We start from the raw sequence: 72,089 nt of genomic DNA, 5'->3' as shown, positions 1-72,089 counted from the left end.
TTTGTACAGCACCATGTAAAATTCCTCACTAAAGCCGATTTAGAGAAAGTCTACAGGCCCTTTAACATCCAATGTCTAGGCTCCACAGTCCAAGAATTTTATTAACTGTGTCAGCTACAATCTCACTGTGAATATTTATTGCCTTGGAGTCAGTGTCCTGCTTGCTTTCCAAGTATTTCAGAATTATTCCTTTAGCAACATCTCCAAGATTTTCCTTACTACTGACATCTAAACTGAAAGGACACTAGGCTAATGATAAAGACATATTTCATATATTTCCTGTATGTTAGCATAGCAACTGCACTATAAATCTATTTCTCTCTCTCTTTATATAGATATATATATATATATATATATATATATATATATATATATATATATATATATATATTAAGCTACAGCATCAAACCTGAACAGGGAGTTAATAAACCAAGGACAGGAGAAAATTATATGTTAAATGATATGTTGTAACTTGTGAGTACATAAAAAGCATAAAGTGTTTGCAGTTAAGGGGCTCTGTTCAGCTGATTAAACTCATGCTACACCAGTGTTTTGAGTATGAAGGAAGATGAAACGATAGACCTTAACTGTTATGTACAAAGTGCTGATATATATAACAAGCCTTTTCATGTTATTAAAACTATTCTCTAGATAGTTTGCATAAAGAAAAGGATCAAGTAGCCTGCATGAGTTCCATTTATATCTTTGTTGACTGCTATTTTCTTATGAATACAGACTATGCATCAAACACTCCGCTTGTTTTATGTCTCTTTTACCACTGTGCTGGTTGTATTTTCATGTTTTTCTGACAGAGCAAACCAAACATAGCCAAATCTAGACAGAATAATTAACATAGGAAACTGATCAGGACAAATTCATAGGAATGCAATAAAAGTGACATTGCATTATGTCACCAGTATCCTAGTCTGTATGCTCAAGTCCTTAAAGTTTGCCCTGAAATGAGTCATTCATGAGCACAAGTTTTAGCTCAGTATAATAACTTAACATAGGGGTTAATGTTATATGTAAACCCAGGAACCATATAAACATAAAATACTACCCACAAATATTAATACAGACAGTATGGTGTTTTGCAAGAAGATAGCATATATATATATATATATATATATATATATATATATATATATATATATATAAAATGTAAAACCAGACATTATGAGTGTAAGCTATGCTGCTACATGACCAGATAGTATAAAACTATAAAGAAAAATATAAAACAATTAAGTACTGCATTGTACCTTTGCATTGCCATAAGTGTGTGGATTGAGTCTACGCTGAAGTGACACTCTCCAATAAAAATAGGCAGCAAATTAAAAAGAAATAAAACAAAACTCATAAATCAGGAAAAGTAAGAGTGAAGCAAAGAGATCTGAGTCATTGATGAGTGTCAGATCAGATACACTGCAATGGAAAAACATGAGTATAAAACTAAAAATGTCCAAGCACACCACCGCACATAAAATCTAAAGCTTCTGATAAGAGGCATATGTAGCAGCATCCAGAGATACTACCCTTGCCTATACACCAGCTGACCAAGTGAGCCACAGATTCTCCAGATATTGTCACATGATGTTACAGTCTTCAGTAATGCTGCTAGATTTTGAGAGAAAGGGGACTAAGACAGCTAAAATATAATTACAGTCATCTCACACACAGAATCATAAGTTCCGTAAAATGAATATCATTGGCAAAGGACTACTACCATAAAGAGAAAAAAATAATATTATTAATATGCCAACTGTGCTTTATATAAAGGGCCTTAAACAAATGTGTCAGTTACCTTAGTGTAGTGCTTCATCTGAATGAACAGTATTATGCTTATACACTAACAAAGTTATAATCTGAATATTGTGATAATGCCTATCAGTAACAACAGAATAGTACCATGGGCACACTGATTTAATATTAACAGTATATAAAATCCATCTCAAATTAATATTCCTTAATAATATGTGGCTATGCCCCATATATCCAAGATTATAGTTACACTGCAACATCTTACTTCCTTATTACACATTGTCAGAGACAAAACAACACAGGCTGCATCCATGTTATGCATCTGCACTGCATAACATTATAGCAACAATAAAGTGAATAACCACAACAAATTACTATTATTAAAAATATTCCCTGTGCATATCACCACAGCACACTATAAGTGTAACTATACAATTTTAACATGTACCATGAAGATTTATCAAAATAAATACAGGATATGACAGTGTAAAGGAATGCCACAATGATGATAAGTTGAGCACATGCAATGTGCTTTGTGCGCTTGTCAGTGGATATCACAACAACATGCATGGGATGTTTTGTACTAGATGAATCTCAGCACATGAAAAAGGTAGACTTTATATGCATTTGCAAGACAACAGTAGTGTGCAGATTGCAGCCAGTGAAGGACATATATAACTACACTTGGAAATGGTATTTCTGCTACCTCTGCCTGATTGATTGATATGCATTTTGTGCCACTTGAGTATCTTTTATATCTACCTAGGAAATGAAAGGTGCCAACAAGCATTGTTTATTACCAGCTAGCATCATTGTGCCCATTGTCAGTTAAGCAAACATAATCCAGTCGCATTGATCACCTGACATGTTATTTTTATATAAATAAATACTACCTTTACTGGGGTCTCACTCATTGTTTAAATACAAATGCATCAAACCAATTAAATTCCCTAATTATCTGAATCTCCTTGCACAAGTAAAATTGAGTTGGCATAATGATTAAGGTGTTAACCTCATATACAAGGTAAAGGTTTTGATTCTCACCTTTGGTCACTGATTGGTAATTGGCAACACCTCAGATGGATGATCACAGATATATGTCTCTCCATGTTAATACTGTAATCATGGCTTCCCATATGTGTTAATAGTAGCTCTAGTGACAACATGCATGCCATATAGCAAAATTCACATGTCACAGGGTGAATTAGCAGCTAAGAAAACTGCAATGTATTTACCATCTGTGGACAGAAGACCATGGGTTTAGAACAGGTATGTGGAACAAATATGCCCATTTGACTCTGTGATTTGAAGAAAAATATCCTAAACACTACACTGTATGATCAGCTGCATCTATGCATGGCTCTGCACAACAGGTGTTGCATATGAGACCAACATAACACATGCGGTGCACACATGTATGCTTTTGTGCCTATAGTGCCATTCCTACATTTCCTGATTCATGCCTATAGGGTAAGTGCTATAATAACGGTATCCTTATCATGCCTACTACCTGTATGAGTGCTGCCTAAGAAAAAAAACATAACTATTTGCCTAATATGATCAGTTTAAGGTTCACAATTATGATAGCTAAGCTGTATGAATGTGCATGTTTAACTGTATCTAAAAAGATACAGGTTACCATTAAAAAAGAGAGAATAAAAAGGTCTGTTACCTTTTGAATAATATGTGGATGATCCTTCAGCACTGGATAAAGCATGTCATGTACAGCATCATATATGGGAAGGAACTCCATTGTGTTTGCTGTTGTCTGAAGATGAAAACATTTGAAAAAGAATTCCTTTCTTTTCCTTAGAAGTTTACACCTGACTCCTACCTGGTGCTCATACTCAGTGTGGTGTAGTGTGCTCCTTTGATTCAATATGGAGCTGCATAGGTGTCTGATGTCACAGAAAGACTGAAAAATCTGATAGCAATGCACCTGTGTAGCTAAATAGAACTGGATTGAACTGCTCACCTATCTTCAGTTCCAGTTCCTGCTCTGAATAAAAGGCGTTACTGTTTGCTAGCATTATATCCTTTTAATTTATTTTTTGTTTATTAAAATGTTGTATTTTTCATTGTGTGTGTGTGTGTGTGTGTGTGTGTGTGTGTGTGTGTGTGTGTGTGTGTGTGTGTGTGTGTGCATTAATAGTTATTTTATAACTTACACCTGGAGGAGTTTATATGGGACATATTGATATCAAATGGAAGCATACATAATGCTCACAACGGGTCAATGACAGCTGGAATTTAAGTATCACTATTTTCCAGATATGTATACTTTTCAATAAAACACAGATAATTATTATACGTATATCAGTATTTTATGCAATGCCCACTTGGAAGCATTGTAGAACAACATTTCATAGGTCCAGTCAGACAAATGGTAATCTTGGCTCATGGCCTAATTTGGGCACTTAATAAACACTATGCAGGGGTTCATTTTTATTCAAGAATATGATTACAGATCATATTAACATGTCTATTGATAAACTGAACCAGCAGGAGTCTATTTACAACTTCAAATTAAAGGGTACATAATGCTGGAAAACTCTGCACTAATAACTGGTGTCTAACTATTACTACTTTGAAAATACTTCTGTTTTGTTTATCAACATAATATGTATAAATACAATAGGTTTACATCTTAGATAGTCTATGCTTGAAAACATTGTAGAAAAGCACTTCATAGGCCTAGTCAGCACAAAAGCGGAATGCCTATGACAAAAATTGGATTGTCAGTAAATGTGATAGTCATAATTTTGAATGAAAAGATATTATACTACGTGCAAATGTAATATTTACTTTAGTAATTGACCTATATGGTTTATGTGGTACTTTATATATATATATATATATATATATATATATATGTAAATAAAATCACTACGGAATACCGAACAGTGCGGAATGGGAACTTTGCCGTTCACTCCACTGTAGTGCAATCTCGGAGTTGGTTTATTTAAGTTGCAGTGGGGTGGGGGGGTGCAGGGGGGCTTGCCCCCCTGCATACACATTAGAATAGTTTGTTGTATGTTTTACTTTTTTTTTTAAGTTTCGAGATTCTGGTTCTCAGGATTCAGAGTCTCAGGACTGTGGAATTTTGGTATTCCATAGTGATTCTATATATATATATATATATATATATATATATATATATATATATAAACACGGTATGCATATGGGTCTATGTAGTAGCATTGTGGAACAGCATTTAACTGGTTAAGTTGCCCCATGGGTCAGGAATGTCTGCTGACCTACATGAGGTGGTTAGTAATTGAAAAAGTGTTTTTTTTTACCAATTATGAATATGTGCTACATTAATATTTATATTAATCACTTGACTCTAAAAGGAGCTTATGGGTACTTCATGATATCAAATGAAAGATTTCATAATGCTGGGAAACATCTTACTGCTACATGCTGCCTAAGTACCACTGCTGTGCAGATATTTATACTTGTTTTGCAATGGCCTATGATTTTTATGTCTTTTTGCATAGTTTTACAATATCTTAGGCAATGTTTACAAGGTGGCATTGTGGAGCAACATCTAATACCATAACTCAGCATACAAGTAGGGACCTCTTATTGATCCAAACAGGATAATCTGTAATTCAGAAAGTGTGTTTTTTCCATTATGAATATATGTGCTATGTTAGTATTTATGTTAAATTCACTCAGAAGAGGTTTATGAGGTACTTCATGATATTAAATTAAAGCTTGCATGATGCTGGAAAAGCTTTATTATCTGGTATCAATCTACCACCATTACTCAAACAGTCATGCTTCTTTAGCAATAAAATATCTATACATACATACATATCATATTTCTGTAAATATCTGTGGAAGTGGTTATTGGAAGCACTGTGAAACAACATTTCACATGCCCAGCCAACATACAGGTCAGTAATAGATCCTGACCCAAATGCAGTGCTCAGTACTTAAGAAAATGTGAGTTATTTTCCTGAAATATTATAAATATATACCATGAGTTAATGATATTAATATGAAATGCAGGCGTGGTGGCACAGTATGCGTAGAGCGTATCAATCAACAGCAGTCTGTATAACACACAAATACACTAATACGCTAGCTGCGTACAGATAGAGTTACCAGTTAGTCAATATCACCGTAAAAAGCAAAAGTATACCAAGTACTGTATCAGGCTTCCGTGGAACAATGGCTTGAAAACTCTTCAGCACCTCAAGCGTTCAACAGGACATATCCAAAGTCGTATAACAAAGAAAGCAAATAAATGCAATGCAGGCTTGTTATTCAACTCCAGTATGCAAGTCAGTGCCTTGGATATACTCTGTTGAACGCTTGGTTTGTCATTGAAGGTTTCCAAGCTATTGTTCCTCTGAAGTTTTGCTCTTGAATCAGGTACTTTATTTGAATTAACTGTTGATTCCATCTACAAGCAGATAGCTTATTTTTGTATGCACTGACTTGCATACTGGCGTTGAATAACAAGCCTGCATTGCATTTATTTGCTTTCTTTGTTATACGACTTTGGATATGTCCTGTTGAACGCTTGAGGTGCTGAAGAGTTTTCAAGCCATTGTTCCACGGAAGCCTGATACAGTACTTGGTATACTTTTGCTTTTTACGGTGATATTGACTAACTGGTAACTCTATCTGTACGCAGCTAGCGTATTAGTGTATTTGTGTGTTATACAGACTGCTGTTGATTGATACGCTCTACGCATACTGTGCCACCACGCCTGCATTTCATATTTTTTCTTTAACTATTTGGAAGCACAGGAGTGTTGGTGAGTGTAACCTTGCAGTTTTCCTTAATGATATTAATAATTTGAATCCAAAGTTGTTTATGTGGTACTCCATGGTATCAAATGAAAGCAATCACACCTATGGAAAAACATTGCACTAATAGATGGCATCTAACTGGCAATTCTTTACAGATATTTACATTTATTGGTCCATAAATGCACATACAAATCAAAACTGTGTAAATAACTCAAAATTGGAGTGATTCCTAAAAAATGTTTTGTAGCAACCTGAAGACCTCATCTCCATGAACAGTCACAACAGTTGAGGTCTATCCATTATGGTTAGAGAGATAGTAACCATTATCTAATTATTTGTTCAATATAAAATCACCATTATGTCTGGCTGATATATTGATATCACCATTGAAAAGAGGAGTATGTACTGAACAACTTTCATATGTTAACTTTCTTTTTAACATTTCCATTCTCAAGAAATATACATTTGTTTACAAGCAGGTTAAGAAACTCTCACAGGGAGTCAGAAATTCTGTGTCTATAATTACAATGCCTAGCAATGAGCCCTAAGCCTCATTAATGATGCATGCAGCCAGGCCAGTGTGTATGATGACCAATGTTTCATCATGGCTGCAGCTAGGACCTGTGAGAAGATTTGTTATACCAAACTGTGGACAAAATAAAATATGAGCAGTTGTTATAAAGATTGACTGTACATGACCATCTAGGTTAATTGTCATGAAACTACATGCAAAGATGGTAATGGTAAGGTGTTGATCTATTGTTGTAACTCAAAACAGATATGCAGATAAATGTGTTATGGAAGAAAGTACGTCTAGGATGACTAAGAATGGAATATAGAGGTGGTAGTAAGGCAACATAAATAACAGAAACTAATGAAAGACAAGAAAGGGAGCTACTGATGAAAGTAGGGATGCAGAACACAATGGAGAAGAGGGTATGATACATACACATATCAATCTGAAATACTTGAAATTAGAAAATGTAAAACTCAGAGAGGATAGGTGAGATACAGTAAAGTAACACAAGGTTGATGCCATCAGTTTTCTCAGTGTGCTTGTACCATAACGTAAATGTCATGAAAAAAATATTTAACCCCTAAAGGGATTTGAACTTCTTACTCTATTCAGTGATATTCTACCAAGTAGTTCATTAACACATTGAGCCGTAGTAGGAGTCAAACTGAATGTGTCAAGGATATACATATCTGGGAAATGTTACACATTTGTAGACTGGAAGCAGAAAAGTAAGGCATCAGGGGATTTGAATACATGACCCTTGTCACTGACTTGTTATCAAGCACTGCATTAACAAGTAGTGCCATATATAGAACAGAAGCAGAAAATTCAAAAAACATTCAATTCATTGGGATATTGAACCATCAACTCCCTTTATTTGAAGTACTTCATTAACAAATTGAGCCACAGACGCATTCAAGCAAAAGTTGTCAGGAAAGCACATATCAGGCATGTTTATATATTTACAGAATGGAAACAGAAAATGAAAAATGATAATGATAATGATGATAGTAACAATAACAGAACCCTGAGAGGGACTGAACACTCCACACTGTAAACAAACACTCTACAAATCACACAGGTAAGGTTGTTGGTTAATATGATGAAGAGTCGATGTCCAAGGACACAACCATGAGGAACTATTACAGAGATAGGCAGGAGGGGGAGAGATTATTGCCCCATTAGGTGGATTGCTGTCTATTGGTAAGATAGCTGCATAACCAGGATAAGAAAGATCAACTAAGGTTGCATGTTGCTAGTTTATTGAGAAGTGTTTGGTGGGAACCCATGTCAAAGGCTTTGACATATCAAGGAAAATAGAGGAAATGAGTAAGCTTTGGTTTTTGAGGAGGTTAACAGTGCTGGTGAAACTTACCTAGCAGTATTTATACTGTACATGTAAAATAGTTCCTCTGCTTAATATTTTATAGTTGCTGAAGGATATGTATTTACTGTTGGAGTACATTCTTTACATCTGAAACATACATTATGTAAGAATTTAATGTCTACACACACACACACACACACACACACACACACACACACACACACATGCACACATATGCATGCACACGCACGCACGCACACGCACACACACACACACACACACACACACACACACACACACACACACACACACACACACACACACACACATACACACACACACACACACACACGCACACATATGCACGCACGCGCACACATACACGCACACACACACGCACACATATACACACACACACACACACACACACACACACACACACACACACACACTCACTTCCTTCCTTGTAATGCAGTTAATTGTATTACTTTTGTTTTATTTATTTTTCCCAAGTTTGCACAACATGTTTTTTAAGCACTCTGGATAGCGAAATGAAATGAAAAGTGGAAGCTCCTTGTAACTGTTTATTGTAGTTACTTTTTCTTTTTCTTTTTTTTTTTTGTTTTTCTTTTAGTTTTATTTATTTTTAAGTGTTGCTTACTAAACAGTTCTGTCTATTGCCAAACATTTGGATTCAGTCTAAACTTCACTTGTGGCATAATGTACTGCTTTAGACTTTACACAGAACTCTTTATGTACATTAATTAATACCCTATTGCGGCTTACCCATTAGATTGAGTATTAATGTCCTAAAATTGTTCTTAGACTATCAGCCATTCCAAGCTTGAATTGGTTCTTCACTATTAAAATCAACCCTGCTTCTCAAGCCTTACACAAAGCTCAGACCTCACCTCTATTTTTTTTGTCTCTGTTCATTACTCCCATCCTTAACCCCCCCAAAAAATTATGGGGTCTATATTATAACATCAAAGTTCTCTAACATTGAATGTTATAATATCGAACCCGTAATGTCAAACGCTGAAAACAGTGAAGGTGCAGGACATCTAATTCTTTCCCAGGGAAAGAAATTGGTTGGCCATTGCTTCGCTGTTTTCAGTGTTCGATATGTTGGAGCATTACAGGTCGGGTTCAGGTAAGTGTGCGATTGTGTGTAGGTTAGGGTTAGGGGGCGGGTTAGGTGAGTTAGAGTTAGGGAGCAGGTCAGGTAAGTGTGCAGTTGTGTGGAATTTAGTGTTAGGACGCGGGTTCAGGTAAGTGTACGATTGTGTGTAGGTTAGGGGGCGGGTTAGGTGAGTTAGGGTTAGGGCGTGGGTGAGGTGAGTGAGCTATAGTGACGGACCTTAGGATTAGGGTTGGGTTAAGGTAAGTGGATAGCTAGTACTGTATGTAAAGTTTAGTTTAGGTGTAGGATTTTAAGTGTATATGTGGATGGCTGTTTTTTGTGTGTGTTTGTACTGTGTGTATGTTTCTCGGAATAGCAATTTTTTTCCCTGGGAAAAAATTCGCTCTTCTGACTGTTCAATGTTTTCACACTTCTGTGTTTAGGGTTCGATATAATAACATTTGATGTTAGAGAACTTCGATGTTATGATATAGACCTAAAATTATGTTTCTCTATACTAACAACATAGTCATCTACAGATTATAATTGTATGAGATTACCATTAGATAACTTCTAGAAGACTTGCATAGTTTAACAAAGTATTTTACCAAAAGTTACCAATTACTTAATCCTAGCAATACAATGTCTATGATCTTTTTGCCACAACTTTAAAAGGTACTTATACATTTAGTTTAGTCCATGGACCCTAAAGCATCCTAATGAAACCACTCCCAGTTTTATATATGTCAGACTATGACTAGACCAGTGTCTGACCTTCAACAATTCTATGAAAGCAGTAAGATCAGAGATTAATTCACTCCCTTTAGGTTCTTGGAAATCTTCTGCTTCATCTCCTCTTAAGGCAGAGCAACTGTAGGTAAAGACATACTGTTAATTAGCTAAAACATGGACTGTGAATAACTGCATATGCCTCCCAATGAAACTTTCATCTTTACAAAATATTATTGATAAAATTTGCAGATTTATTACATTGGCTTTTTGCTGTGAAAACCATTGTGCGGTATTGTTAAAAAACAAACAGGCTGCCCATTAAAGAGAATTCATACACACGTCTCTGTTCCTTCTTAGTTAAATTGCTAAAACTAAAAGTCTTCCCTTACCTCAGTAAGAAAGCATAATCCACACTATAACCTATGTTCACCCTTTAATGATGCTCTACTCTTGACTTGTCAAAATAACAACTGAACTGCAGAAATCGCTCTCTTGAATTTCTAGGCCCAAAAACTTTATTGCATCCTACCTCCTATTCTTCAAATCCTCAGACTAAAGTCAGTTCACAGTGCAGTTTATAAATGTCCTTAAACGGCTCAGATGCCTATATTTCACAAGCTCAGACACAGCCTAATCAGGCCACCTCTTTAGCCAAATCCATTTCCTACCTCTCCCCCCCCCCGCCCCATAAACGTTACTGTCTGCAGTCCAGGTAAAATAGCTTGTATGAATATAACTTGGATCATGTAAACACAATACATATAGCTTTTGTCTTTATTTTTGTGGAAACAGTACTGGATGCCATCCAGTAAAATTGTGAAGTCTTCTGACTCTTTGAACAGTAGAACTTATTATTTTTTTAATGCATGGAACATTAAAGCACTGCTATGCTTCATTCAAGGCAGAAAGCAAGTAGGAAACAGATTATAGATGATTTTGCATAATCACTAGGATCTAAACCAAGGCAGGATGAGAAGACCACACAAATCCTATACCAAGCCCTAAACTCTGAGGAGTACTTTTCTGCCCTTTAAGGATTAGTCTGGTTTGTCTTTCAAACATGGGTTTTTTCTAAAGGAATGGTTATAAGTAATGATTCCTGGGTAACATTCCATTTTGGTTACTTGGACTGAGTTAGCCCACTTTAATGGGGAATCAATGACTAATCATATGCCAGCATGCCAAGACATTCATTCCACCCACGTTCTGACTTTCTACCTCTTAGAGCAGGAAATGTATGATCTCACACTATTTCTCCTGCCCAACCTCTCTACCTTCTGAGAAACATGCTCAGATTCTACTTGCCATTACTATATGACAAGACGTTTTACTACTGTACTCTCTAGCAGATAAGTGAGCTTCTAAAATGTGGCTGGCACTATTAACAGTTCAGGCTGTCCACCAAGAACAGGTAGCCACAGCTAAAGATGGGTAACCAGTCTGTAACAGGGGGCTAGCCTTTGTTAAGCATTCTACAAGCTTTAAAGCTGACAATTTAGGGAGAGTAGACAGCATAAGTAAAATTAGTTGGACTATGATGTTACTCAAAGGCTGAATAGGTGCATACTTTTTTTTCTATTTGTTAATCAGGTAAGCCTATTGGAAAAAGTGTCCCTTTTTAGGAGCAACCTGGGAGCATTGTCTAATTAAGTGATTTGAACAGAGTCACACAGCAGGAAAATGGAGATAGAAAGAATCGAACCATATAACCTTCACTATAGGAAGCATGTTGTTAATAGCTCAGAGTCTTAATCCTCTGCTAACTGCCAGACTGCCATATCATTGAGATTTATAGCATTATTTATTTATTTAATTTATTTATTTTACGCTTGTTGACCAGGGAACTCAGGCTGGGCACAAATGTCCCTTTTCAGCAGAGACCTGTGGAGAAAAGCTCCAGTCCATGAAGTACAATCAAAATTGTTTTAAGTTTTACAAGTTTATCTTTAGAGCACTGCAACAACTAAGTAAAATAGAATAAAAATGACTCATACTTCATTTCTATACTGTTTTGCTAATGCAAAGGTAGCACATTTGTATTCGTAATAAAAGATAACTTATGTAGTAATCAGATATTACTAATTCATGAGGAATACAAAAGTATAGTTACCAACTGCATTATAATGTGACTTCTGTGTATATCACATTTGTGTTTTGTCTTAATACAAATGCAGTTAACTGCTATTAACTTTCAAAGCTTTTTGCTGTCCCCTTGTATAATGGTGCCCACCCACTAGGGTGTTTGATTGAGTGCGCAGTCCTGATTATGCAGTTCAGTATTTCAGTATGTTAAATCCCAGATGTGAAATTGGACCATACCAGGATTCAGCTACATATAAAAATACTACAAGTAAATTATGTTAGACTAAATACATGAATTACAGTTAAAGCAAAGAATTAAAACTTACGTCATTCAGATCATAGCAAGTAAGAGACTAATACCTACATTATGAAAAATATCCTTCACAGTTTTCTGCAGCACACCCTGGACACCAGAAGTTACCAGAACTTGATATGACAAAATGTATACTGATAAGATTTGGCAGCTGGCGTCAGGTGCAGTTCTTACACTGGATTAAGGATAAAGTTCAACCTTACATGACACCCAGTGTGAGACTAGCTGCTGTATATTTAGAGTTGCAAGCTGAGATGAATTTTCAGAAAATAATATGGTCAACATATGTGACAAGTACAGTAATCCAGTCAGATTAATACATAATACTACCAATGTTCTTGAATAGTTTTCTGGAAACTGTGACTCTTCTAGACAATTTTGCCTACAAAAGATGAATTGGTATGCTCATGTCATATGTGAAAAGCATGGAAGAAACCATTTTCAACACAGAATAAAATGATTCATAGCAAACTAGTAAGTGTTTTACACATTTTTTACTCTTTTCTGTAGCTTGTTATTTATGATTTACCCTATCACTTTTCATGGCCTTTCTCTATTAGCAGCTATGGTAACATAATATATAAGTACTATACTATATTGGCTGAATAAATTCTGTTTTATTTAAATTGTTTTACTGTCCCAGCATGAAAAGCAACTTTTAAAGTTACATATATAATATACCATGCTTTGTGTCTCCAGTGGCATACCAGTGTGAAATGCATCCCATTTGTTATGGTTTGTCATGCTACCCACAATGTTTCGTCTTTGCATCACCCAATGCTATATTTCACAACTTAAATTTTCATGTGGTACATCAAGTATTCACTTAGTGACTTAGTTGTGACTTCTTTCATTGTGGTTCTACATTCGTGGACTAGTAGTCCTCATTTTCTAAGGTCATAAATTTAAACATCATTGTGCTATTAAATATCTGGATTCTAGCATCTCTCTTACAGCCTGAAGTATTCCACTTGCTACTTTAAAGTTTATGCCTTCCGGGGTTAGTCCATCAAATCTGTTTCAGCCTTTTCTTTATTGATTTTCCAAGGAACGCATTCTGTATAATGGGGGGGGGGGTAGTTGTTAAACATTCTTTCTGATTCATTGATACCTTCTCATGTAGCATATAATTCCTTCTGACTACCTCAAGATAGGTACTGCATATCAATGAAGCCACCATTACATGTTCAGTTACCTATAGAAGTGACTGTAAATGAATGTGCATGTTTACATTTATAAAGCACAAAAACGAATGTCAGGAACCAACTCCACTCTGCAGTTAGTTGAGACAATAAATTTTAATATGGAGAAATTGCACTTTCCTCGTGCAGCAAACAATACAAAGTTACAAGCAGTAAAATTAAGCGCTTTTTGTCTGGATATTATCCGGACTTCTTCAGATACCATCTCTAATTTAAAAATCTGTTTAAAAAGCCCTCGTCAAATGACAAAATCATGTGGGTGTTAATAAATTCATTTGCATTCTTTTAAAAAGATATATACATTATTTCAAACTCATAATCTTTCTTTTTCCATACATAAAAATATATACATTATTTCAAACTCATAATATTTCTATTCCTACCTATAAGTAAATAAATAAGAAAACAGCAAAACGCAAATCTGCAGGTCGACTCTAGTGGTTCATATAACTCATGTTACACATATTTCTACATTACTAACCGCATTAATATCATAAACTCAATTATATTATCCAATATGTTAAACTCATATATTACCTCAGACTATGGCATCACAATAGATAATAAACATTGCAGTATGCATATACCTACTTTTACAACCTCATAAATATCAAAAATACATTCATATAAATGAATGAGTGTGTTAAGCCTGTATGTTCCTACCACCAGTAACATTAGAGAAAATGATAAGGCTAACAAAGATCCCATATATGCCCATGCCAACTAATTGTTTACATAAACAATACATATGTCAAACAAAACAAAAAGAACCTAAAATATATGAGTAATAATCCTTTAAAAACATAAATTAAATTCATACATCAATACTCAGTTGATTTATGGACCTTAGTCAAAAATAATTGATGATACATACATTATGTTCACCTATTTAATTATTTAGTTTATAGTTTTAATCAAATAACCCAAAAAGGGCTAGATAGCTCTTGATTACCTCTGTCTCTCTGCACCTACCTAAATTAATAGTTAAATATGTGTTTAGTTACAGAGACAGAGCTAAGGGTATTATGCTTCCTAATTTACCTTAATAAATGTTTAGTTTCAGTAAACATGCTATTAAGTTTCATTTAGACCTGGGTAGCTACAAGCGTCAAGTCTAAGCTGCCAGCTCAACTCACTTTTTTCAAGCAGTAACTTGACCACATTTTCTTCAGATAACCTTGTAATATCCTGTGATACTATTTGGGTTACAACTTTAAATCTAAAATAATGATCCTGGTTTGTTTCACAATGTCTAGCTAAAGCATTATCCATTTTATGCTTCTGGATAGCGTAAGTATGTTCATATATCCTTTTGCGTAATCTACAATCGGTTTTACTGACGTAGAAAGCTGGACACTCTTGGCACTCTGCCAAGTAGACTACTGGTTTAGTATTGCAGTTAAACTTATCTTTAACATAATAAGTGTTGTTCCTAATCCAGAATCTATTACCCACATCAATATATCTACAGTAGCGACATGCATCACATCTATCCATGCCTGCATTCGTCTTTATTGGTTTTGATGGTAATTCCAATGAGCTTTTCAAATTCAGACCCCTCCTATAGGTAATATTAGGATAATCACCTATTTTGTTGTAAATTTCCTTATCCATAGACATTAGGGGCCAGAATTTCCTAATTATTTTTTGAATTTCTTCCGCTACTTGACTAAATGTTATTATCAATGTAAGAGAGTAGGTGTTCATAGAACTGCTCACTACATCAACATCACTTGATTCAATGACTTCTTGTTGTTGTATAGTTGTTTCTTCCATTGTTGGTTCCCTTAGGAAATGTTTACTTAAAATAGGTTTATAAGTTTCCCTACTTCTTTTTAATTGGACTTCATTAATAACCCTGGACAAAAGGCTATTAGGGTAATCTCTGTGCAAAAACATATCTCTTAACTTCTCGCAGTCTTCCCTGAAGTCGTCTTCAAGGGTAATCATCCTTGCAGCTCGTACTAGCTGTCCCTTCACCACTGATGTTTTCTGGTTAAGGGGGTGGGAGCTAGTGTAGTGCAAAAATGAGTTTGAATAGGTGGTTTCCTATAAATCCTAGCTATATATCTTCAACATCTAAATAGTGGATTTTTTGTTCCTGAAATTCCATAGTGAATTTCAAAAAAGTAACTGTACTATTAAAAAAATCCACTATGATTTTAACTATATAAATGTCACCATCCACTATTAAAAAGATGTCATCCAAAAATCTTGTGTAGAAAACTATTCTTTCCATCCACATACTGTTAAAAACAAAATTGTTTTCCCAGTATGCCATCACCAAGTTAGAGAAACTAGCTCCACAGGGGGAACCCACAGCGACTCCCATTTTTTGGAGATAGAACTTATTATCAAAGGTAATAAAGTTGTTTTTTAGGATAATACCCAAAAGTTCCTCCACTAGTCTTAAGTCATTTTCAGTCGCACCTTTTGATCTAATAAAATCCAGGACCCATTCAATACCCATATCTTGTGGAATGGATGAATAAAGGTCGCAAACATCCACTGTAAGGAAGTTCAGCTCTTCCTTGAACTCTAAGGTGTCAATTCTTTCAAGGAAGGACCACGATTCCTTACAAATTTGTTTTTCTTTATTCACAAATTTTTTAAGTATATAGTCTATGACCTTTGCACAAGGGTATGTAATGGATTGCCTTGCATCCACCAATGCTCTCATTGGTGGATCTTGGGTCCCCTTATGGATTTTAGGTGTTCCAAATACACGGGGCAATCTAGGTGATAGAATTGTAAGGTAGTGACTAAGATTGACATCAATTATCCCATCAATAAACAAATCGTTAATGCACATTCTTATTCTATTATAAGCAATGTTACGTTCATTCAAACTTACTACCTCATATGTTTCTTTTTCTAAAAGTTCCATCATTTTCTTTACATAGTGTTCACAATTCATCACTACTAGGCCATCCACTTTGTCTGGTTTCATAATAACAAAAACCTTTCCTCAACAGACATATTTTGTTCATTGGAATTTCTTTTTTTGTTGTTATTTAACAAGAGTTCCCTAAATTCATGTTCGCATAAAAATTCAAACATGCTAATCAGGGTATTTACTGGTGGGTTGAAGGTACTTGTAACCCTAAGTTCACTGTTACTATATGTAGAGTTACCCAATAAAACAACTAAATTTAACTTCCGTATAAATAACTTAAAGTCAATTAACAAATCAGCTAGGGCATACTTATTTGTCGGCACAAATGTCAAACCCTTAGAAAATAACTCAACAAGGTCACTGTCAATGTTATACTCGGTGTAGTTGTAAATTTTAAAGTCACTTTCTTTATTAACTACAAGTCTACAACGATATAACTCTTCTGGTCCAGTCAATAAGTTGTCATCTGTATTTAGTTCTTCTTGTTGCTGCGAGTGTTGTAAGTCCTTTTGGGGTAATATGTATTTGAGGACCATTTGTTCCCCCTCCCCCCTCTGTAGTTTTGTTGTTGTTGTTGGGGGTGGGGTTGTTGTTGTGGATAGCCATCCCTTTCATTAGAGTTAGTCTGGAAGTTATCCAAGTCCACACTTGCATTAATATAATTTCCACTATCATTTCCTTTTTGACCTGGGTTCAAGTTAGACCTCGATGTTGATGGTACTTCTTGATCATAAGGTGCTCTTGGGCTAGAAGATGCTAATTGGTTAGATCTCCCCTGAGGGTGCACTGGTCCTTGCGAAGTTGGTGGTTTTGGGTAAGCAGTACCCTCTCCGTACGCCTTCAAATCCCTCTGTAGTTTCTTTATTTTTGTTGCTTTAAGCTTTTCAAGCTGTTGTGCTATACTAGTAAAAACATGATTATAGTCGCACTGGTCATGACTAAATGCAATGTCAGCCTTAATAGCAACTTCCAACAATAAAATATCATTAGCCAAGCTGTTAATCAATTTTTGGTAATGTTTTGACATGCATTTAAGTAGTTCCAACCCTTGGTTGTTAAATAGTACCACAAGTTCTTTATGAAATTCAGACCACGGTTCTAACCCTGTTGGATATTGCCAGTACCTCAAACCCTTAGGTACTATTTATTTATTTATTTTATTTTACATTTGTTGACCGTGATAGTCCGACTGGATGCATGTCCATTTTCAGTGGAGGCCTGGGGAGAAAAGCTTCAAGGGTAAGCAGATACAGCATTATATAATACCAGCATTACATATTACAAACAGACTATTTACAGTGATTACATACATAAGCAAGTTAAACAAGTTCCACAGGTTAGAGTTAATCCCGAGCGTAAGTCAGGATTAAATTAAATTACACAGTAAACTGGTTAACAGATTTTTACACATTCTAGAGAGATTTAGCCAGGCTTGATACATTGACATAGCCAGTTAAGTGCCAAATGTTGTTTGAGTCTAGTTTTAAATTGACCTAAGGTAGAAAGTAAGGTAATATCATCTGGAAGAAAGTTCCAGGGTCTGCTTACAGAGTTTGCAAAGAGAGAGTCACTGGCTGTGTTATTAATTTTGCTAGTCTGAATTAGTAGTTTGTTAGAGGATCGAAGCGGTCTAGGATTGTTATAGGGGGTGATAATATTTTTAAGTGCAGGAGTATTGTCGGATTATAGAGGATTTTATAGGCCATAATCAGTTGGTTATACTGGATTAGGCTGGGTAGTTCAAACCACCCAAGCTGATTTAAATTGATGCAATGATGTGTCCTAAAAGGCAGCCCAGTGGCAAACCTGGCAATGTGGTTGTAGCAAATTGAGAGTTTGTTAAGGACAGTCTTGTTTAAATTCGAGAGTAGAGGGGATGCATACAGAAGGGTTGAAAGAAGGTGAGGACGAGCTATGGCAATTTTAGCTGGAGGGGTTAGGAAGGCTTTTATTCTATAAAGTGACCCTAGTTTTTTATTGATGGTTTTGATAGTTTGGTTAACATGTAGGTCGAAGTTTAGATTATTATCTATGATGACACCTAATAGTTTTGTAGAGGGGTCAGGGGAGATTATTGTGCCATCAATTGAATTTATGGTAAAGGTGAAAGCGGTAGACCTACGTGTTGGTGAAAATAACAGCATTTTAGTTTTTTTGGGATTTAAGATCAGTTGACGTTCAGAAAGCCAGTTTTCTATTGTATTAAAGGTGGTCTGGGTAGCTGACCATAACTCTACTGGAGATGTGGCCAACAAATCAGAGTAGAATCATCAGCATATTGGGCACAGCTGACTTTTGGGATGACAGTATAAAGGTCATTAATGAAGATGGAAAACACCAAGGGCCCTAGTATAGAGCCTTGTGGTACTCCAAGGGTGTTAAGTAGAAGATTAGAGAGTTTGTTCTGCCAGTGGACAGCCTGCTGTCGACCATTCAGGTAGGAATGAAACCAATGAAGGGATCTAGTATCTAGACAGAATGTTTGCAGGGTGTGGATTAAAAGTTGGTGATCAACCATATCGAATGCCTTTGAAAGATCCAAGAAGAGGTCTGAGGATATATAATTATTGTTGCGATTATGGTTTATGGTGTTGGTAAAGGCTAGGAGGGCTGAAGTAGTGCTGTGATGAGGACGGAAGCCATGCTGAGTGTCTGCCATAAGGTGATTCTGGATTAGGAGGTGCATGAGTTGTCTATGAATACATTTTTCCATAATCTTTGCAAGTGGAGAGAGTATAGCTATTGGCCTATAATTGGAGAATTCAGTAGAGCTGCCTCCTCTGTTAAGTGGGATTACATAGGATATTTTCCAGATGGTGGGAATTTTAGCTTCTACTATGGTTCAATTGATTAGTATTGAGACGGGGTAAGCTCTAGCTTTATTTGTATGCTGCTTGTTTGTTTGCTTGTTATTTCCCTGAAACGCTAATTCCACCTAAAACGTGGCTTTTCAGTGCTTCTGTGGATCCCTAGTGATATCTGCATTGCTTACTTTACTTGTTTCCTTGTTTCTCTTGAAAGAAAGTTACTGTTTGTCATTTTTGCATTTACGTTACCTGAAACACATTGCATTTAAGTTACATGGCACTTGCTCACTAAAGCAATTATATAAGTCAGCACTAAAATATTAAAAGCACTACACCCTCACAAACTCCCCTTGAGTACCTCGTTCCCCTTTGGCCCTTTTTTTTTCAATTATAAAAGAATTCCCAATACTATTCTAGCATGTCCAAAGGTCAGTTGTCAATCTCCTCTCTGGTCCAGCTGGTGAATCTCAGAATCTTAAGGCAATGTTACAACTGCCTCATGTACACAGACAACCCTCTCCTCCTCCCAACAAATTCCAACACATGTGAGAGATGCAACCATATAGCCATACTGGAGGCTAAGCTCTCTCAACTCAGTACTGGTGAAACCAGTCAGGAGGAGAAGGAAACCACACTCACTACAATTCCAATCTCACATAGACCTACCACGACAGCATACCAAGCACATAAACACACAAAAACATACTCGGAGGCTCCAAATAAAAACGTGCCTAAGCAGCAGAGACCTCCAAAGCAGATATCCAAGCAACCGCTACCCCAAAACAAAACTCGTGCAACACATAGCTCACAAAGCCAGTGTGCCGAACCTTCGCTAGGGACGGCTTGCACCTGTCACCCCTGGGCTTTCGGATATTGGCAAAGGCTCTTGCTACCCCCATAGTGCCTTTTTTAGGCAAGGCTCAAAAGACAAAATCACCTCCATAGGTATCACAAGGGATAAGAAACTAAGAGTAATGCTACTCAATGCCAGAAGTCTAAACCTCAAGATGCATGCACTCAAAACTCTCCTTAGCATGGAGAACATCGATATCTGTGCAGTAACAGAAACCTGGTTCAAGGCTCCCGAGAGGACCCCAGCACTACCAGGTTATACCTCATACCATGCTTTTCGGCCCCAAAACTTGGACCATACTACAAAAGCAGGGGGAGTATCAATATTCGTCAAAGATACCCACACCTCCAGGTTGGTGGCACAGCACGAAGCATCAGAGACTATCCATGTGCAACTAACAGTGGGTAAAACTGCCTTCCAGTTTATAGCCTGCTACAGACCACCCTCCCAAACCCAGGAACCCCACTCGGCCTTCCTGAGAACACTAGAAAATATGAAGGTCTCTCCAAACACCATTATATTGGGCGACTTCAACTACCCAAACATAGACTGGGAGCATTACTCTAGCTCCAACACCCTAGCCCAAAGGTTCCTAGAATTTATAAACTCAAATGCTATGGAACAACTTGTTACCACTCCCACAAGAGGGGAAAACATACTGGACATGATCATCACCAACATGGGGACTCTATGCTCCAGACCAGAAGTGTATCCCTCACTGGTAAGATCAGACCATAAACTAATCTCACTGGATATTCACATCCCGACTCCACCCCCTGCCCTGAAAACCACAGTGAAAAGCTTCTCTAAAGCAAATTTCACACTCCTTAAAACTGAGGTGGAATCCTTCAAAGCCCCCGGGCCTGTGAAAAATATGGCCCAGACCGCAGAATCCTTTATAAATGCATTCTATGAACACCTTCAGGAATGCATGGATCATGCAATCCCAAATAAAACCAAGACCCAATCCTCCAAAGGCAGACGTCCTGTCTGGTGGACCCTAGCCATAAACAAACTATACAATAGAAGGAGAAAGCTACTACATGATAGAGCAAAATCCCAAAAAGGGAAGGCATCTCTGATCAGTATTAGCAAAAAACTATGGGCACTCATAAAATTGTCTAAGACCAGCTTCAAGAGAAAAATTGCACAGGACACTAAGGATAATCACAAGGCTTTCTTTAGTTATGTTAGGAACCTGGGTGGGAATTCCCAGATATGCTCAGAATTAGCCCAAAATGAGAAAAAATACACCGAACCCACAGACATTGCCAACATCCTAGCTGACAGGCTCAGCGCAAACTCCCCCCCCCCTCCCCACCAAAAGGGCAAATATTTATCCCAGATGCTCAGGTAAGAGCTGCCCTCTCCAAAGCAAAAAACACAGCATCAATGGGACCAGACAGTGTCCCAGGCTGCGTCCTACATGAACTCCAAGAAGATCTAAACCCAAACATAAATATACTGTTCAATCTTAGCCTTACTACAGGATATGTACCCAAAGAGTGGCATACAGCAATAGTGGTCCCTCTCCACAAAGGTGGTGCCTCAACGGATCCTGGAAACTATCACCCCATAAGCCTGACTAGCTTGGTCTGCAAAGCTATGGAAAGGATCATCATGGACCTCATAAATAAAAATATTGGGGACCTACAGACACTGGATCCTACCCAGTTCAGCTTTGTTAAGGGCAGATCCTGCCTCTTAAATCTGGTTGATTTCTTTGAAACAGTCATCAAGGCCATTGACGAGGGGAAGGTGGTCCACACAGCCTACCTGGACCTCGCAAAAGCCTTCGATACAATACCCCACTCGGGCATTATAGATAAGCTCACCAGCTTAAACATAAACCCCTATGTCACTAGATGGGTTGCAAACTGGCTCAAGGACAGAACCCACATGGTTAGAATTGCTGGAGCCATGTCAGACTCCAAACCAGTTACAAGTGGCGTCCCCCAAGTCTCAGTCCTGGGACCTCTCTTGCTCAGTATATATTTCTCGGAGGGACAGGCCAACATGGAAGGACTGTGGCTGACTAAGTTCACAGATGACTGCAAACTGGGCACCATAATCGACTCTCCAGCAGACACAAGCATCCTCCAAAATTTCCTCATAGAAACAGACAACTGGTGCCAGAGCCATGGCCTCAAGCTAAATGCCAAAAAGTGTATAGTCATCCCCTTTGGCAAAAACAAAGTGCCCACAAATTACCACATAGGTGGCAATCCATTAAGTACAGAAAAAGTAATTAGGGACCTGGGGACCCAAGTTGATAGCAATCTCTCATTTGACAACCACGTGGCCAAAGTGGATAGAAAAACATTTTATGTAGCCCACCTAATCATGAAGAGATTCACATCTAGATCAGGGGAGGTCATCGTGCCTCTTTACTCATCCCTCGTCAGGCCCATAATTGAGTACAATGCCCCTTTTCAGATGTACCTTACCAGACACCTGCAGCAACTGGAAAGACCCCCAAAAGTACCTCACCAAGAGGATCATAGGGCTCAAACAGATGCCATATGCTTCCCGTTAAAATAAACTCCAGCTCTACTCAGTGGCATACCGCCTGCTCAGAGGCGATCTGTGCCTGACGTATAAAGCCATGTCCAACCCGGAATTAATGGACATGCTGCACCTCAGAAAATCCAAATCCCATCGAGCTACGCGCTCGAGAGACTTGAACCTCAGCACTGAAATAAATAGGACATGCTGGAGGGACAGATTCATAACCCAGAGGCTCCCTTCACTCTGGAATAAAATCCTAGTCCAGGTTAGGCAGAGTTCCTCATTGACTCTCTTCAAGAGGAATCTTGATGAGTTGATGGGAGATCATAGGTTTACCCCTGGTATCACTTCTGTGTCACTGTTAGACAGCGGCACAGTATACTAACCTTGAAAAAGGGCATAGCAAAATTAATTTAAAATGGGTGGCGAAAGCCAAACACACTCTGGCTAGGCTTATAAATGCCCTAGGGCAGATAGCCTAGTATGAACCTATGAACCTATGAACCTAAGCAATAGCATCAGCTGATTTTGTAGGTACTCGGCAGGGAGTTGAGCAGCAGAAAGTGTAATGGGTTTTAATTTTTTGATCAAGGTACGGATAAGTGAAATGGCATCTGGTTGGAAGCTGAATGCGAGTAGGTTTCTAGGGGTGGTACTTTCAGGACCAGGGGAGCTAGGAGGTAGTTGGCTAGCTAGGGTTTGAATTGTCTCAGTAAAGAATCGGTTAAAACTGTCAGAAACATCTTCAGGGGTTTTATCAATAGTAGCAGCAGGGATTGAGGTTGAAGTTTGTCCAGGATGTAGTAGATTATTTAAACCTGCCCAAAACTTCTGAGGGTTATTTTGATTTACTGTCTGTAAATTACAGTTGTATTGTTTTTTGTCTTGTAAAATGGATTTTTTTAGTTTCGTTCCTGGATTGCCTGCATTTAATGTGATCTTGGGGGTCTTTAGAAGAATGCCATACAGCCCATGCTTTGTTTCTAAGGGTAATTTTGAGTTTAGACTCTTTAGAAAACCATGGTGCAGTTCTTGCCTTTGTTCTGTTTGAACGAACAGGTGCATGCATATCAAGGATCTCAAGGAATTTGATGTTAAAGTTTGCTACTGCCTCCTCTAAGGGGAGGTGTTTTAGAATAGACCAATTACATGAGTTTTTATTGTTTCTAACCTTTCTGAGTAAGGGTTGTTAGGAATTAATGGCTTTGTGCTTAATTACATATGTGAGAAGGTGATCGCTTAGGCCATCAGGGAGGGTACCAGAGGTGTATAGTTGGGGCTGACTATTTATGATTACCCAGTCAAGTATGCTTTCTTTTTGGTTGGGTTTACCTATCCTGGTAGGGGAAGATATGATTTGTGTAAATGCATGCAGGTTAATATGGGTGGTTGGGGATTGTGAGGAACAGGTGCCCCAGTCTATGTTAAAGTCTCCAAGTAGTAGGGTTTCTTGGGAGTAGTGACATGATAGCCAGTGCAGGATATCTTCAAGTGTAGATATATTGTTACCTGGGGGAATGTACATACAGATGATATTAATGCATTCATTTTTATTAAGTTGCAATTTGGTGGCAAGAATCTCTGAGTTATTAATCTGAGGTGGTTGTATTACATCTATAGTGACATTCAACTCAGATTTATAGAGTACCGCTACCCCACCCCCCTTCCTGGAAGCACGATCCAGCCTGAGTATGTTGTACCCAGGTGGTAACACTTCATTGTCTGTAGTGTTAGGTTTTAACCAGGTTTCAGATAAACAGAGAATCTCAGGGGAGTGGACATCCAGAAGTGCATGCAATTCATGTACCTTGTTATTAATGCTTCTAATATTGAGATGACAGGCTAGGAGAGAGTTAGTTGGCCTATTAATTGTAGGTTTGTAGCTTAGATTGCAAGTAGAGGGGGCATGTGTATCTGAAGTGGGTGGGCCAGGGTTGGGGTGAATATCACCACCAAGTATTAGGTTAAGTCTATACTTGGTGATGAACTTCAGGAATTTGTTTATTAGTTTGTGGTAGTGTTTGGATCTAGAGCTAATGTGCCTGGGGTTGAGATGTTGATTGACTTAACAAGATGTTGGATAGGACCTGTTACTGTAAGTATGGTTGATGGTGGGAGGATTTACAGCTGGGGTGATAGTATGGTCTTTTGGGACCTGAAATCCTGTGAGAAACTGGTTTTCATACAAGGTAAGGAGGTATGGTGTGAACAAGAGGGGTAGTAAAGAGGAGTATATCATTACTTGTGATTCAGCTAGTGAGTTAAGGAATTATTTTATCTGGTGATGCAACACCAGAAGATAGAGTGGTGAGGTAAAGGTACTGGAAGGGGGATGGGAGAATGCCAGATGAAAGCTAATAGGTGCTATTAAAATGTAGATAGAAGAATGGGGTTGGGAGGAATTATCCCAGATGAAAGCAGATAGAATCTAGAAAGTGGTGGAGTGGCTATAGTACTTTAAATTTAAAGGTACTGGAGGTGGGAGGTAATTGGGGGCAGGGAGGGGAGCGAAGAGAGCCCAAGCGTGGCGAGGGCAAATGTAGCAGGGCTATTGCAGTTTACAAGGTTTCCTAAGGTGTCCTAAAGCTATAAGGTAAGTATTATAGCTCTTAATGTAAGAGTCAATTTATTTAAGTTAGAGGGGAAGGAGGCAAACACTCAAATAGAAAAAAGAGCCCTATGGCTGACCAAAATGGTGACCTGCTTAATTACACAGCACTAAGTGAAAGCTTAATAAATGCTTTTTGTGTGCAACCTACTCTGCTTAAATGTTGAGAGAAACTGATTTTGTTATGGTGACCAGTTGCAGTACTGTAAACTCCGTTTTGTAGGGAACTGTAGAGTTCAACTAGGAAAAGAGAAAAGCAGAGATTCTAGGGTAAGCATGAAGGCAACAACAGGCAGTTATTTTATAATAATACATTCAGAAAGATTTGAGGGTGGGGGGGGTAAAGTAGCACACTTCAGAATGAACTAAGATTTATAGCTAAGAAACCTAAGCAAGAGAGCAATGCAGTAAATAAACACTTGCCAGATTTTAAAGATGCACTAAAAAAACTAAATCAATTGTTCACAATTGTACAACTGGAAAATTGCCAGTAAAAGCACTTCAGGTATTGCTAGCCCAAGTTACTCAGGTCATAAAAGCACTTCTTCAATGTGTGTGTGCAATTTAAACATTGAAACACATGCAGCAAGTAGGAGCTCTGATTATACACTTTCTCTAGGTACAGGTTCAGTTTAAACACAAATATTACCACAGAAATTCAGTAAAGTCACTAGCTACTTATAGAGCCTCTGCAAAAACAAAGCAATGGGGCTATTGCAGTTTACAAGGTTTCCTAAGGTGTCCTAAAGCTATAAGGTAAGTGTTATAGCTCTTAATGTAAGAGTCAGTTTACTTACGTTACAGGGGAAGGAGGCAAACACTCAAGTAGAAAAAAGAGCCCTATGGCTGACCAAAATGGTGACCTGCTTAACTATACAGCACTAAGTGAAAGCTTACAAATGCTTTTTGTGTGCAACCTACTCTGCTTAAATGCTGAGAGAAACTGATTTTGTTATGGTGACCAACTGCAGTCCTGTAGACTCCGTTTTGTAGGTAAATGTAGAGTTCAATCTGCTTAAATGCTGAGAGAAACTGATTTTGTTATGGTGACCAATTGCAGTCCTGTAGACGCCGTTTTGTAGGTAAATGTAGAGTTCAATCTGCTTAAATGATGAGAGAAACTGATTTTGTTATGGTGACCAATTGCAGTCCTGTAGACTCTGTTTTGTAGGTAAATGTAGAGTTCAATCTGCTTAAATGCTGAGAGAAACTGATTTTGTTATGGTGACCAATTGCAGTCCTGTAGACTCCGTTTTGTAGGCAAATGTAGAGTTCAATCTGCTTAAATGCTGAGAGAAACTGATTTTGTTATGGTGACCAATTGCAGTCCTGTAGACTCTGTTTTGTAAGTAAATGTAGAGTTCAATCTGCTTAAATGCTGAGAGAAACTGATTTTGTTATGGTGACCATTTGCAGTCCTGTAGACTCTGTTTTGTGGGTAAATGTAGAGTTCAATCTGCTTAAATGCTGGGAGAAACTGATTTTGTTATGGTGACCAATTGCAGTCCTGTAGACTCCATTTCGTAGGTAAATGTAGAGTTCAAACTAAGTCACACCAGGTCAGCCAAGGGGGGAAGAGAGAGGGAAATCCTAAGCACCTAGATTTGAAAAAAAAATCTTTTTTTACTATTTTTTTAATGCATTTGTCAAAATAATTAAGTTCTAATTGGAGTTTCTTAATTTTTAACAGTTTATCATCAAAAATTTCAGCTTTTCACGGATACTCACATTGGTCTCAATTTTGACTTCAGTATCAAAATGTTCTTGTTGATTATCCAGGTTGAGTTCATTACTCAACCAGCTGGTGATATCCTGTGTGACTGTTAAACCTGGGATTAGAAGTCCACTATTTAACGTGGTCATTTGTCTCTGGTTAGCCGTAATCGCCACATTATTGGCCTCGATCGCACTGTTACGCTGTATGCCCACTGGTTGCTCTTGTTCAGCCTCAACCGAACAAGAAGTCAAGGAATTCACTGTTCTCAAAGCATTCAAAGAGTCAGGGCTCCGTGTATTAGTATCAGAGAACTGGTCAACCTTTGCAGATAAACGTTCCAACCGCTCGTTCATGAGCTCAATTAATTGAGTCAAATTACCTCTCTCCGTCTCCTTCCTTTGAGTTAAAGTCTCAACACTCATAATGTAGTTACAAAACTCGATCCACACGAAGAACAAATTCACAACTGTAAAGCACAAAAACGAACATCACGAACCAACTCCACTCTGCAGTTAGTTGAGACAATACATTTTAATAATGAGAAATTGCACTATCCTCGTGCAGCAAACGATACAAAGTTACAAGCAGTAAAATTAAATGCTTTTCATCCGGATATTATCCGGACTTCTTCATATACCAACTCTAATTTAAAAACCTGTTTAAAAAGCCCTCATCAAATGACGAAATCATGTGGGCGTTACTAAATTCATTTTTTTTTTATAAAAAGATATATACATTACTTCAAACTCATAATCTTTCTTTTTCTATACATAAAAATATATACATTATTTCAAACTCATAATATCCGGACGAAAAGTGCTTAATTTTAGATTAAATGCAATTCTGCCAAATGAATCTTCTTCCAAATGTGATTCTACCATTTGAAACTAAATGTGTCATTTCCAGTAATATTTGGAAAGGCTGGAAGAATGGATAGGTATGGCAGGCAGTTTAATGAATAAACATGCAGTCATGTACTTTTGAGGAGGGAATCTGAGGACTAAATATGAACTAGATGAACTAAGCTTTGGAAAACAAGGTAAAACAAAGAGCATGATGCAGCTATTTAATGAGTATTCAGGTATCCATCATATTCTAAATCACTATTTCTAGTGAGGGTCATAATGGCAGAAGGATGAGCAGGGTAGACCAAATTTCCCTGCTACATATATTATGTTACATTTGTTCAATGGCAAAAGTAGCTAGTAAAGTAGCTAGTAAAAGGGTCTTTTTGGACTTGTTGGCTGTTGGTGAAGCACACACCAAGAGGAGAAAACGCTGAGAGAAGAAAGGAGCCACTTTTGAGATTTTAAGTATTTTGTTTTAGATTATTTGTTAAGTTTTTCTGCATTGCCACCTACTTTTGAGCATTTCCTGGCTTGTTAAACTTGATTTATGTGTTGGTAACTGCATTTAGAACACAACCTAGAGCTGATTACTGAATTTCCTGCCTGCACTTATTTTTAAAATCGTTTTTTTTCTTAAAACTTGCATTTTATCTCTCTCTCTGGCCTAGCACTCAAGTGTGGGGTCATTTACTGCACTGTTCTAACTTGTTGATACTTGTGAACCTTTGCTTTCCTTAAAAAAACAAAAAAACAAAAAAAATCTTGCTTTTTTCCCCACTTTTCTGAGATTTTAAAAAAGTTCAGTTACAGATTTGCTGTTCTGAACCGTTTGTAAGTTTCTTGGAGGCCATTGTTTGCTTGGGCTAAAGGGAAGTCTCTGTGTTCATCAGTGGCAGTGATAAACATTGAGCAGCCTGCCTGCCCCTGTGGGAGTGGTTACTGCCTTGAAACTGTAGTTTTATTGGCCATTTTGGGTCAATTCCTAACTCCTTGATCTCCCTCTCTTAAAACCTTCTTTTGCGTGGTTTTGCACGTTTCTGCGCATAGCGCAACATCGGGCAGTGCCACCTAATTGGGTTTAAACTATTCCTGGCTCCACAAAGTCTGCTCTTCACTTTTTCCCTTAGAACTGCTCTATCTCTCAAATTAAACACCATATTCTCATTATAAGGCCCCTCACTGGTCCAAATAAGTAATTTTACAAGTTAGCACTAATAAACCATAAGCACTACTTACTCTTATACTCTCTACGATTACCTTGCCCCCTATTGGTCTGTCTTAATTCAGTTCCCTATATTACTCTAGCATGTCCAAAGGTCAGTCAATGGTTTCCTCTCCAGTCCAGCTGGTGAATCTGGGAATTTTGAGGCAATGTTACAACTGTCTCATGTACATGGACAACCCTCTCCTCCTCCAAACAGGTTCAAATATATGTGAGAGATGCAACCATATAGCCAAACTGGTGGCTGAGCTCTCTCATCTCAAAACTAGTGTAACCAGTCAGGAGGAGAAGGTAACCTCACACAACACAATTCCAGTATCACATAGTCCCACCACAACAGCGAACCAAGGTCATAAAAACACAAAAACCTACTCGGAGGCTCTAAATAAAAATCTACCTAAGCAACAGAGACCTCCAAAGCAGACATCCAAGCAAATGCTACCCCAAAACAAAACACTTACAACACATAGCACACAAAGTCAGTGTGCCAAGCAGTCACAGCCCTTAAGGCTGAATAACACACCCGATACTCTTGTAATAGGTGACTCTATTGTCAGACACTCTGACGTCCCGCTCACCAGGCTGAATAAAGAGAAGGTCACAGTGAGCTGCCTGTCGGGTGCTAGGATCCGCTACATAATGCAGCACTCAGGTCACTCTAAAGCAAATACAAATATGACTCAGTCATTGTACATGCTGGCGTGAATGACCTGAGATGTACCTCCCTCGACTACATGAAAAGAGACATAGAGGAGCTCTCTGATCATGCAGCCCAGACCAGTATGACCCTGACCTTGAGCAGCATCTTACCCTCACCTAGAATGATGCCACAGTATAAAGACAAAATGATCGATTTTAACAATTGGCTAAAATTTTGGTGTCATTCAAAGGGGATCCAGTGTCTGTCAGCCTGGGATGACATGCTCGACAAGCCACATTGCTTTGCTAGGGACGGCTTGCACCTGTCACCCCTGGACTTTTGGATATTGGCAAAGGCTCTTGCCACCCCCATAGTGCCTTTTTTAGGCAAGGCTCAAAAGTCAAACCCACCTCCATAGACAGCACAAGGAACAAGAAACTAAGGGTAATGCTGCTAAACGCCAGAAGTCTTAACCTCAAGATGCATGCACTCGAAGCTCTCCTCAGTATGGAGAACATCGATATCTGTGCAGTGACAGAAACCTGGTTCAAGGCTCCAGAGAGCACCCCAGCACTACCAGGTTATACCTCATATCATGCTTTTTGGCCCCAAAACCCAGACTGAACCACAAAAGGAGGGGGAGTTTCCATATTTATCAAGGATATCCACACCTCCAGGTTAGTGGCATTGCATGAAGTATCGGAGACCATCCATGTGCAACTGACACTGGGCAAGACTGCTTTTCAGTTTATAGCATCCTACAGACCACCCTCTCAAAGTCAGGAATCCCACTCGGCTTTCCTGAAAACATTGGAGAACATGAAGATCTCTCCTAACACCATTATATTGGGCGACTTCAACTACCCAAACATAGACTGGGAGCATTACTCAAGCCCCAGCACCTTAGCCCAAAGGTTCCTGGAATTTATAAACTCAAATGCTATGGAACAACTAGTCACCACTCCCACAAGAGGGGAAAACATACTAGACCTGATCATTACCAACATGGGGACTCTATGCTCCATACCAGAAGTATATCCCTCATTGGTAAGATCAGACCATAAATTAATTTCACTGGATATCCACATCCGACCCCACCCCCAGCCCAGAAAACCACAGTGAAAAACTTCTCAAAAACGAACTTCACACTTCTCAAAACTGAAGTGGAATCCTTCAAGGCCCCAGGGCCAGTGAAAACTACGGCCCAAACTGCAGAATCCTATATAAACACATTCTACGGACATCTCCAGGAATGCATGGATCATGCTATCCCAAACAAAATCAAGACCCAATCATCCAAATGCAGGCATCCAGTCTGGTGGACCTCAACCATAAATAAACTGTACAACAGAAGGAGGAAGCTACTACATGATAGAGCAAAATCCCTAAAAGGAAAGGCATCTCTGATCAGTACTAGCAAAAAATTACGATCCCTCATAAAATCCTCCAAGGCCAGCTTCGAGAGAAAAATTGCACAGGACACTAAAGACAATCATAAGGCTTTTTTCAGTTATGTTAGGAACCTGGGATGCAACTCCCAGACTTATTCTCAGTTGATTCTAAGCGACAAAAAATACATTGAACCCACAGACATCACCAATATCCTGGCAGACAGGTTCAGTGCAAACTTCTCCACCCCTTCCCTCCCAAAAGAGCAAGTATCTATCCTGGCAGAGTGCAGCCTCCCAAACATCTCTGATGCTCAGGTGAAGGCCGCCCTCTCCAAAGCAAAAAACACTGCTTCCATGGGACCAGATGGCATCCTGGGTTGCGTCCTACATGAACTCCAAGAAGAACTAATCCCTCAAGTAAAACTGCTGTACAATCTCAGCCTCACTACAGGATATGTGCCCAAAGAATGGCGTACAGCAACAGTGGTCCCACTCCACAAAGGTGGCGCCTCTGCGGACCTTGGAAACTATCGCCCCATAAGCCTGACTAGCCTAGTCTGCAAGGCTATGGAGAGGATCATCATGGAACTCATAAACAAAGACATTGGGGACCTACAGACACTAGATCTTACCCAATTTGGCTTCGTCAAGGGTAGATCCTGCCTTTTGAACCTGGTCAACTTCTTCGAAACAGTCACCAAGGCCATAGATGAAGGGGAAGGTAGTCCACACAGCCTATCTGGACCGCGCAAAGGCATTTGACACAATACCCCACTCGGGCATCATAGATAAGCTATCCAGCCTAAATATAACCCCCTATGCCACAGGATGGGTCGCAAACTGGCTCAAACATAGAACCTACAGAGTCAGAGTTGCTGGAGCCATGTCAGACTCGAAACCGGTCACAAGTGGCATCCCACAAGGTTCTGTCCTGGGACCTCTCTTGTTCGGTATTTACTTTTCTGAGGTACAGGCCAATGTGGGAGGACTATGGCTCACCTAGTTCGCAGATGACTGCAAACTGGGTGCCATAATCGACTCTCCAGCTGACACAAACATCCTTCAAAAAGGTCTCGCAGAGACGGATAACTGGTGCCAGTGCCATGGTCTAAAGCTAAATGCCAAAAAGTGTATAGTCATACCCTTTGGCAAAAACAATGTGCCCACAAATTACCACATAGGTAGTAACCCATTAAGTACAGAGAAAGCAATTAGGGATCTGGGGACCCAAGTTGATAGCAATCTCTCATTTGACAACCGCATTGCCAAAGTGGTTAGAAAGACCTTCTAGATAGCCCACCTCATCATGAAAGGATTCACATCTAGATCAAGAGAGGTAATCGTGCCCCTTTATTCATCCCTTATCAGGCCCATCATAGAATACAATGCCCCCTTTGGGATGTACCTTACCCAACACCTGCAGCAATTAGAAAGACCCCAAAAGTACCTCACCAGGAGGATCAAGGGACTCAAACAGATGCCATATGCTGCTCGGTTAAAAAACCTCCAGCTCTACTCAGTTGCATACCACCTACTTCGAGGCGATCTATGCCTATCATATAAAGCTATGTCCAACCCAGAATTAATGGACATGCTCCACCTCAGTAAATCTAAATCCCTTAGAGCCACGCGCTCGAGGGACTTGAACCTCAGCACAGAATTAAATAGAACATGCTGGAGGGACAGATTCATAACCCAGAGGCTCCCTTCGCTCTGGAATAGAATTCTAATTCATGTTAGGCAGAGCACCTCACTGAATCTCTTCAAGAAGAATCTTGATGAGTGGATGGGGGATCGTAAGTTTGTCCCAGGGATTACTTCCGTGTCACTATTAGACAGAGGCACAGTAAACTAAACTTTAAAAAGGTCACAGTATACTCAAATCAAGGGGTGGCGTAAGCCAAACACAATCGGGCTAGGCTTACAAATGCCCCAGGGCAGATAGCCTAGTATGAACCTATGAACCTATAGACCTATGAAACCTATTTAATGTGCCCTTTTAAATATATTTAACATTCTACCCTCCCTCCATCCTTACAACCCATTACCTTTTCTCCATCTGCCCATACCTTTTTGAATGCTTCTGTGGATTCCCTCTCCACAAGCATTCCTGTAGTCCATTTCATGGGTCTGCAATTATCTCTTGATAAAAGTACTTTCATAGATCCATGAAACAGTTTGTCAATACAATTTTCTGACTCTCCCCCTTCTTCTAACCTTGTTCAGAATTACCACTTCACATTTCTCTGCCATGATCTTGAGCACTGTTATTATGCCCTCTCCATCTCTTCAGGTCTCAAGTGAGAGTAGATCTAGCTCCTCTTGTCTATGGACATAGTCTGCTTTCCCCATCCATAGATATTTCTGATAACTATTCTCTGATTTTTTTTCCAGCAGCCTGATGCCACTTTCCTTATGTGACCCTCAGAACTGCATCCAGTACCAAAAGGTGTACTCTGACTAAACAATGGAGGAAGCATCATGCCTTTGCTGTCTGAATCTATACCCGTGCAGATGCACCCTACCATTCTGTTTACAGCTTTCACTGCCCTCTCATACTGCCTCTGGTGGCCCACTCCTAGTATACTTACTATCTCCAGATTGTGTTTCTGTTCTGTTGCCATCAGTTCCACTTAGACAAGTTGATACTTCACACCACGGTTGCTGTGACATAAATGTAGTATGTTGCATTTGTTTGCACTGAACCTCAACTGCCACCTTTTCAACCACTTTTGAGCCTGCCCAAATCCTTTTCTAGATTCTTTTCCCCTTCATTCGCTGCTTTACCCATTTTTGTGTCATCAGAGGAAAAATTGGTCTTGTTCTCTATTTCCTCATATGTGTCTCAGACAGAAACAAAGAAGAGTGCTGGACTTAGGACAGACCTATGCGGTACTCCACTAGTCATTTTCTAATTTCCTGACAATGTATCTCTTGCCACAACCCTCTGCTGCTATCCAGTTCCTCACCCTTGTCCTACTCACAATCCCTCCAGTTTTATTATCGACTTCCTGTGTGCGACAAAGTCAAAGGAACCAGTGGCATGTAGAAGATTATTTAATGTCTTTCCCCTTGCCCCTGCTGTGGCCACTGTGGTTGTTTTTGTTGTGTTTCAACACTGCCATTTGAGGGTGAGTGGACTGCTGGTTTGCCAGTCTCTTGGACCGCTTCACCTGAACATTGCCTAAAAAAAGGGTCTTGTGATCATTGTCATAAGGAAAAGTACTGCTGTCTTTCTCATTTTCAAAATCGGAATAAACAGGACTTATCACTTACCATTTATTAAAGAGACTTTTTCTAATTGCTATTTATATTTTGATACCTGCCACCCCTTTTATCAAAAATGGTGTATTGCGATAGGTTAGATGGTACACTTATTTAGACTTATCGCTGATGATGAGGTTTTTGCTAATGAGCTTAACTATCTTTGGTTGATATTTTGAGACAGGGGTTACCCCCCCCAAGTTTTTACTTCAGACAATTAAGGAAGAATTGATGAAAGGTAGAACCAACAGGTTCACCCACCCCCTTTTCTGGCTGATAAAGGAAGAAAGATTATCAGTGGAGACTATAACTGTGGATGAAATTCAAACAATTAGAGACATGAATCTATCATTTGTACCCCCTTCAGCAGCAATATTTTGAAATATACTGATTCAATTAAGAGAATCTGGAATTTAGTGCAACAGTCTATTTGAAGGAGAAACTGGGCGAGCAATCAACAATAATATTTAGTAAAGGGAAAAATATTAAAAAAATCGTCGGATGGCAATTTCAGTGACATAAAGTATCCTGGATGGTTGAACCGTATGAATCTATGTGGTAGATGTAAATCCTGTAGGTTTATTCATGAGGGTCCCTACAATATGAGTGGAGAGATTTGATAGCAGTTTAGCTTGTCCTGGTAGATGTAATTGTGAAACCACCAGGTTGGATTTTTTAGTAACTTGTACTGTGTATCCCATGTTTTATGTTGGTAAAACCAATAGAAGTTTAAATTACAAGATTACGAAACACAATAATGATATTTGAATGAATAAATGAACTAATGCTTTAAGTAGACATTGAGTACATTGCCCTAGGTTTAAAAAGTTTACTTTTTGTCATTGACAGGGTTTTATCTACATAAAGGGGTGGTGATCCACCCTGATATCCTTTTGGAGTATAAAGAACTATCATGGCAATTGAGGCTCAAGGCCTGCACACCACCCAGTTTTAATGATTAAACATATATAATGTGTGTTTTACAGAAGAGACATGGTATGCTTTAACAAGACAAATTTATTCAATTTTAAAACTTAAAGTATGTGTAATGAAAAACAAATATTTTTTATAGGTTTCCACTGTAATGTTAGTTCAATATAGTTATTATTTGGAACCTGTATTTTTATTTAGAATATGAGTTAGTATGCTTATATTTAATGTACTTATCTTAGTGTGTTGAATTAATTATTCATGAACTAGGCATCTGATTGGTTGTTGATAATGCAGTCATTCTGATGAAGCCCCAATGAATTAGAGGGGAGAAAAGCACTTAGCATGTTTTTGTTTTTTTTATAATTGCACAGTAAAGTTGAGTGGAGAGAGATCACATTTGGATTTTACTGAGTTTTGTTAATTTGTCTTCTGACTAATTTGTGCTTTGCTTTATACTCAGTGATTGGCACAATGAGATCCAAATACAAGGAAAAGATTACATTGCTGGATCTGGATGCAGTACCTTTAGATATAAGCAGTGCAATTAAAATAATTTCCTTGCAACAGTGGATATGTGGTGGTCAAAGGACAGTTCACTGTGGACATAGATTCCCAGATCCTTAACTATGAGATCAATGTTCAGGGGTTTGCTGTCAACATGATAGTTACTAGGGGGAGTCATGCTTACAGAAGGATATAATCATAAACTTCTTAGATTTAGTTTTATTCCATGGTTTTGACACCATCTATTAGTTCAGAACAGGTCACCTTGGAGGATCTTGATGTCCTCTGTGGAGTTTAAGATACCACCAAGTTTGCAGTCATCTGCAGACAGGTTCATCCACAAACCCTTAACATTAGCTTTGACTTACAAGAAGCAAATGCTAAAGATGAGTGGCCCAAAGATTGAACCCTGAGGTACACTGCTACTTACAGGGCTTTTGGAGGAGGTAGAGCTGCCCACCCAAATGCCCTGGGTTCTATTTGTGAATTAATTTGTTATCTATTGAGTTACATAATGATTGATATTTAGTGGAGAGGGTTTAGCTACAAACCTGACTGAGGGATGGTGTTGAATGCATTTGCAAGGTATAGCTTGCACTGTTTTACCCTCATCCATTTCTTTAGCAACGATTTTGAAGAAGTCAACCAGGTTAAGTAGGCAAGACCTGCCTATGACCAACTGAAACTGGATGAGGTTAAGAGTCTGTAGGTTACCTATATCCCTATTTACTAAAGCCATGCTGATCCTTCTATCACCTTACAGATGAGATCAGTCAGACTTATGGGTCTATAACTACCTAGATCCACTGAAGACCTTTCCCTTTGTGTGAGGAAATGTCTACTGCTGTCCTGTACTCATCCATCATGAAGTCTGATTTGGGGCTAATATTGAATAGCTTCTGTTCTTTACTTTCTGTTTCCTGCCTAGGGCCCTACCTCTCTCTCTCTCTCTTCAGCTTCTTAAACTCTTCATCCTATTTTGCTTTTAGTAACATGTACCTTTCCAACCCAGCAGTAAACATTTCAGGCTGAGAGGGAGCCTATATCTTGCACAGAACTAGTCTCTCTGACAGGTGTCCTCCAACCTTTTACTAGCCACATGCCTTTACCCATTGCACACTGCTACAGACAGTCATCATATTTTCTAATTCTCTCTTTTCTCTCTATGAAGGCTGCTGGCAGAGACAACACTTCTGGGAATGCTAGCTCCAACCCTCTGTCTGGCATTTGTTTGTCACCACTCTGGCCCTGCTTGCTGCCATCCCCACTCTCTCTTCTGGTACATCACCAGTGCCAATATGCACCACAATATACAGGCACTCCTCTTCCTTCATGTGAGTGATCACATCATAGATTACAGTGACAAGTGTGTTTAAATGCAGGCAGTGAGCCAGGACTGAATGAACACTTTAATATTAAATGATTGCTGTAAATATGTGTTTAGATTATATTTATGTATAAAATTCATATGTTGGAGGTAATAAGATTGTATTTATTTACATTTTGCAAAATGACTCATGAGTGATGAGGTATAAAAGGAAGTGCTGTCATATGTGTTTTAATTCTGAGGAAGTCCATTATTATTGTTGGATGAATGCGCTTATGAAAATAAATTGTTTCTAGTTGTTACAGTTTGTCATGTTACTGAGGAATTACCTTCATTTTGGACTGTTAACAAACTAAAATCAGCGGGGTTCATAAAGGGCCACTGCCAGCACTAAGCCCTAACATGGGCTGCTACTGTTGGCATCAAGCCTTTCTGGTTCAAGGAAAGGCCCACCTCATGATCCTATGTAGTCTGTTGGCTCACTGCAGTAGACTGTCTCCTCAGCCAAGCTATATTCTAGTGAAGCATTCTGGGTGAGCAGCCTGTGCTAGCTAGCCATGTGCTCCTCCCCAGAATTGCTTGCAGTAAGGCATTTATGTAGCTGAGCACTTCTGAGACTCACTTGTTTAGGTAAGTAAGCTCACTCACATGGCCGGCCTTAGGCATAGGCCAACTAGGCGGCTGCCTAGGGCACCAGTCTAGCAGGGGCGCTTTTCCAGTACTTATTTGGGGTTAGTAGACCAGGATGGGGGCACCAGGTGGTGTGGTGGGGGCGCCATGGAGCCCTTTTGCCTAGGGCACCAGTTGACCTAAGGCCGCTCCTGCTCACTCAGCTAAGTTAATTTTCTCTGTGAAAATCTCACATTCACCCATTTCCTTCACTGAGTAAAAACACATTAGAAGTAAGTGCTGCAGAGTTTAGCAGGCAAGTAGTGGTGGGAAGATATGCATGTATGTATATGGGAGGACTACATGTGTGAATGCATACAAAGAGATAAGTGGTCTCAGATAAGTGTGTATATGTTTTTGTGTGTGTGTGTGTGTGTGTGTGTGTGTGTGTGTGTGTGTGTGTGTGTGTGTGTGTGTGTGTGTGTGTGTGTGTGTGTCTGTCTGTGGAGGCTGTCATGCCTCCAAACTCCCATAGATTAATAAGTAAATCTTGCAATACTGGGGGGAACCAACACAAAAGATATATAGGTCAGGGGGAGCACTAGACACCAGGGATTTGAAATAGTACCATAAGTCACTTTGAAACTTTATAGAACAATGGGCTGTACAGCATGAAAGATATAAGACATATTGGGAAGGTAGTACTAGACACCAGAGAATCTCATTCAATATTAGCTAAGCTCACCTCAAACTGTTTATCCTTGGCACAGAAAGCAACTCCTCAACAAGGAAGGCCCTTGGCTTTGGAAACACCTAATTAATAAATCAGAACATTAGTCCCCTCCACTAACTAAGGACTAATTACAAAGCAGCTACTGAATTAGGATGTATTTTCTGAACAATCAGATGTATAAAAACTAATGTCTTGTATTACTGACTATTTGTAATGGTCTGTCAGTTACAACGAGAGGCAGGTGGAAAAGAAAATGTGGGTCATTCTGTAAAATCAGGGACAGTTGAAAGGGATGGGGGGTTTCCATGTGAAGGGGGTACCATAACTCTAAATGGCTGTGCGCATGACTTCCAGACAAAGATGAGAGGAACACTAGATGACACCAAGGAGATTTTTTAAATATTAGTTTGAGTGTCTTAAAACATCAGCCATGGTGATGCAATGGTTAGCATTGTTGCCTCACAGCAGGAGCTTCTCTGGTTTTTATCTCAGCTGGATCACTTTCTGCACAGAATCTGGATGTCCTCTCTGTGGTCGAATGAGTTTTAAAGAAATGCAGTAGCTTTGTGTGTGTGTGAGTGTGTGTGTGTGTGTGTGTGTGTGTGTGTGTGTGTGTGTGTGTGTGTGTGTGTGTGTGTGTGTGTGTGTGTGCGTGTGTGTGTGTGTGTGTGTGTATGTCTGTGTGAAGTTTGGGCACCGGTCTGGCAAATCAACACCATAAAAATTCCACTGTCAATCAATTTGCGGACCAGAGTTATGCCGTGGTGACCCCCTAACGGGAGAAGCCGAAAGACTGTTTTTACTCTGAGTCTCTTAAAAAGTTAATAGAGAAACAGGTGTAGTTTCACAATGCACTTTCTGAACAATAATAAGAATAAAACACTAATGTGTAGCATTATTGATTAACTATAATCATCTGTTATTATACAGGACATGGAAACTATAAGGATACATGAGGGACATTCAGTAAACCAAGGAACAGGTACAATTTATGTTGGTGTGTGTGTGTGTGTGTGTGTGTGTGTGTGTGTGTGTGTGTGTGTGTGTGTGTGTGTGTGTGTGTGTGTTTGTGTGTGCGTGTGTGTGTGGCATGAATGACTGCAGAGGATGCTTATGCCAATGAGATGCACAGGCCACCACAAATGATTACCACTGGAAACATTAATTAGCACCATATAATTCAGAGACAAGCAAATTAGCTGATACTGAGGTATTTCTTCATCGGGGCTAATATGTCTCTGTCACTGTATTCTGTCTCCTACAGGTTGTTAGGGGGTGACCTGGACTTGGCTTACATGGCAGTTTCAGACCCAGCCCTTGTAAATCAAACTGCACAAGGGTCACTCGCTCCAGGGATATTAACATAGCCTCTGACATGAACAGGTCATGCTGGAGAAATAGATGCATCTCCCAGAGACTGTCACTTCTGTGGAACAAGCTTCCAATTCAAGTGAAACAGAGCCCCTCCCTTCAAATGCAACCTAGATCAATGGATGGGTGACTGCAATTCACTCCTGGGGTGGCACCCATGTCTCTCTTTGACAGAGGAAGTCAGTATTAACCACCATAGACCCTTACCTCTGCAAAATTCACTCACCTAACCACCAATTAGGGCAACTCAGGATAAATATGTCTAGGCTTGTAAGGGTTCTAGGGCCATTAGCCTAATAACCTTCTATGAATCTATGAATCTATGAACAATTACAGAAACAGGGCCTTTTGAGCACAACTCATAGAACCTCTGGCGGGGTCCTTCAGGAATCCAAGGGAATAACTCAGTTTTCCATGTAGCTTGACTTGGCTGAAGATAAGATTACCTGAGACAGAAAATAGTAGATATAGCTAAAGCAACCATTTATCCAAAATGTATCTACAAAAAAACACTACACCTTGTGTGTCAGCAAATTAGGAAAACAATAAAAAATGAACTGACTTTGCACAGAGTATCAAGCAACAAAACTTTTAATACCCAGTGATTTATTCTTGTAAATAACATGAAATATCAAGTTACAACTGCTGAGTTTAAAACTACAGGGGTACAGGTCACATGATAAAAATTTACTAGTAACAACGACATTGATTAAAAATATTTTTCAGCATATAAAGTAACTATTTTTGCAAACACAAACACTTACAGATGTGAATGTAAATAACCACCAATGATTAAATAATACAGACAATAAACATATTTATCTTCTGATTTGTAATTTCAATTGTAAAGTACTTTTGATGGACACAGTCATTTAGTCCTGGGAAAACAGTGGCATTTAATTTCAACTGTCATTCTAAGTCAAACTTCTCTCAACATTCTCTAATAAACAATATGAATAGCTGTACCTCCTACATAACACTCCACATTTATTTATTGGCAATGCTGAATAAAATCACATGCATGTGTCTGATTTCCTGTAGAAATCTTTGGGGTTACTTTCTAAACCAGACTTTGAATTGTGATGTCTCTTACTAAGAAACAAGAGCTTCTGACCAACCACATTGAATGACTCATTGTGTCCCTTCAGAATGTTCCAGTTTTTAGACATACTGCGTTTAACTGTAGACATGTCTTCACTACAGCTGACAATAATGACTGATATATAAGCTGCATTCCTAACTGGGTTCATGCTATGGTTGATAACCATGGTCATTTCATAGTTTTCACCCAAGAGAATACTTCTGGAACCATGTCTTCTTTCTCTAAAAATACTTTTTAAACCCAAAGTTGTGTTTCAAACTCTTGATTATCAGGTAGGAACTAGGAAACTCTTAATGCATAATGTTTTGATTATATTGCCTTAAACATACAGTGAATGCAACTAGAAGCAACCATGTAAGAAATCATAAACATTGGATTACAAAACCCTGATAAATTGGGTCTTGACCCTGCCTGGAATATTTTTTATGGTGAATATAACAAAAGTTAATAGTCTTAGGCAACCATATGGAAATAGTCTGTTTTGACACAGGGTGTCTCTTCTTCTTATCTTCACAAGAAATGAACAAGTGATCTAAAGAGCTAAAATATTTAGTTCTGTCAGGATAGTACCCGAGTTGTCTGTGGACGTCTAATGTACGGAGTATCCTTTCTCTCTCATTTTTAGGTTAAGGAAAGAAAACGGAGATAAATATATTGGCTTAAAGTAAACTTGAATACAACTTTATGTATAAAACTAGGAATAGTTCTCAAAGAAACCCTGTTCCTATGGAAAATTAGATAGGCTTATCTCATCATAAGAACCTACAACTCAGACACCTTTTTTGCAGTGGTCAGGGAATTCAGTAAAACTAATTTCCATGTTAATAACCTCAAGTCAGCCAGATAAACTGGCTCAAATGAAGCAAGTGTTAGCTTATCTAATACAAAATTAAGATCCCAAGGAGGGGTCACAGGTTTACTTAGAGGCCTCTTATGCAAACTCACTTTCAAGAACATTCATGAGACTGCCTTGAAAGAGGAGGATGTATGGGCAGACAAGCTGAAAATGGCCAATGAATGAACCTTGATAGATGAATAAGAAAGACCATAGGATAGTAACTCACACAAATACTGTAAAACCAGAAAACAACTAGCCCTAAATGGGTGCTGCTTATGCTGCTGGCACCAATAAAAACATTTTCAGTTTGATAATATATGATTTTCTAGAAACAGGCTTTCTTGCTTCCATTAGTACCTGCTGCATATTCTCAGAAAACACATGCCTGAAAGGAATTAAGAACTTATCATCTAGGTAGTCAGTTGAAGATGATTAATGTCAGAGTGTAACAAGCGCCTCTGTTCTTGTGCAAGTAGATCTATTCTGTAGGAAGCTTGTGGTAATTGCCACTGGCCATTTCCAAAAGAAGGAAAAAACATGGTTGACTGGACCAGAAAGGAGTCACCAAGATGATCTTGGAGGATTCTTTCTGAATCTAGAGAAGTACCCTGTATATTAGTGGAAAGTGTGGAAAGGCATACAGAAACATTTCTGTCCAAAGAGAAGAAAAAACATCTGTCTTTCATGCCTTCTTGCATGGAGTCTTGGAACATACTTTTGCCAGTTGATTTTTCAGAAAGTTGGCAAAGAAGTCTCTTGAAGAGATCAAATCATGGAAGGCACCCCTGATCTAGTTTCCATTCATGAAGGTCTGCTCTGGTTCTGCTCAGCTAAAGCTACTGCAGCAGTGATCAATATGAAGACGATCACTGGTGACACGTGCTCCTCATGTATCAATATGAAGAAGATCACTGGTGACCTGTGCTCCTCATCTCTCAATATGAAGAAGATCACTGGTGACCTGTGCTCCTCATGCATCAATATGAAGATCACTGGTGACCTGTACTCCTCATGTATCAATATGAAGATCACTGGTGACCTGTGCTACTCATGTATCAATATGAAGAAGATCAATGGAGACCTGTGCTCCTCATGTATTAATATGAAGAAGATCACTGCTGACCTGTGCTCCTCATGTATCAATATGAAAAAGATCACTGGTGACCTGTGCTCCTCGTGCATCAATATGAAGATCACTGGTGACCTGTACTCCTCATGTATCAATATGAAGATCACTGGTGACCTGTGCTACTCATGTATCAATATGAAGAAGATCACTGGTGACCTGTGCTCCTCATGCATCAATATGAAGAAGATCACTGGTGACCTGTGCTCCTTATGTATCAATATGAAGAAGATCACTGGTGACCTGTGCTCCTCATGTATCAATATGAAGATCACTGGTGACCTGTGCTACTCATGTATCAATATGAAGAAGATCACTGGTGACCTGTGCTCCTTATGTATCAATATGAAGAAGATCACTGGTGACATGTGCTCCTCATGTATCAATATGAAGAAGATCACTGGTGACCTGTGCTCCTCATGTATCAATATGAAGATCACTGGTGACCTGTGCTCCTTATGTATCAATATGAAGATCGCTGGTGACCTGTGCTACTCATGTATCAATATGAAGAAGATCACTGGTGACCTGTGCTCCTCATGTATCAATATGAAGATCACTGGTGACCTGTGTTCCTCATGTCAAAAGTTGGATGACTTGCTTATTATTATTAGCAGTAAATCAAAACTCACTGATGACAATTGCACTTGTGCAATTGGCACACCTTAGAAAACCATTTTTACTTATATTAATGATTGGGCTGATGGCGATAAACAAAATTAGGCAAAGTGCAAATATAATACATTTAGGAAAGGAAGTGTCTATTGACAGTAAATATAATTTAACTCCTATTAAACATGATTCTACTGATCACAACTTTGGAATTCAGGATACAAGTATTCAGTGATCTGAGTATTCAGGGCATGTAGAAGAAAATAAGAAAGAAAGGAAGTTCAAAACAAATAAGGAAGAAAATGAAACTGATTTATTTATAATGCAAAATAATTTATAATAAAATGGACACTGCCTTTTTATGTAACACATAAATTGCAGGGAATGATAACATTGTTCTATCAGAAAACATTCAGTTTACAGAAAAAGGCATCATTTTCTTCCAACAGAGAATATAGAAAAAAGAGGCAAGGGGCAAGTGAAAAGGAAGAAATCAAAACTGAACTTGCAGGATTTGAAGAACATTACTGTAAGAAAAAAAAGAAGAAAGACTGAGGTTGATATCCCGGCTGAAGATGGAGAAGTACAAATCCAGCTGGATGAGAATTGTATGCTTGCAAATGTAATAGACGATGAAAATATTGTAAAATGTAACAAGGCTAATCGTGATGAAGACCATTCATTTGCAACAAATGACAGCACATGTTAATGAATTAGAACCTGGAAATTCTTCAGACCTGGTCAGAAATTATACACTTGCAATTGGAGATTCACTTCTTAGAGGAACTGATATTTGTAATAGCCAAGTAGTTAATGCACATTGAATAGTGTTATACTTGCCAACAACAAAAATGCATGATGTAAGACAGGCCTAAGAATTCTTTAATGTAAGGTAGTGTTGAGCTGTTTTTATTCAAATTAGTATAAATGATATAATTTGCAAGGACTGACAGACTGTTAGTAGGGAACTTACAACCCTCTTATGATGGTATAGCATATACAGGCATTAGTAGGTATTTTTCAGAAATCACATATAGAAAGGACAGTCAGGTCAGCATGAATGAATAGATTTTTTGGATAAATACCATCATGATAAAATGTCACTCTTTAAAAAATGAAAATCCGTAGATCATCCAAGTCTGATTTTGAGCACACGTGTTTAGACAGGGCACTTGTCAAGTCTAGGGAAGAGAATTTTTGCAGCAGATATACTGCACTATTTGACTAAAACAAGACAGGATTTTTGCCAGGTCAGAAATTAATAATTCACAGATAGTAATGTGATAAACATCTGTTGGATGCAAATGCTAGGAGCATTAGTAATACATATCTTTATTGTAAAATTTGTTACATTTCTATAAGATTAATGTTGTTATTGTTTGTGAAACATGGTTTAAGAACAATGAATAGAAACCAGTTCTGTCAGGGGACAAATGTTTTTGCTATAACAGACGTTCTAACAAAAAGTCAGGTGGAGATGTTATGATAGGGATTAAAGATGAGACCTGTGATTATTATATGTTCAGTTATAACATCAATACTGTAGATTGTGTAACTGTTTATTAAAGACTACCCTGGAACATATAATGATTGTTGGGGTGTATAGACCACCAAAGTCAAGTGCTGATAACCTAGAGGAATTCATACATGTTTTGCATGAAACAAAGGAAGGAAGAATAATAGTGGGGACTTAAATTTACCAGAAACAGACTGGAATAATATTGATTCAACAACATTAGTAAGGAATTAATGCACAATAAATTTTCAGGAACAACAATTGCTTCAGATTATTAAAAGGCCAACCAGGGAGCGGAGCATCCCTGGGATTCATGAAGCTTGCGCCAGGTGCAGGCGTAGCATCTGCATTCTAACATGAAAGATGGCCGCCGAACAAGTCAGGTACGAGCCATTCCCATGTGCACTACCTGCGTACGCTACACCTGCACAACTCCTGAGCGTTGTATGCTAAATACCACATTTGCAGCAGTGTAGCATGCAAATGAAGGTATGTAGTGATTCAGGAAGTGGTGCAGGCATAGTGTAAGCATGCAGAAATGTAAACCATAAAAACGGTTTACATTTTTGCAAACAATAAATCGGAGCCATGACAGCTGATCATAACATGTATTATATTGTTAATATATGGCAATAGCTAAATATATAGCCATTGGCATAAAAAACATGTACAAAATATAAAATTAACATTTAATATATATAGTCGCACTATTGCGATGTGAAAGTCCAGGGCAGCGGTGCACAAAGGGGATCGCAAGGAAAATATAAAAATATAGAATAAAACCGCAATGAAACACATATCACGATTTCCCCATAATAGTCAATGGCAGGCATGCTTCACCATACTCATGGCACAAGGGCTGCTAAGGGGCAGTGACAGTTTTATGCGCAGTAGCTAGGTATTAGTAGGCAATGCCATGCAAATGAGAGGAGTAACAGTGAATCGCAGATTCCCCGCTGGTGTAAGGATGCACCTCACAGTGGAGTGTTATAACACCGAGATGAGCCCTTGAGATAAAGATGACAGCAAGAGAGGGTTGTGTCGCCATTGCTGTAAGCACATTGGAGCATTGCTAAACCGGCCTGCCCATAGCTAGGCAAAGCTGCAGGATAGGGGTGTGTCAAATTGCCCATAGCTATGCTTAGCTGAGAGTACACAAGGTAACCGAGTATGCATGTGAACGAAAATGAAAACCCGCGTAAACCCGGTAAACGGGTATGTGCGGCGTGCATTGCAGTTGAAACAGGAAGGATATAGGAAAGAAATAAGGAAATGCTGCAGCAATGAAATTGGAGTACAAATGACTAATTAGCACCTAGGAGCCTACAGTTGGCTATTGACAACAGCTAACAAGGCTGCAAGCAGCTACCTGCAGAACAGGGAAGGGGAGGGACTGTACTGCAAAGAAAACAGCAAAGTGTCAAAGCAGAAGAAAGGCGATATGCAGTATATCAGCTACAAGGCACATTTCACCATGACTGGGTAGGGAAAGTACAAAACAGGAAAGATGGCATGTGGATGCATGCCTGATAATGGGAGGGGATCCAGGTCTAAAAGTGAATTAAAGGGCAACAGATTAATCAAGGCAGGCAAGTAGATCTCCACAGTAAAGGCCCCACACATGCAGTACTCATTGCAAAACCCATAATTAAGACACACAGCAGCTGGAATAGCTCATACACACCCACTGACATCAGCAGCATCCATAGCACAATACTATAAAGTGTGAAAGCACCTCACACACATTTGTGTATTCCCATTCACTCTGCACCAGTGGTGTATACAGATGGGAAACTTTTATTATGTACATGTTAGGGGCTGCCATAGCTGTTATCCACCAGCATGTGTTGGAGACTGAAGGTGGTGTGGAGGATGATGCACACAACCATTGCAGGCACCAGAGGAGGAGGAGAGTGTTCTGACCCAGGGTAACCTCCCAGGGGCGACATGTTCTGGAGATAGTAGAGTGTTACAGAGTGGACAGGGACAACCTACAGCAGCAACTTTTGGAGCTTTGCCGGCCATGCCTCAGAGCCAGAACAAACAGAGGGCAACCCATCCCAGTGGATACGAAGGTATGTGTAAGCCTGAGAAAACTAGCTACAGGTACATTTCAAAGACCAACTGGGGATATCATGGATATCTCACAGGCATCAACATTCAGGGTATTACACTAGTTCCTGGATGCCATGTTACCACATGCCAATGAGCACATATACTTCCTCCAAACGCAAGAGGAGTTGGCCAGCAATATGCGTCTCTTCCACTGTGTGTCAGATTACCCAGAGGTACTGGGTGCAATAGACTGCACGCACATACATATCAAGTCACCACCCGGTGAGCAGGGTAGGCGCTACATAAACCGCAAGGGATACCCCTCCATCAACTGCCAGGTCGTGTGCAATGCCAAGGGCATTATCATGGATGTGTGTGCTGGCAGCCCTGGAAGCTATCACGACTCCCACATCTGGCATGCCTCACAGCTGTATCTGTTATTTGCCAGGGGGGACAACCCAAATGGCCACCTGGTGGGGGGTGATGGCTATGCACTAGAACAGTGGATGATGACTCCCATCTGAAATGCACACAGACCCATGCAGGAATGCCATAATGAGGCACACGCACAAACCAGAATCATCATAGAGCGTGTGTTTGGGATGCTGAAATCACGGTTCCATTGCTTGGACATATCTGGTGCAGCCTTGCAGTACTCTGCAGGCACATGTGCCCGAATCTTCATAGTGTGTGCCATGCAATACAATATGGTCCTGCAGAAACAGCTGCGGCAGAGACATAATGGTGAAGTCCCTCACAGCCTACCACCATTGGCAAGGGCCCCACAGGCACAGAGGTATTCAGACGATGAACACCCTGAGCCAGCCCCAGTAGGCAGACGGAGGCATGCCCAGTATGCTCATGCTTTGGCAAAGAGGGAATGTATAGCACACACACTGACAGTGTAGGCACCTAGGGACTGACACCTTTCTCCACCTGCACACAGAGTAAAAATGGATGGCACACACACAAGACAACCTGTAAATTGTCATGTATAGGCAGTCTACTGTGTGCATCCAACATAGGCAGCCCTCAACTATTGCACACACAACAGCCATTGGCACAAGGTAAGTCAACACCTGAACAGTAAATTAAGCTATCAGCATATGCAGATACTGTATGTATAGATCCATAGGTAGGTACTCGGCCAACTGCCAGAGGCCATTCATAAGGCCAGCCAAAATGTGTCAGCTTTTGCCAGCCCATTGATTCATTAACCATCCCTCTGTGGAGCAGAGCCAATGGCAGGATCTCTGGGGTGCATCTACCATTCCCCATCCACCCTTCAAGGTTACTCTTGCAGAGTGTTAGTGAGGGGCTCTGTATAATGTAGGTAGGGATGTTGTTCCAAAGTATGAGGAGTGTCTGTGACAGGAAGCTGTCCTTCCAGCATCTTCCGGTTATTGTTGTGGCAAGGTCAGCTCACTACAGTGTGTGGCTCACTGTGACATGGATTCCCATAGGTGGAGCATATCCATCAAGCCTGAGTTTGACATGGCTGTGTTGGCCAGTGGAGATCATCTCTGGGTAAACGAGATGCCACTGAGTAAAGCAGGAGTTTATTCAGTCCAGCTGCATAGGCCATATGTTGGAGGCCAGTATTCCCCTTAGTGAGGTACATTCATGGACCCCCCCCAGCTGTTGGACGTGTCCTCTGAGGTACATCCCACATGGGTTATTATACCCTATGATAGGACTGATGAGTGATGAGTAAAGGGGGCACTATAACCCAGTATGTCTAGATGGGAATCCTTTAGTAATCAGATGGCCTACATAGAAGGATGTCCTAACTACTGTGGAGATATGATTGTCAAAGGGGAGATTACTATCTACCTTAGTCCCCAGATACCCCATTACCTCATCTGTATTAAAGTGGCTGCCGCTCATGTGTTAATATGTGGGTGCCAATTCCACAATGCAGTTAGTGGCACTTGACTGTAGGCTGTGTCAATGGCACCCTGTGACATTCTCTATAAGGCCCCTTGAGGGATGTCTGTGTCAGCTGGACTATCATGGCTCCCAGTTTGCAGTCATTGCCAAACATGGTCTGCTGTAGTCCACCTGTGTTTGCCTGTACATCTGAGATGTGTATGCCAAACAGTAGGGCTCCCGGGACTGAGACCTGTGGGACACAAGTCATGACGGTTCAAGAGTTGGACCTGGAGAACGCTAGTCATAACATGTGGATTCTGTGTGTAAGCCCATTGGCAACCCAACCTGTGATGTGTGGGTGAATGTACAGGCTGGCATGTTTATCAATAATACTTGAGTGGGGCATGGTGTCAAAAGCCTTGGTGAGGTCCAGGTAGTATGCGTGAACCATCTCCCCCATCATCTAACGTCTTAGTGACTGTATGTAAGACGTCAAACAGGTTCAGTAGGCATGAAATGCACTCAATCAAGCTGACATGGGTTGGGTCACGTGTTCGAAGGTTATGAATGTCATTGTTAATGAGTGCCATGAGGATGCGAACCATACCATTGCAGACCAGGCTAGTTAGGCTTATGGGGTGGTAATTACCATGGTCAGTTGTGATTTCACCTTGATGGAGTGAAAAACTGTTGCCACGTGCCATTGTATGGGCATGTAGCCTGTGGAGAGGCTGAGGTAGGAATGCTTTATTAGGTGGGGAGCAGGTTGTCTTGTACAGTTTGCAAGATGCAGTCTGGGTCAACATCTGCCTCCATTGATGCTGTGTTCTGCTGTTAGAGAGGGCCATTTCCACCTGTGTGTCTCTGATGGTTGGGATACTGTACCTTTCGGGTAGTGTTGTAGGCTCTTTAGGGGGTGAAGTATGCACCGAATGTATCTGCAAGGATGTTGGCGATATCAGTAGGGTTAGCATATTTTGTGCTATATTTCATCAGCACAGTGCAAATTTGTGTGTCACCACGTAGATCCTTGACATAGCCAAAGAAGGCTTTGTGGTTATCTTTCGAATCATTACGTATTCTCCTGCTGATGTTAGCCTTGGATGATGTCATGAGGGACCTACGTATCATACTAATAGTGGTCACGGATGTCTGCCCTTTGTGGGATTTGCTGTGTGTCTGGAACACTGTCCTACTTCTGTAGTATAGCCTGTTTATTGCAGAGGTCCACCAGACTGGTGTCCTTGTCTTGGAGGAGTGAGTCTTGGTTTACCAGTGATAGCATGATCCATACATCCATGTAGGTGCTTATAGACTGCATTTGTAAATCTATCTGTATCTTGAGCAGTGTTTCCCCTTAGCGTGGGTGCTGTGAAACCCCCCACCCCTGTCACTAGTAGTGTAAATTTAGCTGTAAAAAGGTATACATTGTGGTATCCTTGGGTGGGTGAGATGCTAGGGTGTGGAAACAGTGAATAGTTCATGATCAGATCTAACCAATGACCGGTTAACCTCCGCTGTGGTGCACCTGTTGCCCATGTTGGTGATGACCACATCTAGTAGTTTCCACCCCACGTTAGAGAGATTACCACCTGATACAGGGCATATGAGGTGATACATTCCAGGAAGCACTGGGCCTGGAAGTGAGTACTGGAGTATGTTTCCCAGTTAATGGTATGGTAGTTGACATCAACCAATGTCAGGGTCTGTTTTAGGAATGTTGTGTTCTCCACTGTCCCCAGGTAGGTGGAGTGGCAGTCCTGGGTCATGGAGGGTGATCTGTAGCAGGCCACATTCCACATTGCAGTTGTGGCTGATTTTAGCTTCACATGGATGATCACAGAGGTATCATGCTGCCCCACTAACCTGGAGGTGTAGGTATCCATGATGAATATGGATACAGCCCCTCCATGTCTGTCAGTCCATGTTCTGTGGCTGAAATGTGTGGTATGGGTTGTAGTCTGGTAGTGCTTGTGTGCTCTCAGGAGCCTTAAGACAGATTTCAGTTAATGCACAGATGTTGATGTTGTCCATCCTGAGGAGTGCTGTGAGTGCATGCATGTTGTGATCACAACCCCTGGTGTTGAGTAGCATAATCTTCATTGAATCTGCTATTGTGCTGTTTATGGAGCTGGTATTCACCTTGGAGACTCTCCTAAATAAGGCACCATGGGAGTGCCAATAGCCTTGGCCAGTATTCTAAAGCGTATGGCTGACACATAGGCCGGTATGGTATCATTGCATTAATGTTCCCCATCTGTGCTTGTTTTTCATCTCCCCTGTAGGTAACCTACTGGTAAGCAATAGAAAGCCTTAAACTTATACAAATCTTCTAGCTTCCAAGATAGGGTCTTGGAGTAACTAAGTATCAGTGTTCTGTATGTTCTTGCTGTACTCAACTGTTTCCTGACTACATGGTGAGTTCTAACTGTATATTGTGATTTGAAGGTCTGTTTATTCACATATTATGGCTATGATGGCCTGCACATTAGAGGTTCACAGATAGCCTACTACCTATCTGCCCAAGGGTAAGTAGAAGCATAGCAACAGTCTTGGCCTTCCCCACACCATTGATGAAGTAACTGAGCCTCTGACAAGCATAGCCAATGAAGCAATTCCAGGCAGTTGCTGGAAGCTGTTGAAGACTGGGGTGGTGGAGGGTGATAATGACACTTAGTGATCTAAAGAGGGCATGTTAATGTGACAATTCAACACCATTCAATTCTCCCAACAGGTCTTGCAGCTATCAAACTAGACAGGCTCCCCCACCCCCTGGTTGTATGGTTCTGGGACACATGATCCCAGGGTTGTATAGTCTGTTTCCCATTCACACAAGGTTTCCCTTGAAGTGTGTCAGTAAGGGGCTATGCCTAATGTAGTTAGGAATGTAATGTATTGTCTCACAGTACATTTGTTATATGTTGTTATTTCAGAAGTATGTGAAGCTTAGTGACTTTGGGGGCTCCCACCCTTTGCTTAGCCTAGCTTACACATAGAAATCATCTAAATAGGAAATAGGCAGAAGCAATGTTAATGTCAACAGTGTAATGGTTACAGCATCAGCATAGTATCTGTGCATTCGAGGTTACAATCCCGATAATGGCAGGGTTGTTTATCATGTGCAAAAGTATACCTTAACCACAGCTTGCATATATAGGTAGTAATCGTCTGTATAATAAACATTCGAATCACCCATATAAATCCATGTGTGCAGGAGAGTACAATCAACAGAGAATGTAATGCTATGTCAGCACATAGTGAGATGTTATGTCACTGACGTGTATATATCCGGAGTAGTTAGCGGATGTGGCCATGTTTGCGCGCACAGGTTATACATTACAAAGTTTGGTTAACTGTGTTTAACCACTGCTAAAATGTCACACAAACATTTTTAAACATGCTTACAACTGCTTAAAAGAGGCTTATTCTGCAGTAAAAAAAATTCGTAAAGCATCGCAGGTGTCGAACCCTAGACCATGCACACTATAGTCATGGGACGTACCACTACAACTGTTTAAATGAGCCTTATTCTGAAGTAAAAAATATTCGTAAAGCATCGCAGGTGTTGAACCCTGGACCATGCACGCTATAGTCATGGGATGTACCATTAAGCCATCCGAAGTGTACACGTTTCATGGTCTTGAGACTACACCTTATACCATATGCATTTCGCTGTAATGATCATAAATGGGACAGTGACTTTGTGTACATATGTACAGTACATTGTAATGTACTGTAGTTTGAGAACCAGCACATTCCAGTCTACAGCTGTATTACTGTTACTAATACGATATATATATATATATATATATATATATATATATATATATATATATATATAGAATATATATATATAGAGAGAGAGAGAGAGATATGTCAGAGATGTCTGCACACACATATATATATATATATATATATATATATATATATATATATATATATATATATATGTATGTATTATAAAGTTACATCAGTAGCCATATATATAAACATATATGAGCACACATTGTGACACAGAAGCACTCCAAAGGAAATGGAGTGTACACAAAACACATGCAGCTCTGGTATAACAATTAATATTAACATAATTCACCATAGAAGGGGTGGTTGTTGTGTATGTGAAGATTGGGGTGGGGGTGGAATGATGGGTAATGCAATCATGCATCAAGGAGGGCCTGTGTCGGATGTCCAATAAGTGAACTGGAGGGGCATACATGGAGTATGGAGACAATATAAAAAGGACACAAAGCAAGAACCTTACTCATTCATAACACACCCTGTCATGTCACATTGCAACACCAACTTTCACAAACATATGAACATTAACATGCATCAGACATATGTACACCAACTGACTGTCACATTTTTTTTCAGTAGTGAGGAATGTCTGTAGTACAATGTATATTCTAAACACCATAACATTCATACGTATCTCAGATGCCTTAGTGCTAAAGTCAGTGACTGTGGTGTTCTTGTTCCCGGGTTCAAGACCTGCAAGGTAAGCTGGAAGGCAGCCCATTCTACAACCATGCCTGGACAGGACAGTCATAAGGTGCAGGTTAACACATGCAGCTCATCAACAAAACCAACACATACCCTTACCAGAATACAGTAAGGACACTCACTCACACTACCAGAAATCACACATATTCACAGACGCATCTAAGTATCTGGCCAAACAAGTGTCCTCCGAAGCAGGAAGAGACAGACACCAAAATACACAAACTGTATGACATAGTTTGCATAATTGCGCCACACCTCTGAACACATGACTGGAAACATGACCAACAGTACTCATTTGTGATTGTAAACTCTAGCACTATGGTACACACTGAGCTATAAAAGGGCATACATACTATCAGCTGCCTGTCTGCCATGATTAGCCACATACTCATACACTCAGACCACCTTTTGAACTATACACATTGCTCTGGCATATTCCATGTTGTTGTGCAGGACCTGTGATGCAGTAGCCTGGACTGCATGGAAACACATGTAGGAACTGTCAGGTCTTGTAGCCCATGCAGGTAAGTCTCAAGGCCTGGTAGCATTCTGCCATTGGCCAGAATGATACTGCAGTACAGGGACAAAAGGATTGTATTCCACAATTGTCTAGTGTAGTGGTGCATGTCACAGGGTATCCAGTATCTGTCATCCTGGGATAACATAATTGACAGACCATAATGCTTTGCCAGACTGGGCCTGCACCTGTCACCCCTGGGAATCTGGATACTGCCTAGGACTCATGCTTCCCCTATAGTGCCTTCATCATGTATGGTTCAAGTGTGGGTCCACTGCTGTTACAGGGACAGCCAAGCAATAAACTGTGGGTCTCGCTACACAATGATAAATGTCAGACACACAATACGGACACACATATGTCAATCACTAACATGAGGAACGTATCTGTGCAGTGGCTGAGACATGTTTCAGTGCTCCAGAGAGCACACCTGCATGACCATGTTATAACACATACCTCACCTCTTGCCCATTATCCTTTACTGGAACACATGGGCTGCAAGCGTGTCCATATTCCTGAAGGATATGTACACCCCCACACTAATTGCACTTGTATAACATCAGATGCATTATGCTGAGCAACTACCTTTGTGCCAAAGTGGAATTCAAAATGCACCTTGAGACAGATCACCCACCAAGCCTCGGACTTCCCAACTGTCATAATGTGCTGTAATGGGGAAGATTAGGTCTGAGACAGAACCATAATAATGGATACTCTCAACTATTCCAGTATGAACTGGGAAGACTCCTCATGTACCAACACCTGCGCTCAATGCATTTTGGATTCCATTGACCTCACTGACCTGGATCACAGTAGTCACACAAACAGGCTAACAGTATGCTACACATAGTTAGTCTCCAATGCCAATGTTATGTTTCCTAAGAGCAGAGCACCCATGCAGATGGACAATGTATGTGCAAATGCTGAATCCTACACAAATAAACCTTAAGCAGTCACATATGTGCAGTGGTTGTGCCATTAAAACAGAACCAGGATTCAACCCAACACATACAAGTAGGCGAACTGGTGGTACCATGCTTTAAACTGTACCGAAGATGGTAGTAACTGTTGCAAGAGTGAACACACATGAGTGTAGGTGATCCCTGGTCAGCCTCAGTAAGATGCAGCTACACCATATAAAACCATGCAAAGCTACTGTGAAACTAATCAGCCACATATTATGAGGTCAAGCACAGAGCATTCTATAGCTGTGTCATTAATCGTAATGGCAACGACAAGACCTGCCGTGCTGCACAGCACTATGGCATGGGAAGTACTGCACCTACAGAAATAGCACCCGTTCATCCAGATAGGGTCTCAGAGAACCTAAACCTACTCCCACCTCCCTCCACCCTCTACAGGTACACTTAGTAATATATCCATGTACACTACAGGGCCTCTGTACTAACAACTATGCAGTTACAAGTTGCACTCTCTAAAGCCATACATACAGCTTTCATGGGATCTGTCAACATCCCAGGGTGTATCCTACACAAATGTAAAAACATTAAGCTATCCACATATACATCTTGTTCAATTATAGCTCCATATCAGGCTGTGTACACATCAAATGGTGCACAGCAACTGTTATCACACCCCACAAAGGGGGAGACACCATTGATAATGGGACATAGTGCACAACTACCCTGCTGAGTCTGGTCTGTATGGCCATGAACCGTGGTCAACATAAATGATGTACTCGGTACAGATGTAGATGACAGTAGGGTTGATTCACACTGCATATCATGACCTTGCCAGGTTGTAGGACACCATCACCCATACTGTGTTCCAGCTACACTCAATAAACTAGGTGTATATTCCAATGTCACAGGAGTGGTTGGCAACTGGACTGCTCGCAGAACCCACACTGCAGAAGGTGTCTGATGAATACATGCACATCAAACCAGTGCCAGCCACAGTAACACAGGGGTCATTCCTGGTACTCCCCCTCTTTGTTATCTATACCACATAGACTAACACAGAAGGCATCAGCCTATTGATGTTTGCAAATGACTATGAACTAGGAGCAATAGTTGACTCATTGTGTGCTGTGTTCAACATACAGAAGGGCCTTAGTGTTTCAGATGTGTGGTGTGTGATGTATGGCCACAATCTGACAGCTAAGTATTGCATTGTCATCCCCTATGTTACAAACCCTGTACCCATTAACTACCACCTAGGCAGTGGTCAACATAATGGCAACTGTGTGTATGGGATGCAGCTGGTCAGTACTTCCCTTTGATAGTTACGTCACGACAAAAGACAGGTAGTTGTATGTGGCACCCCTAATCATGACAGGGTGCCATCCAGGACTATAGAGATAACTGTTCAGCCATACTCAATACCCATGTGACACATAATAGATCATATATTTCCTTTAAGGGTTATTGCCCATGTGTAGATGGCCTACACTGCCCTTCACAATCCCTAACTGCACTATGTAGCATGCAGCCTACCCTGAATAAAGCCATGTCCAACCCAAAGGGGTTGGACATGCTACGCTTAACACATCCTGATCCCAAATAAACACATACGCCATGGACATCCACCTTTCTAGTACAAGGATCACAACAGGCCTGACAGATCCCTGTCCCATACACTTAACATACTCCTGCCATACTATGCATCCCTGTCTAGCGAAGCTGCACATCGCCCCTCTCTGTGACATGGTGTGATGACCGCATGCCAAATAGATCAGTAACCATGTGTATCAGTTCTGTGGCACTGCTTGAACTGGCCACTGAAACTTACCTGTCTGTTGCCTACAGCTAGGTAACCTATCTGCCTAGGCTCATAAATGGCCCAGGGCATATAGCCTACTAGATCATTATGACAATACATGCTATAGTTGATATCCAACCCTGCAAATACCAACAGGCTAGCTATTGTCCCATGTGTTACACATGTGTAACACAGGCAATACATGGCAGGATGCTACACAGCTGTACAGTGCCATGTAGATGTATATGGCAAAACACATACATCCTTCCAAGTCTGCAGGGTCACAGGTCATGTCCCTAACGACTATGTATGACTATATATGTGGAATATACACAGCATTAAGGTTGATTGTATTACTGTGAACACATCCAGGCATGTCCTGATAGGTAAAGACACCACCACAGGCAAACAGACATGCCCACGTCAACATCCATATGGTGTATGAGCAATGTCATCACATGACACACACATATATGGCAATAACATCACATCACCAGTAGGTGTCAAATGTGTGTGACCTATACATGTCAGTGGTGTTAGTGTCATGTAGATTTACAAAGACGTATTTGTAATCTTAATAAATGTGATACACATGTATGTTCAGCTGTACTGCTGTACTTCTCTGTGAGTTACTATGACCTGTCTCCATCATTATGTCTTCCAGGTATGCCACGTAGCAGACTGCCACCGTACAGCCGCTTGGAGGATGAGGTCCTCATCCCATACCTCCTCGACAACTACACAATGCTCTTCAGCCATGTGCCACAGGATGCACAGCAGTGGGATGCCCTGTGGGAGGAACTCTGCAGGAGGGTAAATGATGTTGGTGGTCACAATCACATCTATCAACAGGTGCGTCAACACTGCACTGACCTGATAAGATGGGAGAAACAGCATGCTAATACAATCACCAAGGAACAAGGTACAGCAGGTGGGGGGCCACTCTCCCAGCCCCCACTTACACATACCGAGGAGCTACTGGCCAACCTGGGGACACCTGCAGACCTCCATCCATAAGCTTTAGCTGGTATTGTGGAAGTGGGTGTCTCTCAACCACCGAGCCTGGAGTTGCCTGGTAAGTTACTACTGCACATAAAACACAACTATATATCATAGTTACATGTGTTTCTGTACAATATGTAATGTAACATCATATGCAAGGCATGTATGCACACATGCCACATACTATAGTCTGCTACTCTATGTATGCACAGATATGCATACTCCATAGTATAGTGTATTGTACTGGCTTATGTGCTAACATGGACATTGCACCCTGTAGCTATCACACAGGCGTGGATAATGATCCTACTACTGTGACACCCCTGTTTAGGTACCTCTGGTGTTTTGCAGCAACAGCAGTCTGTGTCAGGTGAGATTGTTATTATTTACCAGGCCTGATAATGCACGGAACATATCAATAGCATGCTATCTGCCATAACACATGTACATATAATGTATGGTGGTCCTATTGATGGACACTGGTCAGACAAGCAATGCATCATACTGTTTACCTATGTAAAACAATTAAAGACTATATGACACACCTACACTAAACCTTCCAAACTGTCATTGCCAAATGTATGGACAACAGTTAATACAATGGTGGAGGTGAGTTCCACTGTAGAGACAGGTACTACATATCAGCATTACACATGTTGGGAATATGAACAGTACTGTACAGAGAGCATATGTGTGCACACACACTAAATGTGTTGGAGCTGGAGTATGCCTGGCCCACAGGATACACCATTGCAGAGTATACCCTTGCTATGAATGTCACACAATGTTATGTGCTATCAGACATGTCCATGACATGTAGTGGGCTGACTGCAACACTGCTCAACTATCCTGCAAAACATGTCTCACATCCCATACATACCACCCTTTGTCTGCATAACCCTGTCCTCAGTGGGGCATATGACATCTATGGGTGTATGTTGTATGGGATAACACTGACATGTGAAATAAGATGGCCATCACAATCATTGGATGGAACATGTGTACACATGGCCATGAAGGATAGCCAGAGACATGAAGCAACACACACAGTAGATATGATGTACACGTGTGTACACCCTGTTGTACATTGGCTCGACACAATACAACTATGGCCTTTGTGTAATGGTGATATTGCAAATGTGAAACACTAAACATCATACAGGCCTGTGCACAGCTTGTGTAGGCATAACATGTAACCACCACATAACATGTCTTGAACATCTGAGTGTGTCACGACATGGAAGCATTCACCTATTTAGTATCCAAATACATACATGTGCTGCACAACATACACATGCATCCACATCAAGCCACATATACACTGCATTCACCTTGCTGGTGTCAGACATCACTGTCATGCCTGCTCCTCATGTGTGTGAGGTACACAGATGGCATATTGGACATAGAGTACTTGTACGTTAGCCATGTGTGGGCATAGTTGCCAGGTATCAGTAATATGGTTGCAGATGTGCAGAGGTGTCAGCCGTATACCCTTCTGTGACCTGTGTCACACATTCCACATTAGGGTTTATTGTGTATACACCTTGGTGACATGGGTCACATTCCACATTAGATATGTATTGTATGTGAACATAGTCATGGCTTTGAACTGTGTCAGTAGCTTGCACTGTATAGCAATTGTGAAGCCATATGATGACCTGCAATGGCTATGCACATCAGCTCAATGTGCAGTATATCCCTGCATATTTGTAGGGTGGACAGACAACATTGCATTAGCTGAAGGCCCATGTTAGTATAACACATCTCTGCATTGGGACACCATTACCGTACTGTAGATTGGAAAGGACACCATTGTGTTACACATGTATGCATGTCATTCAACACGTCAGCAGAAGACATATCATACGACATGTGATTGGCAAGGTCATACGCCACACAGCAGGCCAGTGTACTGTAAACCTGTGCTGGTCTGTGGCACCATTGCAAAGTAGGAACATCCATGTCAAACATGTGTGTACAGCCACATGCACAATGTCTACACTCAGCTAAGGGGTAGGTGGAATAATGTTGAACAGACATGCACTGCTTTGGGGGAGATATGCAAGCTAGGGCTCAGGCAAACATAGTATGCAGTTGACATACCCTACAGCACATGTCCTCACACATAGGGGCAGTGGCCAACACAGAGCATCAGTGGCAGATGTACAAAGGTCAGCGATGGTCTGTTAACATATGGTGTATGTTGCACACACAATGGCAATGCAGTGCAATGGTGCAAAGTGCATGCATTGTGCTGCAGGTATGGGGCATAGGCTACTAACACAAATGGTGCAATACAGGTATGTATGCTAACCACCACTATAATTATGTAAGGTGCATACCGTCTGCTATAACACTTGTATGCTGTTGTGTGCAACTCGGAGATGTATGATAAGTACCACTATAATTGCCTAAGCTGAAACTATAATTGTCTAAGCTGATTGCCATCTGCCATATCACCTGCATGTAGAGTGTGTGTCAGTGTGTATCTGTCTGTGTGTGTCAGTGTGTGTCTGTCTGTGTCTGAAGGTGTGTGTCTGTCTGTGTCCATCTGTCTGTCTGTCTGTCTGTCTGTGTGTGTATGTCTGTCTGTGTGTGTGTCTGTCTGTGTGTGTCTGTCTGTGTGTGTGTCTGTCTGTGTGCACGCCTGTCTGTCTGTCTGTGTGTGTGTGTCTGTCTTTCTGTGTGTGTATCTGTCTGTGTGTGTGTGTGTGTGTGTGTGTGTGTGTGTGTGTGTGTGTGTGTGTGTGTGTGTGTGTGTGTGTGTGTCTGGTATAACTTGTAATATACAGTTTTTGTCTTGCCCTCCTGTGGTCCACCTGATGTTAGTGTCCCCATAGACTCTAGCAGTGATGATGATAGTATGATTGAGGCACAGGCAGGGTTTTCAGGGCTGAATCTGTGCCATTGGTTGCCATTCCACCTGCCCCCCCTCATCCTAACACACAGTTCCCCTGCCTGCACATACCTAATCACCACCCAGCCATAGAGGAAGGACAGTTGGCAGGTGGTAGCATGGAACAGGGAAGTGTGGTGACTATGGAAGGTGTGCCTGCACACCATGATCCCAGTCAACAGACTGGTGATGTCCCACACAGGCATGTGCCCAGCAATGCTTGTAGGAGGACCACTGGCCAACATGCCCCAGCAAGACCAAGCACATCAGCTGGAGTCACCAGACGCATGTTTCGGGCTGTAATGGAGGCACAGGCACGTGCTGAATGGCACAACAGAGAAGGTCTGAGGCATCAGAGAGCTGCTGTCCGTTCATTAACTGACAACATCCAGGCACTTGCAAATGCTCACCATCATCTTGCAGATGTTTTGGATAGACGAATGGGTGACATGATGGGAGTCCTTGACCATGGCATGTCAATCCTCGACTGTGGAATGTCTGTGCAGGAACATCTGGTGGCAGTGAGGTGTCGGGCATGTAGACATAGGTCAGCTACATCACCTGTTGAAGGTCTACGTGAACATGCTACTGCACATGCCCACTCCTATAGTGGTAGTAGCAACAGTGCAGCTGGTGCTGTGCAGTCCACACCAGGACACAGCAGGCCACATGCACATGGTCCTGGATGGTCCCAACAGGGACACAAATCCAGTGGACATATGTCATCAGACGGTACCCAATCTGGACAACTGCCTGGTAGTGCCCGTGCAATCCCTGACAGGCACAGGTCACATGGCCATGGCCAGACACTGTGAACTGTGAAACCTGCCTTGTACAGTCTGCAGCTGTCAGTATTACCCTGTATAGGCCAGCCACATGCCAGACCTGTGTGCATGGATACACACACACTGGAAACAAATGTAGGGCACCTCAACACACACACACATAACATCCACACATGCCCAATGATATTACAGGCCCTAACACACACGCATGATGTCATCCAATGGCACAGCCTAGGCCTCTGGCAAACATTATCACCCTGTGCATATGATGATGCCTGTGCCACATCCCTGTCATCCACAACATCGGTACAGGGACATGTTGATATGGTCTGATGCACAGGGTGAACATACTAGGTAGACAATTGTAGATTAATATTGTTAAGTAGTGTTGACAGGCAGCAGACATACCATGTATTGCAGTTGTAGAATGCATTTTGTATGTTTGACAGCATGTATCACTACACAACACTAACAGCATGTTGATCCTGATGTTCTGCCTTCCTCTTTCAGGTGTAGTTGCATGTGCCAGGGGATGTTGGTGTTTGCGGGAGTCCCATATGTACAAGTTGACTACCCACAGATCAGTATGACAATACCTGCATGCACATTGTAGCTTCCACATCACAGTTATATTCTCCCATGTTTCAATTATGTTTACTGTTCTAATGATCCAAGAGCATGATAGCTATGTAGTAAGCTACTGTGTTCAGAGATGTCACATCCATAGTGGGTGACATCACAGGTATAGTTACCTGGAGAGCCGAGTGGGTAAAAGAGTGGTATGCCAGAAGACAAGGTTAAAATCCAGTGGAAATAGTGGCTTCTCATTGGGAAGCAGTAATACCCACTGCCATGACAGCATGCAAATACAGACACACCCACACACTCAGGGATTTACAGACACAGTAATACACACTCTGACACACACACACAGTTGCCAGTATTCAGAGGAGAACTCCCTGCCTATGTGCATATCATCATTATAGTACTACGCAATTACAAGACATGCCACAGAGATTACACATGTACAGGTAGTTGGAATGGCCTAAGATCGAGGACATCGACAGGGATACTACAGTGCAGTGAGTGTATGTAGGGACAGGGGTCCATCAGTAGGCTATGTAACAACAGGTCACACCCCAAGGAGTAAATGTTAACAGGTGGTTAGTATGCCCGTCTACGATTGATGATATCAACAGGGATGCTAGATTGCTTTGAGTGGATGGGGGGAGGGGGCATTAACATTTCACTATGGCAAAATACAGCCTCACTCCAGGAACCGGAAAGCCATGCACACGGATAGCCATACACACACGCACACACACACACACACACACACACACACACACACACACACACACACACACACACACACACACACACACACACACACTGGCATTCACAAAGATATACACCTATGTCACACACATACAGACACTTTACATGTGTGAGGTTTAACCACCTGCCTATGCCTTTCTTTCTACACTTCACTCTGTACTGGTGTCAACAACAATGTTCAGAAGAGTGATAACATGTGGGATGTATACCCAACCATACGTGACATATATGGACACACCCACACATGCCAGTACTGTGAATCAAACACCAGCCTATCTCATATTAGGTACCACAGAAGTACAGCACTATTGCATCTGGTACAAGGCTTACTGACTCTTTCCTTTGACAACTGTGCTGATATATGCACAATATATGCACAGGCGAGGTATTACTGTTACAGGTGTCATGAGATTTGCCTTCAGTGTCACCCTTACAGCATTCTACATTGTCTGTCTTCCACTTCAATTAACAAAACCTGACCTTAGCAGATACACAGGTTATTGTAGGACTGGTTGTAACACACCAGTGAGCTGTCCTCACTAATCATTCATCTGCAAGGAAGCCCCATCACTTAGTAGTCATGTCCAAACATCTGTCCATACCTCATGTACGGCTTACTGTACTTAGAGCATATCACCATATACAGTTGGCAATGTTGAGGCTGTAGTGCAACAGCATGATGTACTAAGAAAACAGTCACCTTCAGACATCAGACACTGCACACACATGGAATCTACACAAAAAGCAATACATGTACACATATGCTGTCTACATCAGTACATGCACTAGCAGGTCAAGAGGATATATTCCATGCCTTCCCCACGCCATGTGTGAAACATAGCCGAGCATTACACCATAATGGATGTTGTATTCATGTACTGGTAGGACACCACCACATTCACCGAGTAGCTAAGTGTAAATATATTGCAACAGCACATATAAGCATGAGACACACAGCATTATTCCATGTCATGCTCCTACGAACTGTTACTTTGACAGTGCCATGGTGAAGCCAGGGTACTGTAATGGTCAACAGTGAGCACATCATATTTGCCACACACACACCTCATGTGTACTGGAAGAGTGCCAGTAATGTGCTCTGTTAGAGATAGGCAGTACACTCATTCAAGCATGTGCGAGGTCTGTGGCTTGTAAACATCTCACCCCAGCATATACTGGCTATTGTGGTATGAAGGCTAATGTCCAGACAGCACACAGTATGCATGGCTTGCAATTGTTGACATGGGCCACACATGGCTGTACATGTCATGAACATATCACCTGTGACTACACAGGAACATACAGAGCAGAGCTGGATTTCCCTGAGTCTGTCAATGCAGGCCTTGTGTAGGTCCTATGGTCCTGTTATTTGTGTATGTTTGTAGGCATCGCATTAGGTGGACACGTCTAAAGACATACAGGCCACATGGGTGTTGTATGACATGATAGGTGTCATGGATGGCCAGTAGAGAGGGGATATTACCTCTGTCAACATAGATATCAAACCTTCTGTACTGTTAACATGCTATTTGCCATGTGCATGTATGTAATGACTGTAGCCACCTGTATGTAGAAAAGTAAATGAAAGCTATGGTAATGTAATTTATGTTGTATGAGTGTGGGATGTACATATCCAGGGCAGGTATGGTTAGTTTATCTCCAGCTATGAGGGTGTTGTTTACTGGTGTACAGCAACAGTTGACCGTGTTAATGTTGACAACATCTGAGGGACCCTGGTATGTGTACAACTGAGCTGGTTATAAACAGTGGTATTATTGCATTGCATAACACATTATGCAGCTGTGTCTGTACATGGGTACTTTGCACAGTTGATGTAGGCCTAGGTACAGTCCACCAATCGAGGGTCATCTGGTGGTCTACGATACTATGTCATACCACATATGGATGTGTGTTGGTAGCCTGGGATACATGGTGGTGGCTGTATATGAGGATACAACCTAGAATGCAGCATTTGCCACTGTCATCTGTACCTGACTCATCTGTGATGTGTTGTGTCGGAGTAGTGGTCTGTACATGTGAGTAGCCTTTACAAATATATGTACACCACCACGTGGAATGGTTCATACCACTGTTATGGCCCACATGTCTGGATCTGAGTTATACGGTGGTAGTGCAATTGTGCACTACAGAGCCTTCAGCCTTGTGTTCCTCACTGCACAGATGTCAGTATTCCCCATTGTAGGTCCTACATTGAGCAAATGGATTACTAAAGCCACACATCTAGCACAGATTAGCATAAGCATACAATGCAATTGTCATGTAGATGTCAGGGTGTTACATCTGTGTGTAGGACATTTGCCTTCGAATGCGGCTATATGGGTAAATGCGACCTAGGTATTATCCACACACACGTGTAACATAGATGTATGGGCTCTGTGTTGAAGACTCGTCGTCCAGTCATGACAGCCTGGAATGACAGACACTGGACAACCTCATAATAACAGCAGGACATTGGCTCATTGTTTTGGTCTACAGTTGCCACCCGTACCATGACATCACTGTGCATAGCATTAATGTGCTTGGTAGCAAATGCCCCATGTAAGATGACGGACAGTGGCAGAACTCGTGTATATGACCAATGTGAGATATACTTAGGGTAGCAGTCCTGCTAATAATGACAACTACTAACACAGCCGGGAGAGGTTATCTTGACTACTGCACCTCAGTACTATTACACAAGGTGGTTCATACATTATGCTTGGACATGCCACTGTTCCACGTATAATGCCACTGTCCACAACCTGCTATCAATGTATGCCTTTCAGGGCAGCAAGGTGTTTGACACATGCTGTAGGTAGCATCTGCCTGTGTGACCCAGGTAACCTATTGTCTGTCACATCCACACATGCATGAATGTGTATATGTAACATATATATGTCAGTACTTCATGTACATGTATGCATGTGTATCACACAGCACAGACACAGATATATCATTTACAGGCCACATACAGGTATCAGGTAGTAAACCAGTATGATGTGCATATATACTGACAGGTAAGATGTATCTAACTGTAAATCTGTGTGGTTACAATAGGAGTCCATTATAACATGTTCTGTACATGTAAGTGTTTGAGCATGCACACTGTGGCGTTCAGTGGTTAGAATCAGAGTGCATCCTAAACAGCCCTGTGCTACTAAGTATATGAGCATACCCACTGCCACCTTGTGTAATTTGAGTCAGTGCATCCAACAAGTCCTTTGTTACTAAGTGTATGAGCATGCCCAGTATAACCTTGTGTAGTTGTAGTCATAGTGCATCCCAAACGGCCCTGTGCTACTAAGTGTATGAGCATGCCCACTGTAACCCTGTAGAGTGATAGTAGTTGTCCATTCCATAGATGGCCATACTCCAGTTCAGGTCCCTGTTGTTCTACAACTATACCTCTCAGGCCTACCTGCGGATGGTGTGTCTTGTTTGTGCATACAGGTTGTAATAGACACCTACTTTAAACACACAGGTCTACAGCTATGTACTTCATGACTGTCAGTCTCCCTGTTGTTGTCCTCAATTGTAGAAGGGCAGTCTGAGTGTCTTGGGACGTGTAATCTCTGTGGCACATCTCGTAACTGCGTAGTACTGTAATATTGATCCTTAGATAGGCAGGAGTTCTGATCCCCCCACTGGCAACTGTTTGTGTGTGTGTGTCTCAGCAAATGCCTGAGTGTGTGTGTCAGCAAAAGCTGAGTGTGGTTGTGTGTGTGTGTGTTTGTGTCTGCATCCTGTCATAGCAGCGGGTTTTGCTGCATTCCAAAGAGATACCTCCTTTTGCACTGGCCTTTATCCTTGTCAACTGCTATACCTCTCTCTTCCCCCCTCCCCACTGCAAGTAATCGGTCCTGTGATGTCATCAAGCTCAGACGTGGAATCAGTAATTTTATTTTATGTGTTCTGTGGTACATACCCCAACTGCATACCACTGTACTAGTTTCCTTTACATAGGCAAGAGGTGTATGCACAATACTGGCAAGTGTGTGCGTGTTTGTGTGTGTGACTACCCTGTAGCCAGGCATACACATGTGTAATGTCTTTTAGCACACCATGGTAACCATTTATGGTGACCAGTGTCTACAAAGTATTACATAATTAGGAATGGTAAAGAATACACAGTCAAGTACGACTACAGTTGGGTATGTTATTTTCATGTGCCACTGTCGAGCAGTGACACAGAAGTGGTCACTGGGGTGTAGATCCATACCCATCATTATCCCACCCTAACCCCACAATCCCCAGAATAGATTACATTAGCCATCATTCCCCACCCCAAACTCCACATACACAACAACCATCCCTTCTCTGGTGAACTGCTAATGATTTAAATGTTATAACACAAGAGATGCCTCTGTTTTGTGTACACGTCAGTTCCTTTGGAACCCTTCTGTGTCACGAAGGACGTTCAGACGTGTATAAATATATATATATATATATATATATATATATATATATATATATATATATATATATATATAGTTATGGCTGTGTCTGTGTATATGCATATATATATATATATATATATATATATATATATATATATATGTGTGTGTGTGTGTGTGTGTGTGTGTGTGTGTGTGTGTGTGTACACATCCTGTAGGTGCATATATAGATATATATATATATATATATATATATATATATGTAGTTATGACAGTTGTACAGATGTAGTCTTGTCATTGTTGTTTCACAGAGTACAGTACATTCAAGGGCACTGTACATATGTACACAAAGGGACTGTCCCATTTTTTTCAGTACTGTGGAATACCTGTACTACGATGTGCATTATAGACTCCATGTGTACAACCCAGATGGCTTAGTGATACGTCCAGTGACCTCAGTGTGCAAGGTCCAGGGTTCACAACTTGCAAGCCATGTTGATACTGTCAATTAAGACTGCATAAGACACTTTTAAGCAGGTGTTAATGTGTTTTCATGACAGTAAGCAGCGGGTACACGCAGATAATAGACATGTACAACTCACGGTATACTTGTAATGACCTTCTTTGGCAATTGTGCTGATGTCACCCACCTACAAATACACCTCTGGGACTACTGTAACCCAGTAATCCCCATGACGTGTGCTGTAACTGCATAACACTGTAGTGTGTTAAACTAGTTTGCTAGGTGTTCTCAACCCAATCAGGTTAACTGTGTGTGTGTCTACCTGCCTGTGAAAGAAACAATGCTTTTAGAGTATGCACACTCTTTACAACCCACATGACCACCTTTGGCAGTCCTGCTAGTGTCACCCACCTAGAAATTTTCCATAGCACGTGCTGTAATTGCGTATTGCTGTAGTGTAATAAACTAGTTACGTAGGGGTTCCATTCCAAGAGAGACCACCTGTGTGTGTGTCTCTGTCTGCCTGAGACAAGAACAATGTTTTTTAGAGTATGCACACTCTGTACAATTCACATGACCACCTTTGGCAATCCTGCTGATGTCACCCACCTAGGAATACACCTCAATGAGTACAATAACCCACTATTCTCCGTAGAGTCTGCTGTAACTGCGTATTGCTGAAGTTTGATAAACTACTTAGATAGGGGTTCTATTCTGAGAGAGACCAAATGTGTGTGTGTGTCTCTGTCTGCCTAAGACAAAATCAATGCTTTTAAGAGTATGTACACTCTTTACATTCAAATGACCACCTTTGGCAATCCTGCTGCTGTCACCCACCTAGGAATACACCTGTAGGACTATTGTACCCTAGTGTTCTCCATAGCGCATGCTGTAACTGCGTATTGCTGTATTCTGATAAACTAGTTAGGTATGGGTTCTATTCCAAGAGAGACCAACTGTGTTTGTCTCTGTCTGCCTAAAACAGGAACTATGCTTTTTAGAATATGCACACTCTTTACAATTCACGTGACCACCTTTGGCAATCCTGCTGATGTCACCCACTTAGAAATACACCTCTGGGTCTGCTGTAACCCAGTAATCTCCGTAGTGCATGCTATAACTGTGTAATGCTGTAGTGTGATACACTAGTTAGGTAGGGGTTCTATGCCAGGACATTATAGGTGTGTGTGTGCTTGACTGTCAGAGCTTATGTGGAGGTGGCTGTGAGTGTCTAACCACTGGACATGTTTGGAGTGGACTTTGTAGTTTTCCTATATGGTGTCCATCTTATATGTCATAATGGCCTCCTCACGAGGAGTACAGATGTCAGTCAGCCAAGGGACTGTGTTGGCTAGCCATACCCCTACATACGCCATATCTGTGTTTAAACTGCAACACTATAGGCTGTATGAGTTTGGAGGTCCCAGCAGAACCTCCTGTCCCACTTCAGCTGGCCATGGCACCAGGCACCAGCACATCTGGGGCCCAGCCTTGGACCTCCACCTCTGTTGGCTCTGCACCACCTTCTGGTGGTACCACCACTGAGGGTGGGGCTTGTCTCCCCTGGGAGCAGGTCCAAACATGTCCGCTGTCGTACAGTCCCGGACGTGGTGTGTAGGGGGCTCGATAAGGGGTTTCGAGGCCAGATATGCCAGTTCAAGGGCAGAGTGTCACATTTACAGGTTGAGGCTGCCCCTCCTAGACAGCCCCCAGCACTGCCACCTTTGCAGCTGTTTTGGTGCAGTGGTGGCTGCCCATGGCTGGAGACCTCCGTCCCACTGTTTCCATCTGGGGGCTCATGGGCTTTTGAATGTCGAGCACTCCTCCCCATCCGAGGTGTATCCCGCCACATGTCATATACCGACCCTGTATGCTGTCTTGTCTATCATCCTACCCTACCTATCCTCCACGAGCATACCTAATCTCCTTCCCCCACATCCCACTCTCACCCTACAGAAACAAAAGGCCAATTGGTTCCTAGAACAACATTTGCCCCATACATAGCTATCCATTTCACACACGTGTCCACTGGACACATGTAACCCTTTTAATATGCATCACAACATACTCCAGTTGTCCTCACCCCTGTCTCTCAGGTGCACAATCCTAGTATGCACATGACTCCTAAATGTTCCAGGTACACGTGATGCGGATGACCCCATTGTACACACAAAACTACCGGTCCCTCTATGATTACCACATTTACCTTTATCATGATGATGATGTCGCACACAGCACCTTGCAAGAGTACTGTTCTCTCATAATGATAGGACAGGAACTGTTGTGTTAATGGAAATAACATGCACAGAGTGATGTATATGGCCAATGTACAAATGTTTGCGTATATGACTGACACATGTCTGTCTGAGAGAGTCTTGATATTACATAGGGCGATACCACTACATAATACAGGTGTTGCTGGTGTTTCCCTTTTCATTCCTTTGTAATGCTTTGTTGTCACATGGGATGTTCCTGATATATCTATATATATATATGTGTATGTATCTATATGCTGGACATAAACACTCACACATACATCTACATGATGGAATACATTTCCTATACTGTTGAATGACTGCGCTGGATGATATGTTTGTGATAAGATCCAATGTTGGTATATCTGCCATGGCTTAGTGGTAAATCACAATAGCTGTGTGTGCAGGATCCTGGTTTCGAACCTCACAGAGGCCATTTATTTTGTTGCTGGGTAGAGCAAGGCCATTGGATACAGTGTGATTAAGGCACATTAAAGCAGTTGTGAGCAGGTGTGCATGGGTTTGCATGGTGCTAAGCAATGCTAACCTCTTGTTACAGTTTCTTACACTCAGTTCACCTCTACATTACTTTACCAGTGTAATACTCGCATACTGTTGGCCAAGCAGGCTTACACCCGCTTGCTCCCACACTTGCAAATGCACTGCATTTGGTGTTCGCTTCTGACACTCAAGCCCCTGCATGGGAATGAGGGCTGTGATATTACCTTGGGATGCCTATTACATCGGATTACATGCCTACAGTATCAGGAATGGCTGTCCATTAGGCGACAGCATGCCGTTCGACTTTACAGAATCCACGGCCTGTCCAGAGTTTGATTCATATTATTGGTGTGTTCCTCTTACAATCTGCACCCATCTGGCTAATACATGGGAACTGACCCTCTTCAATACAAACAAGTAATTGGGATTTGGAACACACATCCTTCAGCTGATTCATGCTACTGCATACCTAATATTCTATCATCTTTCTAAGGTTGTCAGTGGAATAAATGCTTTCTGTCCCTATCAGACCTCTCATACGATTGGGGAAATATACAAACTGAATCAGGGACACCGCATAACAACATCAGGGACACATTTAAATTATTGATGCTATTAACCTAACACACTGACAGACTCAGAGCATATGAATTCATGCACATTTTCTGAGGTAAATGATGTTTCTAACTCTAAATTGTTGTCGTTATTCATTACGTGTAATTCACCACCTTTCTTCCAAATGTCACTAGTTTTGGGAGGGATTAAGTGGGGCAGTATTAAAAACTGAGTCAAAATCTGGGACTTCCCTGGAAATCAAGAACAGTTCAGAGGTATGGTTCCTATTTGTTCCCCTATATGTTTTTCCCTCAATGGTTTATGTCCAGATGTGCCCATTTCAGAATATTACATACATCCCCAGGGCGGTACTAACACGAATGCGCCAGCCAACACCTGCACGCCTAGGCCCATAATTGCATACCCATAGTTCCCCCACCTGCCACTCCTCTACAGCACTCATTCTTACTGTTGGTGCAGGTGGGTTATAAACACACCACTACATACTGCCCACTCTCCCCGTGTTGGGACACATGTCGTACGTTGTGTCGACCCATGGGTTATCAGGCTTGCACAACCTACTGAACCATGTAAATCTACAGGCTGGTTTGAAAAGTCATTACTGGGACTGCCTCTGATTATTCATTTTTGGTGTCCCACAAGGGGCATCAATGTCTATGTTTCAAGATTAGATCTGGCAGGTCTCTCCCACTGATATTATCCTGCCAGTGGTCTGGGAAGCAGTGGTGGGTTTACCTTTATTGTGTGTCTGTATGTCTCACCGGCATAGCTGGGGGGGGGTGGGGTGGGGTGGTTGATGCTACATGTTACACATTTCTTTATTGGACCCCTACATATATATATATATATATATATATATATATATATATCTATATATATATATATATATATATATATATATATCTCACAACATATGGGTCTATGGGTGTCTGCATATGTATATATTTATTTGTGGGTATGTAATT

Source organism: Protopterus annectens, chromosome 8.part0 (genome assembly GCF_019279795.1).
Source record: "Protopterus annectens isolate FY-2018-M chromosome 8.part0, PAN1.0, whole genome shotgun sequence".
Classification (NCBI taxonomy): Eukaryota; Metazoa; Chordata; order Ceratodontiformes; family Protopteridae; genus Protopterus; species Protopterus annectens.
This window is presented reverse-complemented; position numbering follows the sequence as displayed.